We start from the raw sequence: 70,717 nt of genomic DNA, 5'->3' as shown, positions 1-70,717 counted from the left end.
CTTATGTGTATCCTTAGTACCAGACACTTCATATTGCATCTTGATTAATTAGATTGTCCAAATTTGCATCTTGATTAATTAGATTGTCCAAATTAATGGATGCCAACCTAAGATTTCTTGTGTAAAATCCTGTACATCACAAATATCCAAGAGGGTTGTTTACAACATTGGGATGATGCACAGTGTGAACTTGTTTAAAATCATAACAGACACAATCACTTCTAAAACACAATGGAGATGCACCGTGACAAGGACTTACAGTAGTCCCTCGATTATCGCGGGGGATCCGTACCCTGAAGCCCCGTGATAAGTGAAAAACCACGAAGTAAGAATAGTAGTAGAAGGTAATCGTTTATTTTAGTATGTATATATAAAAAGGCATTTTAAACCCTTCCCACACTCTTGCAATATTCTAAACAATGTTTCTAAACACTAAAAAAAGCACAGAGTCATGAACTCAGCTCTCTGCCATGGCTGCGCTCTGCACTCTTGGCCACACCCACTTCTCCTCTGCAGAAAGGAGATCGACAGAGGAGGAAGGAGGAGGAGCTGCAGGAGGAAGTTTATCTTGCAGTGTGAGCTGCAGACAGGTGCAGCACGTGCTAAATAATATAAAGTAATTCATTTTAAATTAAAATTATGTGCCGATCGTGCGGCTCATCCATCAATCAGCCAATTGTGTTCCAATCTTATTTTGAAAAACTGCAACAGAGCGAGTCCACGAAAAACGAACCGCGAAGTAGCGAGGGACTCTTGGAAAGAATTATTTAACAAAGCACCTGGGCATGGTTTTTTTCTTGTAAGGTGCAAAACATGATGTTTTTTGGTTCTATTATCAGATGTGGACTTGGTAAGGCACCAAGCTGTGGTCTGGTTGTGTTTTCCAACTAATAGCTCACAGATGTAGTGCTTTGCAGAAAATTGTAAAAAAAAACTAAAAAAGTAAAGCAAGCTGCCAGGAAACAATGAGAAGAGGTTGTTTCTCTGATGTAGATACTCACGTGCTACAGAGAAGTTATTTAAGGGGGTTTCCAGCTGGTCCACATCTTGTGGTCGCTCCTTGTAACCGATAAACGTACCATCACTCTTAAGAAGAAAATACCTTGGCCTCCAGGTCTTGATGTATTCTCCTGATATAGCAAAGATAAGGAAAGAAGGGAAGCAAAAATATGTCATAGAAATCTCTGATTAGAAACTTTAACTGAGAAATTTATGCTTTAACATTCTCAAAATGCTGATCAGTGTGCAACTGTCCTGTTTAATCTCTAGTTTTATTATTAATATTTTTTGCTGCCCATTTTGTTACCACCAGTTTCATTTTTAATAAAGTGAAGGTCAGCTGCAGGATAAATATTGGTTTGAAATGAAGTCAAAATACACTTTTTTTCCAGACGTTCTAAAATTGATGCACTTTAGATAAAATACTCTAAAAAAAAAAAACAGACAAAAAGTAGTTTTCTTGCTTTCAGGGCTTTATGCATTTAATCAGGACTGACTCATTGAGATATGATTTCTCATCTTTCAGGGAGTCCTAGTCAACATGACAGCATGGAACCAAAACAAAAACCGTTTTACAGAAAAGTATTACTATAAAAAAAGTATTCAAGCGAGTTGATTTTAGAATTGCATAAATAATATAGGAGAGAACAACAAAAGAGTTCTGACTTATCAATTTGAAAGTACAAAGAAAGTATAATTTGAAGTTAAAGTTGAATAAAAATAGAGGAAGCTGATTTGGGCAGGTTTATTTTATTTTTTTGCAATTGTCCACTTGAAAATTTCCAAGAATTACCGGTATATATTTTTTACATGAATTGAAGTTTTACACAAAACTCCCCACATTACCAATCTTCAAGACCTGCTATAACCTCAAACATGCACGCTCGCTCTAATCACTTAGACAAACTGCGCTTGCATTACGCAAATTAATCTCTGTGAAGGCAGACAAAACTCAATTTATTTCAGAGATGCTTCAGGAAATGTTGCGCCAGATGTTGCGCAGACGGTGGAAGAAAAGGCTTACATATCATAACAAGGCAGTGGCACACAATGGTGTGGAACTTGAATATTTATACAGGAAAATTGTAATTTATTTTTAATTACGAAGCCACATATTAACCCCCTGCAGAGAAGTGCCAAGCTGTCCTTAATTGCTCCATTTCCTCCAATGCAGGAGTGTGGCGTTTTGCGTACAAGAGACATCGTGTACAGAGATGTAGAAAATTTGTCAATATGAGCTTCTGCTAGTCTTCAAACACAGTTCTGATTGATGAAACTGATAAACAGACAGTATAAAAAATCTGCAGCTAGTGGCACTGCCTGTGTATAACAGGATCCTATAAATTTATTTGAATAAACCTCACATGAATTAACAACGCCGCCTGATCATCACAATGTGTTGTTTTGACACTTATTCCTTTTCCTGCTTCACATCAACACTTTTTTAATTAAAAAGTGGTACTAGTAAATTTGAATAAGATCCGTCTTCCTTGTAGGGGAAGGAGAAATAAAAATAGATATTTTGAAAGCAAGTCATTCAGGATGCAGCATGATAAAAAATAAAAAACAAGAATGATATGAATTATATAAAATGAGATGCTGGTACATCATTTTCCAGTAGTGTCGCTTTCATAAACTTGTTTTTCTTCGGAGTCATTATTTTCACATAAAATACACATTTTAGAAATTAGCCCGTCTTTGTCAACAGTGAGATGGTCTTTCAATTAAGGAAGATGCGCTAACGCAATAGCAAAGTCTTTCAATTTTATTTTTTTAAACTAAAAACCTTACCCATCAGCTTTCACAACAGTCACCTTTGTATCTTTAAAGAATCCACATGTACACGGTTATTTATCACAATTAAAAATCTCCCAGCTGTCTTATTTTTATGGCACTTCGACTGACAGCAAAGTGCACACGAGGCGCGTTTTAAGAAAACACGTACGTTAAGAGCCCATTTAACAAATATTAAGACGCCCAAATCTATGACCATAAACTCTCTGGAGCCTTTTGTGTTGAGCCCGTTTCTTCCTCAGCTGGGCCCCAGCTGGTGACTTGTTCTGTGGTCAGGTTTTGGCTGACCCATATTCCCTCGCCATGGTCCAAGCCAACAAACACTGAGGACAGTATGTGCACAATGCAGAGGCAGCATAATGAGCCCCCTACCTGACATCACGACGTAAGCCGAGGGCGCATCTCGCCAGCGCAAACGAGACAAAAAGTTGCTGCTGTGAAGTTTTGGGTTTGGAAACAAGAATGCGGCAAATCACTTCCAGACTGTGGAATTTCCTTATGCACACTGTAAGATTCAAATCCTGACGGACAGGTGTTTGTGTAAAGCTCTAGTGCTTTGTGTGCAAATAGACTTGTGTTTATTCGCAGACTTGTAGCCGGTAAAAACACGTGTGTGTGACTGATTGCATCAACGTGCAGTTTGAAGTTTTGGAGAGCTTTTCCTGCCAGCTCCGCTGACGCATAGCTCCCACCAGAGAAGCAGCATGGGTGGCAATACGTGACGCAGCGGCTCAGGGCTTGGCATGTACTGCATGTGGAGACACTGAGGTGGCCTCAACGGATCACATGGATGTCAGGGAGATGACAACACAAGCCCAGCATTCCCAGTCACCTGAGTCTTTGAAATATTGTCACTATGCAGAATTTTGATGAGTTTGTGCCGACTAAAGAAAGGTCAAACAAAACACATAAAAGGCAAAAATTAAGATTTTAACAACTTCCTTGAGATTAGAAAAACAGAGACCAGTTCTCTTAAACTGAAAAAAAGAAAAAGAAAAACTTGTGTGAATGTTTCCGCACATCCGCATTGTACATTTTTAACCAGCGCAGACTTCTTTTAGACAGCAGGACACTGCAATTTCCTAATGTGTGACCGCAAACCTGGTCATGTGACAGCAGTGGAAGCAGTTATATCCGGTTGTCTGCGAGTGTGTCTCCACAGCGCTGCAGCGCAACGCACACACAGACTGCACTAAGAGCGTAAACAACAAAGATGACCCTTGTAAGCTTCCCATTTACGCTCATTTCCTCTTCTACTTTTATTCAGCCGTACTTTCCACACAGCGGCTTTTCTTAAGCGCTGACACCATGTGAAAGTGAAATTGACAGCTGGACAATTTTTTCATCTTGAAACAGTTCACGTAAACACAGTTAAGGGAAGGCACCGTGGTTACAGATATATACACTCAGTGGAAAACGAATAAAAAAATGTGCAAAATAAGCGAATAAAGATGCAATGCTGGTTGGATCGGCGAAGATTAAAAAGGTAATTTAGTTATTTAGTGAAGCTCCACAAACTGGAACAGAAGGACGTCAAAAGCAGTACAACACAACTTTGAAAAGGAACACAGATAAAAAACAAAACAAACAAAAAACTGGCCACAAATGCAAGAGTCAGAAAAGAAGTGCTATGACACAAATTACAAACACATTAAATTAGGCCTGTCACAATAAACAATAAATCAATTAATCGCATGATGAATGAAAATTATCAACCTCATTTTCATTTATCGGCTTTATCGTTTCTTTGTGTCTCTCTCTTTCTACTGAAGACACTGAATGACGAAAGGCTCAACTACGGTACTCTTCACTGACTCCCTTGCTCTTTGAAATCCATTTTAACCATCTAAAATCACGTTTTTGGATCGTTAAAAGCAGCTAAGCTGAGAAGCTACAAGCTAAGCTAACAGGCCGACCTGGGGGGGGGGGGGGGGGCCTCTGTCTTGTTGAAGCTACAAAATTCACGGTTGAAACCTGTGCCGTCGTGTAAAAAGTTGTTTTTCTCTGCAAAAAGAAACGAAGAACTTGTTTACTGATTTTTTTTATTTTTTATTAAAAGCTTCGTGTGAAAAATGCTATGCTAAAGAGCTCAAACCACACCAAGTGTCCGTCATTTTGAGAACCAAGGAGAGGCAGCCCATGTCATGTCAAGGGTCCTCCCTCCCATTTTTCTTAAAGAGACACGCTGCTCGCTCCCTCACTATCCATCCTTCGGTTCAAACTCTAATACTGCCATCCAGTGGTCAAAAAAGGTATTTCAACATTTATTCTTAAATTTGACAATAATTACTAATTATTGTCCAATTTAAAACAATATCATTGTTTATTGCAATAATTTGAGATAATCGCCCAGCAACATTTGTTATCATGACAGGCTTTGACAGCTTCTTTAAATTTTCACACAACTTCACATCAATGTTTTGCAAGGTAAACCTGAAATACTTCCTGTATGGTGAGCAAAACAACACAAACAGCTGACAAAGGACAATGGGCCTCATAATATGCAACAGAGCCTTCTGCTTTAAAGTCAGATTATCATCACTGTGTTCCAGTAAACTAAACCCTATTTGATGTCAAAATGTTCTCCAAAACAGGAAAATGGCCCACAGACTGACCACAACCTAGATAAGATAAAACCTACACCAAGTGTCGATCACGGCATGCACACACATTTAGAAAACCCTCCTTGTTGTTCTGTGTCACAGAATCAAAGTTTTTCTTACAAACAAACAAAAAAAGTTTGACTGTAGACATGTGGCTCAACTCAACTAAATTAGAGGAAGGACAGAAGTATAAAAAGACTGATCTGACACAAGTTGAGCGATGAGAGAACTGGAGGGGATGAAAAAGCTTTGTGCGAAGAGCTGTGCCGAATGGAGTGCTAGTGAGACAGATCACTACATATGTTCCCTAAATATGTAGGGCTGCAAGTGGAAGGGAGTGTGTGAGAGCAGAAGTCAAGTGTGTATGAGCCATGCGCATGGTGTGTGTGCATGGGAGGAGCTGTCAGGGCCTGATAGAGTGTCTTTACATGACAAGCAGCTGCTGAGGGCTGGGATGCATGCTGGGCAAAGTGGAAAATAATGAACAGAAAACCGCTGCCAAACACAACAGAATTCATCTTTATTTGCCAGCTGCTGTGTGGCCTTGTATGTGGACAGTTCTCGCATGCAACTGCCACGCCCTTTATACCCTAAACACAAAACATACAAAGTGCCGTGGGAAAGAACAGGTTTGGTCACAGCTGTACAAAGTGGAGCATCGTCCCGTCTGCTCGTGTTTGCGTGCACCAAATCACGAGAGAGGTACGTTCATGCAAAACGGTTCTCCAGAGCCGGTGTACCTGATTTTACAGATTCAAAGACGTCACCTGTCACAGGCTTGCAATAAAGCAGAATCTAGAGCAATTTCAATTCACATCAATTCTTGGGACACAAAGGCTATTTGCAAGTCAACTTGGCTTTAAGAGGCTTGAAGTATAAAAGCCAGACAGACAGCTTCTTATTGAAGAATTGGTGAATAAAAGAAAAAATGTGGAAGTCTTTACACAGAAAGGGGAAAATAGAGAGGGCGGTTAGTGACCGTTTCTGAGGAGCACTCTCTTCTATCCGTCTCCATGTGACAATGTCAGGAATGCTGAGGTCCCAGCTGCTGTGGCTTGTTGGCTTTTAATAAGACACATCATGTACCATTCATCAAGCAGCCCACAGAAAGAAAAAAAAAGGCCACAGCATCCCAACAATACGTCCAACGCTAGTCCTGTTGCACATCACATTTGCTCTTTCCTGTCTCTGTTTCAAGTAGAACTTGCAAAACTTTTCAAAGACAAGAGGGGATCAAGACAAACACAAAGGAAATTGTATGAAGTGGCTCAATGATCTCACACACTGCAAGGAAGTTTGAGGGTCAGACACTGTGCCTCTCAGTGCCTACACCCAGTGGTTGGACTTCCTGAGAGGACTGCTGTTGGGTTTTGTCCCCGTCTGGCCATTCATAGCTTGGGGATGAGAGGAAGGGAGCCAGTGGAAGCTGCACAGACTATGCATGTGTGAATGTGTGTGTCAAAGTGGTGGGAATCGGATGAGGAGGGTGTGTGGGGAGGCGGAGGTTGAGGATTAGGGAATTAGAACTCTAAAAGCGAGAGAGGAGGGGAAGGGGGGCTTCTCCTTTTGTTTTGTTTTTTTCTTCCTCTCTCCCCCGCTATCCCTTTGGTTCTTTTCTGCCGGGTTCTGCCTGTAGGCTGCAGCTGTGGCCTGCCACCCTGTGCCCTGCATCTTAATGTGCAGCAGCCTCCAGAAGAGAGTGGGTTTTTCTGATGCAGGGGTCACCAGTGAGCCCCAGTAACCAACATGCACTGGCCTAGTCAGAAGGCTGACAAACCCTCAACTGCTCATTTGACCAAATAAGGCAGCACACGACTCATTTTAAACTAGCATCCAGGAGCTGGAACTCCTTCCTTATATCCTGATGCATGCTCAATAATCCAGGTCCTTATGTTTTTTTTTTTTTTTGCTTTGTCTTCTTGACAACCAAACGTTTAACATCTCTTTCATACAACTGGATGGAGGGGGACTGCAGAGTCAGAAGCATCAATAAGTTGGGTTGAAGGACCAGCCTGGTCTCGAATCTAACCCTTTCCTGTCACTAGGGCTGCTGTTGCTACCCCTAACAGGAAAAAAGGAAGAAAAAAACAGGGGGATGGGGATGCAATGGAGGCTGCCCTTCTTTCTCACGCTTATAAGAAAGCTCTCAGTTCTTCTCCATGGTGAGTGACACCTGCTGATTACCATAGAGACACTGTGGGAAGTTCCCCCTGCCACACTGGGGCTGAGATTTGCCCCTTCTCCCTGGGTAAACAAGCAATCCATGGATTAGTTAACAGGGTTACTGCATTGCAAACAAATAAACACACATTATTTAGAGCAAATTAGTGCCGATGAACTCTTGAGGATTGATGTAAGATCACCCTCTCAAAAGAGATTGAAAGAAAACCAGTGGACCTTTTATGTATTTCAAAAACATACATTCAGCCGTTGGAAATTTCTGAATCCAAATACAATAATCAATTTTTGTACAGCTTCTGGATAACTTGGAAATATGTTATGAGTAACAGAATAATAGGAGGACATGTTGGTTTTATTGCACGTGTTTTTCCATCTCCTCTTTCTTTTCTAAAGTGGGGATTTGGGCCAGTGACGTGATTGATGTCAAACACTGGAAGCTTTTTTGCTGGTCCATAGCAGCTTCCACCACGGGTTCAAGTAGCAGGGTCATTATATATGAGCAACAGGGTGGTAGGCAGGGAGAGTGGGCTGGAAGTGAAAGAGAACCGAGCAGGGATGATGCTGTAAGGGTGGGCCAGAGAGAAGGAAAATAGAGGGGTGTAACGAAGATGAGAACAGGAAAATTGTGAGACGAAAAAAAGTGAAGAACAAGAAGACAGAGATGAAGATGGTGACAAAATTAAAGGGAGGTGGGTGGCAAGGGAATTTATAAAAGGAGACGAGCGAGCACTGCTGAGCACCACAGTTGGGACAAGCAGGCGGACTCTACACAGAAAAGTAAGCACACAGCAGGTTTGCCATGAGAGCAGGCAAATGGTGGAGGTGCCATCTCCCGCAGCCTCCTGGTTTCACCACAGAGCCTGCGTGCCGACAGCTGCACCCCAGTAATTTACTTCTCTCCACCACATTTAGCAGGAAGACTGCTTCCCATTACACAGAGCAGGGGGTCTGCACTGACGGCCAGAAGCCTGGCCTGCCAGAGCGCTGGCTTCCTGGTGCGACACCCTCTGCTGCTGGACCCTGCCTACGGGGGCTCAACTCCTTGATCAGTCACTGTGGCTTTTACTGCTGCTGGTTAACTGGGTAGAATAAAAAAACTACTAAAAAGTTGGGTTAATCCGTTTTAAAGTTACATACAAAAAAATGGGAGAGGTATTCCATGCCAAGCTGTGATTTGTCACTTTCACAAAGCCCCGAAATAACCTGCTGTCACAAAGTTGTTTTTTTTTTTTCCATTCAACCTTTATTTATACAGGTTAATCCCATTGAGCCTCGGGGACTCATTTACAAGAGATACCTACATTTTAACAAAGAGTGATGACAACAGTGGACAACAACAACAATAGACGATCATAAAGGATGCATACAAATAAAAAAATAAAAAAAGTGAAAATAAAATGGTAATTAAAAAGGAAAAGTAGTGAAAAAACAGCTAGATTATAAGGCGGTGTAGAAAACTAAAAACAAGAACATGTCTGCATTGGTTTTTGCCAGGAACTTAACAGATGTTTGAAGCCACTTAGAGAGGTCAAGGTCAAGAGCTTTAGTTCGTTTTGCAAGATATTCCAGGAAACAGGAGCAGAGTAGGAGAAGTCCCTTTTGCCTAGTTCAGTCTGCACTGAGGGGACACTGCATGTAATAATGTCCTGAGAGTGCACGCTGTAGCTGCACTCACGCAGAGACATGTAGGAGATGTATGAAGGCAACAGACCAAGAAGTGATTTAAAGATGAAAATATACCAGTGTGAGAGTCTGCGTGAAGTTAATGATGTCCAGTTAACCAGTGAATACAAGATGTAGTGGTGGGTACAGTAGTTACAGCCAGTTATGAATCTTAGAGCACCATGATAGACAGCATCAAACATCTGCAGGGTGCTTGTAGGAGTGTTCATGTAAATAATGTTACCGTAGTCAATGGACGGAAGGAAAGTCACAGTTACAAGGCGTTTCCTAGCATTCAGAGTTAAACGGGATCTATTTCTGAAAACGAAACCCAATTTCTTTCAATTTCTTTACTAAGTTTTCCACGTGAAGCTTAAGAGAGATGTGATTCAACCAAGATACCCAAATGTTTACAGGAATCGACAATCTCAATAGGGACACCATTAAAGGATAAAATCAGAGGAAAAACTGCTGGGACAGACTTCCTGTTTGAAAACAACATCCCTTTGGTTTTGTCGGCATTTAGGACAAGTTTGAGATGGAACAAATCTGACTGGATGATGTCGAAAGCTGATTGCAAAAGCTGGAAAGCCTTGGCAACTGATTTAGCTCGACAATAAAAAACTGTGCCATCAGCATAGAAATGTAAGGATGCATCAGGGATGCTCTGAACTACATTACCTATGTAAAGAGGGTGGGTCCTAAGACTGAGCCTTGTGGTACACCATTGTTGACTGTTAAATAACTGGAGGAAATGCCATTATGTTGAACACATGCCTCTGATCTGAAAGATAGTTGGAGAACCAACCAATGGTATGATTTGAGAAACCAATTTCTGAGAGCTTATGACATATAAGATGTCATGGTCCACAGTGTCAAAAGCTTTAGACAGGTCTAAGAAAAGTGCAGCACAATAATCCTTAGCATCCAATGCTTCAATTTAATTTAATTCAAGCAGATGCTAGTTACAAATTTGTGTTTGTACCATTTTGGGGTGGATTACTTTACAGGCCTCCCATATGTCAATTTGCTTTTCCCTGGGTTCAAGAGCTGCCATGGATCTGTCATTTTGCCACTTCTCAGCACTGGTTTCACTTCATTTAATCATGACAGAAGGAGATAGTTTTAATCTTTCACGCATCAAATAATTTGTCTCAGTTCATCTAATATATTAATATTACAAGGTCAAAAATCAGCTGTTTGATAACAACTGTAAACATCAGCAAAGTTGTAAATGTGCTCTTTAATAACAACTGCTCTTTTTTTATTATTCAAGCTGGTGAAATGACAAAAAACAAAAATAAAAAACATGAACAAAGCCGTAAATGGTACCGTATAAAATATACACAGCCGCTGATGATCTTGAAACACTAACGAGTGTTTAACTTAGAAAACCCCTCACTATTGAAGAGAATACTTTTGCCAAATTTGGTGAAACTTTTCTACTTCAGCAATATGCATGTGTGTGCGTCAGTGCGGAGCAGCAGCGCGTGGACACTGAGCCATAATGAGGGGATGTGCAGGAGCCTGGCTGAGCCCAACAAGAAATCTGTAAGAAATTCAAGGATAAGAAGTCTTGGGACAGCATCATAATATATTTCCTAATCAGATGGGTTTGCTTCTTTGAAGAATATTTAATAAAAGAAAACTCTGCATTCCCTTACTGAGATAATATATTACAAATTGTTACTATTGTGAGAAAAAAAAAAAAAGTTGGCCGAATTGATGCAGGTCTGCTCACCAGATGCACAGATATTCACAAGATGAAAAAGTATGTTTCATCTTCTACGTCTTGTTTTCCTCCCCCACCTTTTCCTCTTTCTGTGTCTCGTGAAGGGTTCTGGACCACCAACAAGGTTTTGCTTGGAGGAGCACGTCATGGGTGTCCTTCAACCGCATGACCAGCAAAAGAGGCCAATCAGCTGATGAGCTGCAAACCAAACCACGAGAAGGTCTCTGTGGCACGTCGCACACGACATTTACCAACTCTCCTCAAGCCGCCTGGGTCACTGAGCAATGTTCTGGGGAAAATCACAAAATATGCCGTTTAACTTCTGTCCCTTTTATTTTCCCCTCACCACCTCTACTGGTGCGCTTTCTGCTTCCCCTCCCCGTTTTAACCCAGAGCTCCTCTCATGAGACGGAGCCAGCTGAGCATGTTCCCCAAATCCAACAGTTGTTGTGGCCTTCGTTAGCCTAACGAGGGGGACGGCTCTTTATACTTGTCAGAGAGCAAATGAGTCAAACAAACAAGGTCCGGAGAAGAGGCGAGGACAAGCAAATGCTGTTCTGCTGAGCTTCGCTGCGTTTTTGGCCACAGCGCCTCACTGGAAACTAGGGAACCCACAATCTGCCTCTTTGATGTCTGATGATGCTCTGGCTTTGATGAAAACTTTGCGGGGGGGAGAAAAAAAAACAAAAAAAAACACAATGCACTTCCAAAAAGAAATGGCATGCTGCTCGGTGTCTGTGACAACTAGAGGCCGTAGGCTCGTTTAAAGTGTGTGGGTGCACAGCTCCTAAAAAGGGAAGTATTTGGGGACACGTAACAACTGGGTATGATAGTAACAAAGTTATAGTGCTTGTGCAAGCCTTCACTTGTGATGTGGTCTGTGCATTGGGGCACTGGGTATTGTGTCCTGCTGGTGGTGTTAACAATAAATAAGCATGCCTCACACTGACCATACTTGCAAATCAGAGCTTCAGTGTCCACAATTCACATTTTTCCAATCCCAAGGCTTAGGAAGAAAGTATGAAGGTGTGTCCTTTGGGGTGAGATCATTTCTCCGAGTGCAGCCCGTCTGGAACAAATATTCTGAGTTTTTCAAGGCTGAGACTCTGGAGCTGTAAAGATAGATTAGCTCTACAAGGTACGAAAGTGAAATGCTGGCTCCACTTTCTGTCTGGAGTTTTGATAAAAGTTTGCACGTGCACAGTGAAGATGACTAATCAGAAAGGAATCAAAGAGTGAGGGTGAATGGCAGGGCCGTGTTTAGTTAAACCAGAGCTGCTGTGATTTGTGTTTTCCTCTGGCTTGCTGCGAGATCCAAATCATCACAAAGAGCCAATAAAAATGTTAACTTCAAGAGGTTGATGAGGACACGCAAACCAAGATGAATTTTGTAAAGTAGTATGAAAAAAAATGGTCAGTCTTCTATGATGTTTATAGATCATGCACAAAATGTTGGTGGACACATAAAAGGTCTATTTTTGAGACATTAAATTGGTATTCTGAATGCATATATGGGAGTAATGAGCATGGTGAGGTAGTTTGTGCCATTTATCATCACGCCCACATGGAGATTTGAATCTCTTGGGTGGCACTACCACACAACTAAAGCTCAAGTCAAAGGTGCAGGATCCCAGGTTGAGGTGATGGATAGTGACGCAGCGCTGCTGTAGGTTCACCTTCTGTGTGGTGGCTCTAGGGCCAAGACTGCATGACAGTGATGTGACACCGAAAGCCTTCCTGTCAGGAAAGCGGGCGGACGTCCTCCAATCAAAACGTGGAGGCTCGGTGTGACATTTCACAGGGCACAGCTGCTGGGCTCGACAGCATGCCAACTCACTATTCCTGAAGGGTTGTTTGTTTAGTGCGTGTCACAACTACAGCGGTGTCTCTGCAAGAGCTGTGTGCATGCCAGGAAACCTCACTGTTTTCATACCAGTCACTATTTGACTAATCTTATAGTTGTATTTTACACCGAGTCAATATAAGAATGTTCTGTTCTCATCAGTGCTGGCGGAAGTGCAGAAAAATGAACATGTGCCAGTTTCGTGACAGAAAACAAACATGGAAAGAAGCAACAAATGACAAAACGTGTGGGGAAATAAAGTGCAAAATGTATAGTGCACAATCGTATAGGGTTAGAATGAAAGAGACATGTCAAACAAGTGCAACTTTACATCACCCCCGTGAAAAACAATTATTCTGTTTCCTTATTTAAAGCATACAGCCACACAAAATATTTACGTTTGTTCTCCAATTATGTTAGAAAACAGGAGGATGATCACAAGAATTTTAAAATCTTTACCAATATCTAAACAAATAAAATACATTTTCAACAAGACATAGATAAAAAAAAAAATACAAATGAGGTGGCATATTAAAAAAATAATAATAATTGTGGTTTCAAAACAACTTCCCCTACAGAATGAACGCTCCCAATTCAAAACAATATGAACACCAGTACAGCAACTTGCTTTCATACCATTTCAGTCAACTTTATTTTCAACCTCTTATATGTTTTATTCAATTTTATAAAACACACCGCAAACAAATTGTAGATTTTTTTTAACTAGTTTTGTTGAAATTAAACTACGTATATTGCATTTTTCAACACAGAGGCCCATTTATTACCAAATTATTTTTCAGTAATGTAGTTTAAAAGGAGTAAAAATGATGTTGAGTTACTTCCACCGAGCTGCACAAGCGTGTCATTTCTTAGTCTCAAATATTCACTCGAATTTTTATTTCTTCAACTAAATGCAGTGAACAGCAGAGCCTCCTTTACAACGTGTTTAGCTGTTCTCAGGTTTGCCGTCATTTTAGACTCTTCTTCGGACAAAAATATTAATTTCTAAGATGCTGATGATGCAGTTTGCAGTACTCTACCTAATTATTATTTTTTTTTTTTACATTTAACTTTGTGATCAAGTTGGAAACCAAAGTTTCCTTAAAAACTGCTGTATGCTATATGGGATTTATTTATTTGATATAATCAAAACAGGGGGTTATTGTGTAAAGAAAATGCAGCTGTGGGTTTAGCTGTTAGTACAGCTATCTATGAAATGTATCCCTTAAAAATCAAAGTTTGAAGGGACGTTTCTCTCCTATTGGGACTGCCCTACTCCCCAATGTGAACACTCCTAACTCTGTTTTGTGCAAACTATTTTAAATGTAACATTGGATTAAGCCTGAGACTCAGCACAAGGTGTAAAGACACAATTATGTCTTCCTGAGGCTGACCCAAGCCTTGAAGATAGGAAGACACCACAGCAGAAATCTGTTTCCATGAGTTTTACAAGTGACCTGCTCCCATATCTTAGTTACCCCTCATCATCCAAAAAGTCTGGTTCTTTGGCTCAGAGTTTGGGAGATTTCAGTGGTTTTGGAAAATGTCTTATCCTGTTTTGCCCCTGGTGGTGATGGAGTGAGCTCTGTGAGGCAGCTGTAGTTGAAGGCAGAGTTAGTATGCACACATAAAGCTGCTCAAAGCCAGCAGGTATGTGAGGAATGCCTTTTCGTCCAAACAACAGGACTCACGCCCAACACAGAACCATGTCACACCACACAGCACTATCAGGGAAACTAATGGGGCCCAATCAGGGACACCACAAATAAGCTGGTTTTATCAGTTATAAATAGTTGATTATCAATCGCAAAATGCTTGCCAATTTAGAGGCAAAACATTACAAATGTGCTAATTTAACAGCTAATGCAAATAAATAAATAAATCTGAAGCTACTCCAGTGAATACATTAAACATGAGGTGCAACAACACTGTCAGTGCAGAATGCAAACATGCATCAACAAGGGGTTGGGAATCTTTTTGCGCAATGAACATATTTTGAAGTCTTTACATATTTTGTGTTTGTGGTTAACCTGCATGTTTGAACAGTTTTAGAATATACAATGATCACGACACTTGGCGGTAAACAAAAGGACATAAAGCAAACAATGTGACAACATCTGCATCATAACTGATATTAGGACAAAGTGTTAAAAACGATAAAATAAATCATATAGTAGAAGTGTTGTTACCTCTTTTATGCAGCCATCCCTCCTTGACAATCACCACATTGGTCATGTTGGTGGACTAGATGAAGGATCCAGGTTTCCCACAGGGAGAGACACAACTCTGCTTCCTTAACTCAGCCCTGGCAGGAGCCTGGAGATGGGGTCCTGAGGTTTACAGCTGCCTTTTCAATGGTGGTAACCTATTAGTTGAAGAAAAGTAAAAATTAGCCTCGCTTTGAGGTGAAGGATTTCCCCCCCCAATCTGTCTGAATATTAACCCTCAGGCAAACACCGGAGATTGGAGGTTGTGGAAGTGAGAAGATCCTCGTGCTTTATGGCCTAGTCTGAGGAGGGGACACTGCCGCCGCAGTGGTGTCCTTTTAACAAGTGGAACCTGAAACATTTCAAGGTTCAAATAACTGTGCAAGGCTGTGGTTTATGGCATTCATTGTGAAGTCTCCAGTATTGGAAAATTCCATGCTGTTCACAACCAACACAGCCATTCCTGATAGACTAGGAGTTTTTCCTCCACTTGTGACCACAACAGAACTGAAAAAATAAAAAACTATGACGTCAAATAATTCTCACACAAACCACACACATTAATAGATTGTCAAGCTTGTTTTGGCGCTGTGTAAAAAAAAGTGTACACTAATGGTTTTGGCAAAGCTAGACTCACATTTTCCATTTGATTGCATGTTTTTTTTTTACTTTAATCCTTTAACCAAGTGATAAAGCTTAAAATGACCAGTTTTGTTTGGTGGTTTCATGAAAATTGGAGAATGCAGTTCTGAGGCAGGTGACAAAATAAAAAAATCTAATTTCGTCTTGCACTAAAAATTAGCACTGGACAATAATAAAATTATATTTCTCTTTGTTGTTGTTGTTTTTTGCTGAATTACTTCAATGATGCAATAAATTAATTCAGCTTGCAATGAAAAAACTTAAGGAACTTTACAATGGCTTTTACACTTCTATAATTATAAATACATTTATGGTCATTCTAAATTCACAGGGGAAACATACAGAAACTAAAAAAAAACTAATTCAAACTAAAACTGTTCCTTAAAAGAAAAAAATACATTTTCTATAAAGTCACCAATCGCAAAAGACACTGTAATGTTATATAAAAAAAAAAGTTAAATCTTACAGCATCACATTATTCATTTTGCTGCAAGATGCATGAAAAGTGGTCTTTTGTGGAATAAAAACTAATTACTTTAAAAACCAAATAAGCTAAATTCCTGACTGATATTTATTTTTAAGAACTTGGTTCCTGGTCCCACATGTTAAAAAAACAAAACAATTTTGTGATATTTACAGAATGCATGCGTCTAAAAGTGTCACACATGTCTGTGAGTTCATAAATACACTGCCTGAAGTATAAAAAGTAAATACAAGTAAAAGATCAAACTTCAGAAATCAATGTAATTCAACCTAAAGTAAAATGTATGATGGTTTGAGTACAGTGAAACTGCACTATCAGTCATCTGACAAACTGAGTTCCAGATCACTTGGTTATCTACAAACAGCACATACAGAAAAATAACCCTACAGGCTAACATTACCAAAAACACTTTGATCATTTCAGGCCTTCTTTCCGACATAAAAACAGTTTTCGTTCTGCCTTGCATTCAAATCAATGATCAAATGTGATACTTCTACAATGAAGTCACACACCAGTTATTCCCAAAACATTGAAAATCAATTTTCCTGCTTCTGCATCAAAAACAACAAAAAAAAAAAGAAGCTCAAGTTTGACTGGCCTCATTCCGTTTACTGGTGTGGCCAACAACAGGAAGTGAATGTGACTATTGACAGATTACGAGTCATATTAGTACAGCCCTGGGCTTCACACTAAATGTGCGATCAACACTCTTTTTACTGTCATTCTGCTCTCGCTTCTATAAGTGAGCAAAGGTGAGCGTACAACATCAAAACGGGTTTGTTTCCCGACAAGTTTCGATTTACTGCAGAACTTCTCTCACACGATCAATGTTGGACGGATCCCGAAAAGACGCACAGAGTGCAATACAAACCAGGGATTTCTCAAACCACGGGATCCTTTAAGGCATCCCAAAGAGTGCACTCGGTGACACACGCATCCACATGTTCTATACACACTGGGATACATCACACAAACAAACTTGAGTGCACGCACACCACAGTCAAGAAGGCAACACATGCACTAGACTGGCTCTGGAGCCACTACAGAGCACTGCTGTTTTAATGGGAGCGACCTATTGCTACTGTGGCCTGGGTGGAAAAGCTGGGCTGCTGCCAGTGCTGCAGCCACTATGAACCCAGTACCCTGACGGCAGGTCACATGGTCTTCAGGCCTGTGGGCCACCGCCTGCCTGCCTTGATGTCAGGACAGTATTCACTCATTCATCTTTCTAGCTCCACTGAAAGGAGAGTAGAGTAAGGGAGGCATCCCAATCAATGCAAATCAGTCATGCAGCAAAACATACCACACACGCAGACTGTCACGGGCCAGACAGGACAGTCCCATGTGCTTAAGGCAGGATGCAGAAACATCAGGCCAACATCATCACATCACTTCCGTCATCACAACAGATCAATAGATCCATTTCTCCTCTGGTTCCTGCTGCCGCTCAGGTAAATACAGTCAGCAGCTGGTTTGTCATTACTCTCAAACATTTCGCATGATTAAGAAATAAAATAAAAAAATACAAGCATCAAATAAGTTCACCTGCTATTGGAAATTAGTCCTTGGGGGCAACACTTGTTTCCAAATACTACAGTGGAACTGGTGTTACCGTAGTCTAATCTACTCTACAGAACCAAGTTCCTCGTTTCAGTTCCCTGAAAACACATAATTGATAATACGAATATTGCAGCAATTGTTGCCAACATGCAAAATGCAGTAAGAGCAACCTTGAAAAACAAAGTTGACTTCCTGGCTTAATCCTGTGATGACATGACCAGCAACGCCTTATGTGAACGTATTCATTTTCATGTTGTTCAGACAATCCATAGCTACTCTGAAGATTGCTGAACTCAACTTACTCAAAGCATTACAGGGGTGGCGGCGAGTCAAACGGCATCTCGAACACGAGACGAGTCAAACAAGAAGTGTTTTAGCTGAAATGTATGTGGCACAGACTGAGAGGAGTGCGCTGACAGTAACCTGCATCTTCCTCAGTCGTATTAAACTCTCATGGCTCAATCAGGTTTCAAGTCCCATCTGTCTGAAGGGGCACATTTTTTCCAACAACATTCTTCAGATTCTGTGAGCAACCAGTGGCACATTTGCGTCAATGGAGCTGTGAGGGGATTGGGTGGGAGGTGACTGGTATTTTCTAAATAGAACACTGGCGGCATCATTACGCCAGCTTGTTGCGTCTTCCTCGGGTCACATGCCAAGCTCCCTCGCATACCCACAACAGACAGACGTAGTCTCATGACTTGGAAAAAAAAACATTTTGACACTTGGAAGGGTACTGCATGCCTGGAGGGGGATATTGCTTTAAACTCTGAGGGGAAATGGAGACAAACAGATAAAAGTTATGCAAAAAAAAAAAAAAAAATGGACCCCTTGCATCAAATTTCTACTCAAATAAACATACCTGACAAAAAGAGCCTGTAGTTAACATGATTCAGTGGGTATGTGAACAACTAGGTGGTGGTGATAATGACAGTGAAGACAGAGGAACCAATCAAAAACATGCATTATCTCATGGGACTGATTACTAGAGAGGAACACTAGAAATAACACTAGCTGTGACCTCCCTGGAGTTTACCCAAAAGGCCCCCATTTTTGAGAGCCAGTGGAGTGTGTCAACAAGTCACAACAAAAGGTGTGCTAACTTTTTGTCTGCTGGGGCTGTGACAAAAACAACAAAGCCAAGTGACTAAAGGTTAAACGTGTGGCAATAAAAGTCCAACCAAAGTGAGTAAACAAACGCAGTGGTGGTTTAGAACAATGAATGAGCTGCCGTCTCCTCTTCTTGTTGAGCTCATTTGTTTTCATTCGCCTCCAGGGCCATAAAGCTGGGCCAAACTTCGCAGCAGAGGTGAACACTTTTCAGGCACTGCTTCGCTTTCGAAGTGGTCTTTGTCAAAACTAGCTTCTTCTTTCGGAAAGAAACAAAGCGGATTAGGTGTTTACAGAAGAGCAACGCGTTGGAAATCATTACGTGGGGGGGTTGTAAAGAGTTCCGTCTTTCCAGGTCGGCGAAATGAAGCTATGAAGGCATCAAAAAATCGGGTTTGTTAGCGACAGAAAGGATATGGGGCCTAGCGGGGCAGCTTGGGTGAGAATAACCGCATCCCATGTAAGTACAATGGGGGACCTACCCTGTTTTCAGCTCTCGGCCTCTTGGAGTTAAACATGCGAAGAAAAGATGGACGTTTACCTGGACAGGAGCTCAACAGTGTGTCCGTCTCATTATAGTGGGGTGTTTCGAGAGTGTTTGGAGTTGATAAGTCCTTCAACAATGTGGACAGAAGTGCTCTCATTTACTCCGTTTCTCTCTCTTTGCCTTTTCTTCCACAACACCTCCCAACCGCTGCTGCGCGGCGGCGCCTCCCGGGTCCTAGCGCCAACCCCGTATCAGTCACAGGAGTAAACCAGGCTTCCCATTAAAAAAAAAAAAAAAACCTGAAGCAGGAGAGGAGCCGGGGACGCGTAGCCTCAGTGAACTCTCATCCGTTTCATCTGCGCCAGTGGTGTTCAACTAACGGCCCACGGACCCGCACAAGTCCAGTGGAGATTATAAATGAGGGTAAAAAAAAAGTTAAATCTGGTCCTCTGGACATTCAAAAAAGAAAACAAACTTTTATTTTTTTGTAAAAAATAAAATTTAAAAAATGCCACTTGCTTCAGAGCAAGTTGCAATAAATTACTGAGTAATCAGTTTATTTTCTGGATTCAAGTTTATTCAAATTTAGGTGTGTAAATGCGTATTATCGCCCGCCACCGACCTTTAATTATACAGGTTAGCCTCACTGAGTCACGAGCACTCATTTACAAGAGAGATCTGTTTTAAACAAACAACACAAATGAGGTACAGACAACAATATAAAAGCATACAAAATGAAAAATAAATAAAGTAAATGTTATAAGAACTAAACAAAAACAGCTACATTATAAAGCCATGTAAAATACTAAAAACAGGAACACGTCTGCATTGGTTTTTGCAAAGAACTTAACAATTTTTTAAAAATCCCTTAGAGTGGTCAAAGTCGACAACTTCAGATCTTTTTGCACGGTGTTCCAGGAGCGGAGAAAGAGAAGGCCCTTTTGACAAGTTCGGTCCGCACTGAGGGGACACTGCAGGTAATTATGTCTTGAGAGCTACACTGATGAAGTGACATGTAGGAGGAGATGTATGAAGGCAACAGACCAAGAAGTGATTTATAGATGAAAATGCATCCGTGTGAGAGTCTGCGTGAAGTTAACGATGACCAATTGACCAATGAGTACAGAGTGCAGTGATGGATACGGTATTACAGCCAGTTAAGAATCTTAGTGATTATTGATAGCATCAAACGTCTGCAAGGTGCTGATGTTCTTTACCAAGAAGGCAAAGCAGATGTTTGTGTCTGTTACCAAAATGTTTAGTGAACAACTTTAATGAATTTTGCAGAATAGAATATGTAGATCTATGAATGAGTATCCTTTAGAGTCAACTTGAGTCAAAATTCCTGCCACTGTGGCTATAAAATTACTAAAACTAACTCAGTTTTACAGAGCTTTAAGATTTGGTTTAGTTTTAGCTGATCCTAAGCTAAAAAAAAAAAAGGCTGTGCAATATATTTTTTTAGAAGTTTTACCATTGACTGTTTTAAGTCATCCCCATCAATTTGTTGTCACCATGCACCCACTGGGCAAGTTGCTTTAATTTTCTTTTATTTCAGAAAATAGTCATTGGATATGTAAATCCAATGACTATTGATATCAATGACCAATCCATTGATCTTGGAAGGCATAAAAATAACTATAATTCAGTCAATTTTACTCATATTTTGCATATATTTATCACAGGGACTGTGCAAACAATTAAAGTAATCATTGATTGTACAGCTTCACTGTCTTTCAGCTGATTTTTTTTTTTAGCAAGGCTTGTCACAGCAGATCATCTGCCTTCGAGTCTATTTGCCACCAGCACCCTGCTAACAGCGCTGGAGGTTGATGTTAACCCACCAAATAGCTGAAAGTCACTAACAATACTCTGGGCGTGACATCCATGTTGCATGTGATTGCATGTCATGTGTTTTTCCCTATTTTTCATCATCGTTTCTCATCATAAGGTGATTTTTGTCTAAAACTCTGGCATGAAAGGAATTGATATGTAATCTTTAAACCCTTGCTGGGTCTTTAAAAAAAAATGTTCTTCATTTTTTCAATAAAAACATTTAATCATGTTTGTTTTTTTCCCCCACTGTGTGCTGCTGGTGGGACTCAGTTTGTTTGGTGGCTCCTCAGAATGAAGAAGTCCTTTGGATGAAGGACGAAATGTCGTAGCAATACAAGAAACCACCCAGATAACCTGACAACATCGTTGGATTATTACCTGGATTATTGAGCATGAACTTTAGTATATTATTTAATCATATTACTGTAATTCTAAGTTAGTTTTTTTTTTTGTCATCATGAAAAGAGTTTGATCAGACACTTAAATATTTACATGAATGATTATTTCAAACTGAGTATATTAAAGAATCAAATTTTTGTGCAAAAGTAATGACACAGTACAATATATTTCCATTTTTTCCCCAAGAAGCCAAAAGGAAAAAAACATTAACAAACTGCAAAAATAAATAGCCAATACAATTAGTAACTTTTAATCATTTCAATAGTCTCAAGTTCAACCTTCCCCTGTTCTTTACATTGTTTTAAGTTTTCATTAACTGTTTTTGCGTCGTATGTTTTGACCGGCACTCCCATCTTTATTTAGAAAAGGAAAACTCTTTAGAAAACTTGCTTATTTAGGCCAATAAAAAAATTAATTAATCACACATTTTGCACATATTTTGCAGCATGGTACATTAAAAAAATGACTCAGTGTGCTAAACTGGGCTAAACTACCTGAAATGGAATACACAAGAAGAGGAAGAGACTGTTGTTACAAATCTTTATTAAGCAAATTGATGCAATACAGAAGTAAATGCTGTTGCATTGACCTGAAAATATACTGTGACTTCCATGTTAAAAAGGAACCTCAACTACAAAGAACACGCACAAAACCAACAAAATACTACTAATAAAAAAGAAGAATAAAAATGTTCATTATAAGTACTGCGTGCCTTCTTGTTGCCATCTGCAGCCTTTCAACTTTCTGTGCAGTTTTACTTTGAATGCAGAAAATTTGAGTTCTTGAAAACATGAATGAAATATTAACACAGAATAATAAATGGTGCTGTTTTGGTAAGACGAGATGAACGTAGGCAATAATATATCACATTGCCTAATAAATCTGCTGAGAAAAACAACAAAATGCTGTTTTATCAGATAACTTTTGAGTTATAATCAGGATTTAAGCCTCTGACCTGGAAAGGTAAGAGTTAAGGTGATTCCAGACAGGTACAGACAGGTAACTAAGTCTCTGCTTAACCCAAATATCTCTAACTTGAAGGCCTTTCAAAATAAAATAAATCTAAATTTTATCACTTAAAATATTTCACTGCAGTTCCCGTGTGACTTTTTTTCTTTATTTTACTCCCTAATTCCAAAGACATGTCAGTAAAACTTTATTCATCATCATAAAGTCATAAACAGATGTGAGAGAGGTGCAGTTTGAAATAAAATCATCAGATTATGGTGAGAATTTGTGCAACGATTGATAAATAACGTGACAAGAACTGGACTGCAGGGACTGTTGCTTGTGTTCCCTCTGTGATAAAAGATTTATGGACCTGTGTGCCCTCTGTCTCTCAGCCGGCTCTACTGTCACTTCCCACTTCTCTTTTTTTATCACTTACTCCATGAAGTCCTCACTGTTACTGTGAGCTGTGCCAAGCTGTTCCTCGCATGCGAGCAGAGACGACAGAGGGAATCCCACATTTTCATCTGCTGTTTTTAACTCCTGAACCGCCTCTGGTCTGATTTCTTCTGCAGGTTCATCACAATAAGTAACGCATCCAAGCGAGCTGATTACGAGGTATGATTCTTGAGAATATAATAGACAGAAGTGATCTTGAAAAACTGCTAATAGAAAACTGAAATCATCATGAGATGAAAGGGATTGAAGTATACACAGATGCTGTTACATTAGGACTAGGGATGCACGATATTGGATTTTTGGCCGATATCCAATATGCCAATATGTTAAACTTATTTGGCCGATAACCGATATCAATACCAATATTTTCCCCCTAGACCTACTAGAGACTTCTCTGCTGTGGAATTATTCTGCGTGGTCTTTGTCGATTTGGCATGCTACCAAAGGGAGCTGAAAATGATGTAACACTTCAATTTGGATTATATTTAAAGTCAGATTTATTCATGACATTTACTCTCTCTAACGAAAGTGCATAAGTAGTAGTGCATTAATAAATATACTTGACAGATTCTTAAATTAAAAATGAACTTAAAACAGAAGCCTTTTATATCGGTGAGTTATTTTGATGGACCGTCCAATATTTAACTTTATCGCTAATATCGTCTGATATCGATACCATGCTGATAATATTGTGCATCCCCAAATAGGAGTTAGATACAGTTATCTACAGTGTGCGCTCTCAGGACATTATTACATGCAGTGTCCCCTCAATGAGGACTGAACTAGGCAAAAGGGCCTTCTCCTACTCCGCTCCTGTTTCCTGGAATATCTTGCAATAAGATCTGAAGCTCTCGACCTGGACCTCTAAGTGGCTTCAAACATCTGTTAAGTTCCTGGCAAAAACCAGTTCAGACATGTTCCTGTTTTTAGTTTTCTACACCGCCTTATAATCTAATTTTGTTTCCTTTTGATTGTCCTTTTGGTTACCATTTTATTTTAACTTGTAAAAAATTAAAATAAAATAAAATGTGTACGCCTCTTTTATGATCGTCTCGTATCGTCGTTGGTGTCCACTGTTGTCTTCACTCTTTGTTAAAAAAAAATTCAGGTCTCTCTTGTAAATGAGTCCCCGAGGCTCAATGGGATTAACCTGTATAAATAAAGGTTGAATGAATGAAAGATAGATGTAACAATTAGACAAGGGAGTTGCATAAATGGAGCGTAAAACTGTAGCATCAGTACAGATGAGCGATTAAAACAGTGACGATTGTGCGGTTAAACACAAAGCCACAAAACTTTGGGGATCTTAAATCTCTCAATGATATATGCATGTTTGAATTGTGTGAAAATGTGCGGAGGGAGCTGGATTTTAAAACGTCTGCAGGAAAACGCAGCATTGTGTTGAAAAAAGTGATATATACTTGAAGAAATGTTTTGAAGAACGACAATGCTCCTCAAACTGACATCCAGAGCACAAACCTCTGCTGTCATGAGACTTTGGTCCAGTGGGGGGAGAGATGTGGTTCCATCGTGGCTGGTTGGCTGGTCAGGCTCCACTGGAATGCAGGGTCTTTTGTTTGTCTGGGAGAGGAGTGGGTCAGGAGGAGAATGCCATTGATGATTGCAGAGAGGAAGAATGAACCTCCAGGAAGTGTTCTCTCTGTCTCTGCTCCCCCCCCACTCTCATTCTCTCTGTCTCTCTATCTTTTTTTTTTCTGTGTGTGAGAACCTTCACCGTGCCGAGCCTCTCTCCGCTGAGGCCACGGTCCCCAGGCACAACCGCTGCTTTGTCTTGGCCCTGTGAACACACACCCCTCCTCTACTGGGCGCCTACGTTTGCCAGGGGAAGAGAAACACGGGGCCGCTGCTCCTATTCTTATCCGCATCGCTGCCCCTGGATGGATGTAGCATCCACGCTGAATGGTCAATTGTTTGCCACGCACCTGACACTTTTCTTTATTATTTTGTCTGAAGATGAAAAGTTGCATCTTTTGTTTTGTATATAAATAAAAACCACCCTATTATAGCAATGCACGCAGACTAAAAATGGAATAATGTAGCTGGTGGCCCCTTGAAACCAGTGGCTGCCGCCTCCCATCAGTCACATTGCGCAGTCCCCTGTGTGTCAGGAGGCTGCGAGGAGCTGCAAATGGCCCTTTCTAAACCCACGACAGCTGGAACACGGGGCAAAGGTGACTGAAGCAGTTGGGGGAGCACAAGGAGGGATGAGGCGGCGAGGGAGGGGGGGAAAGGGGCCATGAGATGAGCAGCTGCAACTTTGAGCCTCTGTTTGTTCACTGTGCCACCGTCTCTTGCTTAAATGGTTACAGCGAAGACTCCGATTGGTGTTTTGACGACACTTTTAGGAGTTTAAGGATCCTTTAACAACTTTGAGCACTTATTTTTCTATAATAGTTGATTTATCACAAAGCTAGGTAAGAAAATACAACTTTTAAAGTTCTCAAAGCTGACCTTTTAAGATAATTTTCTCAAACTTTGCAGCTTTTGAAACCACAAAAATAACAGTGGCAAGCTGGTGATCTCAGATATTTTTGGTTAAACTTTAGATCAAATAAACAAACATATAATGACAATAATCATTTTTAACCAATTATTACAACACTAACCACATTATTTTTAAATGGAAATAAAAACCTCACATTAAGTATTTTTCTTTCTTTCATTGTTTTTTTATATTTAATTTTGGGAAATCATTACATGACCCCAAACTTGATGCTTCATAATTCATAGAGGGACAGCTTTAGGAACCACTGTTCTGAAATACAAAACATGATTTATATATACTTTTAAATTTGTTTAAAATATAACTCATATATGACAAAAACATCTATTTTAAAACATCAACTATAAAAAATTCTTAATGGTATAAATAGAGACTTAAAAAGGCCAAAGCATTAATTGCAACTAGAAATTTTCAAACATTTTTTTGCAAAAATGCAAAGTCAGCGCTGAATGAAGTAATTCCTTCCTTAGATAGAAAACTTTACTAACTGGCATTTACAATGTATCTGTTCAGTGCCCTGAGATGACTTCGGTTGTGACTTGGCGCTATATAATTACACCGAATTGAACCGAACTGAATGACAGCTGAAAAGGCTAAACCTTAATTCATTAAAGAAAAAATTTTTAAAAAAAGCTGAACACTAGCTAGAAGCCAAAAAAAAAGCAAAATGCTAAATAAAAGCTAAAAGAAGCAGAACACTAAGCCAAAAGCAGCAAAATACTAGCCAAAAGCTAAAAAAGGCAGAACTCTAACAGAAAAGTCTTATATGTTGAGCAAAATACCAGCTAAAAGCCAACGTAGCTAAACACTAGCTAAAAAGAAGCAGAACGATAGCTAAAAGCTATAAGAAGCTAATTGCTCTCCAAAAATTTTAGCTAAATGCTAAAGCTAGATAAATGCAAGCTAAAAAGGAAAAAAAATAGTTAAAAGCTAAAGGGCTAGGTAAAAGCTAAACTATCAGAATCTGCATTCATACCATTAAAATCCAGAGAAAATAAACGCTTGAATTATAGACATGTCTGGAAAAAACCTCATCAAAACCTTTATTAACCATTGAGATTCCTAATATCATGCACTTTGCCTTAAAAATGTCTCATTTTTATTATAAAAGCTGGTTTTCCTTGCCGTTAAGGAGACTTGTTCCCATGAAAGCCGCCCCTGTTCGCGGGACAGGTGTTTTAAGCATCGCCGTCCCCTCCTCTGCTACTTGCTGCCGCTGTGTGAAATCTCGGAGCAGCTACAGAAGTTATTGTGATGTCGGCGAGATCTCGCGAGACTTGAGCCATTATCAACCTGCCTGACACACAGCAGCGCTGAGTGCGGCCAGCCTGCCTTCCCAGGGTCGGGACTGGGAGCTCAAGAAACGGCGAGGAGACGCGAACATCTGGCCGCACATCATGAGAGGACGCCGGGGCTCGTAGGAGAGAAAGGAGACGACGAACCGGGCGGAAGTACATGTAAGTGGGGGCGCTTTCGTGCTTTGAAACGGGATAAAGCGAAAGTTAAAAGAGTGTCGCCCCCCTCTCCTCCTCCTCCTCCTCTTCCTCACGGCTTGCTTCAGCGCAGTTGCTGAGTTGCTCCGCTGTTTAAAAGGCTCCCAGCAATGCGTTTCCCGACACGGACACACGGAGCTCGGCTTACCGCGACCTTGGCCCTCCTGGTTCTCATGTAGCCACACCATTTTTCTTCCTTCTTCTTCGACTTTACGCACAGAACGGGGACTTTCTACACGGTGTTATCAGCACCAGTGAAACTTTTAACATCCAACTCGCCTCCGATTGTGTTTTTATCAAGCGTGTTTTCAGTCATAATTTAATCGTATATTTATTTAACGTCCGACCTGAAGGAGTTTCTGGGTGCGCAAAGGGACTTCGTGCGCTTTTAGGTAATCTACAGTAATTGGAAAGTTTGAAAACGGCTTATTGTGTTCGAAAACATGGAATAATGTTTTTTTGCTTTTTAAGTTCCGACTGGTTTTTGTGGACTGCGCTGGTCTGCGTAAACATATGGCATGCAGAAGAGCACAGCTGGAGGTAGCGTTTCCATTGCGGTGATGTCAGAGCAGCTGACTCCACAGCTTGCAGTGTAATTAGCAAACAGGGCACCAGTTTACTCACTCTGCAAGCTCTTATTTTTTCACTTCAGTCCTCTTCTCCTCCTGGACTATCACTCACAGTCCTGCTCTGCTTGTCCTGTAAACAGCGCTGTGTGTGTGTGCGTGCGTGTTTGTTTGGAGAGGCGCCGGTGCGTCACTTCTGGCCACATTTGTGGAAGCGCATGAAATGCTTGGGCATAAATTGGAGAGGTGGCTCTATTTACGCGGCGATACATGGTGCCATGCCGTCTTGGAAGAATGTTTAAGTTGGATAAAGTTGGCAGATGTTTTTTTTCCTGCATTAAGTTTTTAAGACGCAAAAAAAAAAAAAAATCAAACTTATATTTAAAAGTGTAGGTTTCTTATAATTTTTAGGTCATTTGGTTGACGTCTTCCTACTTTTTGGTCACTTTGCTGTGTTTGACACTGCTGTGCCCTCTAAATACTGCCTCATTTGCTTCATCCAGTATCCTGTTTTTCCTGTTTCCCCATCAGGTTATGAAGGAAGAATGGAGTTCCCAGACCATAGCCGCCAGTTGCTGCAGTGTCTGAGTCAGCAGCGTCACCAAGGTTTCCTCTGTGACTGCACTGTTCTCGTCGGGCAGGCTCGATTCAAAGCGCACAGAGCCGTGCTGGCCTCCTGCAGCATGTACTTCCATCTCTTCTACAGGGACCAGCTAGACAAAAGGGACGTTGTGCATCTCAACAGTGACATTGTGACAGCCCCGGCTTTCAGTCTGCTCCTTGAATTTATGTATGAGGGGAAGTTGGAATTCAGCACTCTGCCCGTGGAGGATGTTCTGGCAGCAGCCAGTTACCTCCACATGTACGATATCGTGAAAGTGTGCAAAGGCAAGCTCAAAGATAAAGAACTTTCCTCGCTGGATGAGAAGATTGGCGAGGGTTTGGGACTCGGCTGTCTGGACAGGGAAACTTCCTCAGATGGCGAGCTGCACCGTAAGCAGCTCGTTCAGCGGCAGCCCCAGGGGCTTCACAGAGCCCCCCTTAAAGAAGAGTTTGACATGGACAACAGTGAAGTCAGGCTGGCTGTCACAGATTGTGATAGGTCCACGCAGAGCAGGCAGAAGGCGAACGGTCACTCTGGCAGGTCCCCGGACCTTGTAGGTGTCAATTATGTGTCAGCGGAGGCCGAGCCCCGCGTCCAAACAGCTGGAAAAACAAAAGCTGATGTCAGTAGTTCCACCGTATTGCTGTCCCAGAGGTCCCGGGCTTCAGATGACATGGACTGTGCACTGGATTTGTCTTTCAAGCCTCTGTCTAGCAGAGATCCCTTACACCCCTCCTATGTCTCGGGACAGCTGGCCCTCGACAGCCAGCAGCAGGGCACTGAGCCACTTGTTAAAGACGAACACGACTTGCTGTCAGAGCAGGAGGACAGTGAGCCGATGAGCCCTGAGAGCCAGCGCTTTGGGAATAGTGCCAGGAGCTCAGTGGTGACAGGGTTCGCTGCCCTCTTCCCAGGCAACAACGGCGCTACAGCCACCCTGCTCTCCCAGGAGGAGGACCTGATGGACGAGGAGGGGGAGGCCTGCAGGAGGAGGGAGGGCGCTTCGGGCAGGGAGGTGGACGGGAGGGGCAGACTGTTGGGGGACAGCGAGGAAGAGGAGGACGACCTGGCCTCTTCAGACATCTCCACCTCCAGCGGGGTGCTCCTGCCTCCGGGCCAACAGGTGTGCGTGTGCCCCCTCTGCAGCAAAGTCTTCCCCAGCCCCCACGTGCTGCAGCTGCACCTCAGCTCGCACTTCCGAGAGAAGGACGGCGCCCGCTCCAAGCTGTCCCCCGACGGCTCTGTCCCAACGTGCATGCAGTGCAACAAGACCTTCTCCTGCATGTACACCCTCAAGCGCCACGAGCGCACGCACTCCGGCGAGAAGCCGTTCACCTGCGGACAGTGCGGCAAGAGCTTCCAGTACTCGCATAACTTGAGCCGGCACGCTGTGGTTCACACGCGCGAGAAGCCGCACGCGTGTAAGTGGTGTGAACGGCGCTTCACGCAGTCGGGCGACCTGTACCGCCACATCAGGAAGTTTCACTGTGGCCTCGTCAAGACTCTTGCCATCGGATAGAACCGCCCTCAGTCGTGCCATGAGACAACTGAACCCTTGAACTGTTTTCACTACACACGTGTTGGCTGTTTGTTCGGAGGCATTTCTTTTGAATTTTACCCCATGAAGCATTTCTCGAGCTGAAAGATGTAGCAACTTTAGCTGTTTTCTGTGCTGGACTGAGTCAGGCAGCAGGAGGAGTTTCAGCTGATCCTTATCACTGAAAGTTATCAAATCAGACGATGCACTTAATTGTCTCGTTAATGTCGGTCTGTTGAGTTTATCGATGGTATATTAGAAAAACGCAACCCACGTTCAAACCCTTAAGGTGGAAGCTAATGCTTTCACACAATCGTCAGTGAAACTTTTTATTTGTGCACATGAGAGATTCGAACCGTCCACAAGTAGCGATATAATTTCTGTTTCAACATTAAGTTTTATTATTTATTTTGGGGATTTGTTTAAGTTAATCGTCAAGAAGTAGAAAAAAAATAATGAAGTTTGACACCAGTATGGTTTTTATGCGAGTAGTTTTTTTTTTAAAACGTTTTGTGACAAGAAGTAAGCAGACATTTATCTACCATAGTTTTTGGATTATAAGGCGCATTAAGTGAAACTTTAAAACATTTTGAGAGATGTTTGAGCGCTGTGTACCACGTAAAATCGGTTCGAGGTCAGTAAGCACATAAGGCGCACCTGATTATAATGCTGATTTTTGAGAAACTTAAAGGATTTTAAGTGCGCCTTATAGTCCAAAAAATACGGTATATCGTTTTTTTCACCCATTTTGGAGTTTTCAAGACATCTGAGTGAATGCGCACACCTTGATTTTATTTTTTGCCACTTTAAAAAACTTATGGAAAGTAGTTAAAAACTAATGTGTGCAACACTGCTGCCTAATGAAATTCTTCTTAAACTAGTGTACTTACTAAAACAATATTGCCATGCCTTTTATTTTTAATTTTTTTTTTAACTTTTGAGGCCTTGAAAAAACAAATTACACTCCACATGCCAGGTATTAACTATAATCATCTACTCCTGAATGAATCCATGAGGGCTCTCGGTTAAAGAAGTTGCAAAATAAATTGTTTTTGACTAGTTTTGGTTAAAATTGAACGGTGGCTGTTGAATAAGCTTAATTCCTGGTAAAACACAAAAAGTACACTGAAACCCTCGACTGAAGTGAGGGCAAAACCAATATCAGAACATCAACGTTTGACTAAACCTACTGATTTTTCTGAATTGCCACTGTATGTGTGTAAGTTACTACTGATGAAGATCCGTTTATGGCAGGAAACGCTTCTGCCCGTTCATAGATCCACTGAGGCGTCGCGCTAAAAGCTCACATTTGTCGAATCTGTCCTGAGAAGACTTGATCAGCATTTATTTATTAGTTCGACTCTGTTCGGGGTTTACTTTAGCTCCTGTAAGCTTGAAAGGCGTCGAGTCTTTTCTAGCGATCCTGGTACTCACTAACTGGTGTTGGGGCTGTCTTGTTTTCTCTGTGCAAATCAAGTTACTGTAATTTTAATGTATTATTTAGAAACCTCTGCAGAGTACTCAATACTTTTTTTTTTTCATAGAGAAGCACTTGTTTTTGGCATGCATATAGTTTCAACACTATTGTCTAGGCTGCTATTTCTTATTTGTGTATTTAATGTAAATATATATTCTATTTATGAAGTGGAGTTTTGTTTTCCATGTTATAATAAGTTTGCTGGAGGGAGTCGGGTGGATCTCTTAGTGTCTTCCTTTTTAAAACTTTATTCGACTTCGCCTCACTACAAATCGGAGCGCTTTTAAAACGCTCCTGCCGCAGGAAACGGTTGTTCACAAGCGCAGCCTCTCTGATATGACACTGGCTACCTAAAGAAACGAGACAATACAGGCATTGTCCCTCCCACCCGCCTCCCAACCTCTCAAAGTTTCAGGTATTTCTCAAGGGATCCGTGTGGATCTAGCTGTTTTGGAGAAAAGGCACTTGGAGTTACCCCGTGCACTTTTCTGTATTAAATAAACTGGAATGTGAGAAATGTATTTAGCAAAGAGGGGATGTGGAGGCGTTAACGACGCCGTTTAGCAGTTCTTTTGGTCATCAAGACGGCTTTTCAGGAAAGCAAATTAAAATCTGGTGTGATTTCTAAGAATTTGTTGGTTTTTTTTTTTTTTTAGTTTTTGCTCAAGGAAGGGATTTCTCCCAGAATCACTGGAAGCTTCCTGACCTGAAGTCACTCCCTTCAAGTCACTAGCTGCTGACTTGTGGTCATTTGAATCAGAGCACAAAGGAATGTAGATTATATTACGCAGTTTTTGTGTTCTTAAGGAACATTTCTTTGTGGTCCAACTTTGTAATGTACATGTGTACAGCGGTAGAAAGACTAACGTTTAAACAGTTGTTTTTATTTATGCCTCCAAGATGGGTCACCGAATGTGCCTTGTAGACACACAGCTGGGTGTTGCATCTGGAGAAGACCTTTCTTTTCAACGTGGTGCGTCTTTTTGTTTCTTTTTGTTTGCGTCACAACAGCAACGAAATGCTGACATGAAATTAACCATTTTTATGTTTGTCAATCATATAAAAAAAAAAATTAAGAGACTTTGTGAAAGATTTATGTTGAAGGTGATGAGAATAAATTTGTTCTGGTTTTTGTTTCACTGAACATTTTTATGTTTTTCTTTTACTATAGCAGGAACGAACCGTCTGTTCCTTTTTTTTGTATTTTTTTTTTTTTTTATTTAACGTGAAATGCTGAGATTCTGAGTCAACTTGAGGGCTTTGTTTGCCCGACTCATGCTGTATGATCCTAAAAAGAAAAACCGCTGTTCTCATACTGGAATGATCTCTTTTGCAGGTCTCGACTGTGAAATTGTGTATAATCATGAAAAGTATTTATTAATGCTTCTTGTGCAACATTTGACTCGGTTTTAATTTGATTTTTTTTAAAAGCCTCCATGTCAAACCTTTTTAATAGAAATTTTAGAAGTGCCATTAGAGTTTAATATAATTTTTTAATCAGAAAAAGGTCTATTTTATAGTAAGCAGATGCTTCAGTGTTAGCGGTGTAGAGATTAGAGGACAATCTTTATGCAGAATTGGCATTTCTTAGATACTGAGACAATTTTCTTTTGATCAATAACTGTGCTTTTTTTTTTCTTCTTACTTTTGTTTTGCGCTTTTGGAGTGTGTCTGTGTGTGTGTGTGCTGTGAAAATGAGACAATCTTGATTTAAGTCTTTATTGAGATGATGCATAGAATTAAATGGAACAATTTTCCCTGTTTGTGTGGCGCTCATTTATTTACCGTTCATCTTTTTGGAGCATTTTCTTAAGTTTACCAGAACAAATAAGAGATATTTTATTGGAAAATGAGAATGTGTACAGAGACAACAAAATGTGAAAAAAAAAAAACTTCTGAAACTTTAAACTGAGCTCAAGGACGGAGCTCTTGACCTGAAGTCAGTTCTCTCAAAAAAGGATAAACAGTACACAACAATTATCGCCCGCCACAGATATCAGTAAAAACGGGATAATGTTTTTGCTCATGTCTGGAGGTGTTCGTGCGTCTGTTAGCAAAAAATCTGAACAAGTGGAAAGGTTTTATTAGCACTTAAAGTCAATCCAATTAAAGATGGCTGCTGCAGCAAATTAGACTTAGCCAACCCAATCTATGACACGGTTTCTCACATACAGTGAGGAAAACAAGTATTTGAACACACTGCGACTTTGCAAGTTCTCCCACTTAGGAATCATGGAGGGGGCTGAAATTTTCATCTTAGGTGCATGTCCACTGTGAGAGACATAATCTAAAAATAAATAAAATCTGGAAATCAATGTGATTTTTAAAATAATTTGTGTGTTACTGCTGCAAATAAGTATTTGAACACCTGTGAAAATCAAAGTTAATATTTGGTACAGTAGCCTTTGTTTGCAGTTACAGAGGTCAAAGGTTTCCTGTAGTGTTTCACCAGGTGTGCTCACACTGCAGCAGAGATTTTGGTCCATTCCTCCACACACATCTTCTCTAGATCAGCCAGGTTTCTGGGCTGTCGCTGAGAAACACTGAGTCTGAGCTCCCTCCAAAGTTTTTGTTTAGGGTTTAGGTCTGGAGACTGGCTAGACCACTCCAGAACCTTGATATGCTTCTTACGGAGCCACTCCTTGGTTCTCCTGACTGTATGCTTCAGGTCATTGTCATGTTGGAAGACCCAGCCACGACCCATCTTCAATGCTCTGACTGAGGGAAGGAGGTTGTTCCCCACAATCTCTCAATACACGGCCCCGGTCATCCTCTCCTTAATACAGTGCAGTCGTCCTGTCCCATGTGCAGAAAAACACTCCAAAGCATGATGCTTCCACCCCCATGCTTCACAGTAGGGATGGTGTTTTGGGGATGGTACTCATCATTCTTCATCCTCCAAGCACGGCAAGTGGAATTAAGACCAAAAAGTTCTATTTTGGTCTCATCTGACCTCATAACTTTCTCCCATGACTCCTCTAGATCATCCAAATGGTCATGGACAAACTTGACGGGTCTGGACGTGTGCTGATTAAAGCAGGGGAACCTTCCGTGCCATGCATGATTTTAAACTATGACATCACAGTAACCTTGGAAACAGTGGTGCCAGCTCTCTTCAGGTCATGGACCAGCTCCTCCCGTGTAGTTCTGGGCTGATTCCTCACCCTTCTTAGGATCATTGATATGCCACGAGGTGAGATAATGCATGGAGCCCCAGTCCGAGGGAGATTGACAGTCATGTTTAGCTTCTTCTATTTTTCTAATAATTGCTCCAACACTTGATAATTTTTCACCAAGCTGCTCGGCAATTGCCCCGTAGCCCTTTCCAGCCTTGTGGGGGTCTACAATTTTGTCTCTGGTGTCTTTGGACAGCTCTTTGGTCTTAGCCATGTTAGTAGTTGGAGTCTTACTGATTGTGTGAGGTGGACAGGTGTCTTTATGCAGCTACAACCTCAAACAGGTGCTTCTAATTTAGAATAATCAGTGGAGTGGAGGTGGACTTTTTAGAGACGGACTAACAGGTCTTTGAGGGCCAGAATTGTTGCTGTTTGGCAGCTGTTCAAATACTTATTTGCAGCAGTAACACACAAATAAACTATTTAAAAATCATACATTGTGATTTCCGGATTTTATTTTTTTTTTAGATTATGTCTCTCACAGTGGACATGCACCTGAGTTGAAAATTTCAGACTCCTCCATGATTTCTAAGTGGGAGAACTTGCAAAGTCGCAGGGTGTTCAAATACTTATTTTCCTCACTGTATGTGGTAGCTGAGAGTCATGTGCAAAATGTACTCTGAGCATGACATCACGTGAGATTTTAATGTTTTTTTTAAAGGTTCGACCAAAATATATTCAACTCTGTCGTGTCTCAAAAGGCAAAAATTGACTGTATGTTTTTTTTTTTTCTTCCATTTTAACCAGAGTAAATTAGCCTGAGCAGACTGCATGTTACTTGTATGTTAACACACACACACAGACCAAACGTGTGTCTAATTGAGGAGCTTCATGCCAATCCACTGGACATTTTCAACAGCAAAGTCTTTTAATTATTTCCCCGCTGCACCATGAAAGAAATCCAGCTGCTTTGCTACGTGATCCCAATCGGGATGTGCGCTGGTTCCCACCACCCTCCCCCCAAATCCCAGTTCCCCCCCTGCTCTGGGAACGCCACGTTATAGACAAGGGCAGCATCCACCTCCCCACCCCTCCAAACCACAGGCCCCCAAACCTCAGCCTCATCCCACCACTCCATTGTGCGCATTGGTAGTAGCTCAGCCAGGCTATTGTCTGGCCCAGCTCCCCACAGCACGCACTTTTCTGCACAAACAGACGACACGGCGGCGCTGGCCGACATAAAGAAAACAATGTCCTCCCAAGATCATTCAGAACCACCCCGAACAGCCCCAGCCGGCTTATACGGCACTGTAAATACGGGCCCTCCTCGGTGCTGCAGACATGTCACTGTAAACAGGCCCTGGAGCGCTCCCCGTCTACATCTCACATCTGCTTCATGAGGGATCCAGAAACTTCCTGGTGTGTGTGCTTCTTATGAAGCAACACATTCACATGGAAAGCAGGGGCCATGTGATAGGGCTTAGCTGCAGGGTGACGAGCCGGGATATGTTCAGTAATAAAACATTCTTCTCTCAGGCTCAAAGCCGGGCTCATTTGGCAGCGAGGGCTTTGTGTGTGTGTTCAGAGGTACTTGGGAGAAGTTGAGAGGAAAGTTGGAAGTGTCCAGCACCTCAACAAGGCCAGCGGTGGGAGCCCTTGACCTCTGCGGGGACGGCCTGCCAGGGACAGCTGGTGTGGCCTGTGTTTATTTATTTCTTTCTTAACAAAAGACAGGTGGTCACACTTGAAAAGGGCACACAAACACGAGCACACACACACACACACAAGGGTACTTCTTCTGCTTCCTCCCCCCTCTTCTCTCTTACACATGCATATTGTTATCATCCAATTAGTTTGCAGAGGAGCCATTATTTTGACTTTCAGGAAAATCTATATCCTGAAGAAGAAATGTGAACTTTTTGTCTAAATATATTAACTTTAACATTAGATTTTTTTTTTAGAAAATGTCACAGTAAATTACGTTAAGGTTTCAAACAAACACTCAGGAAACAATCAAAAAAAAAATCCTCTTTGGGTGATAATTAGTTCAAACGCCTAAATCTTTCTCAGTTAGGGTTCTCTCACACTGCCTTTGCCTTTTTTGGCCCGGCTCGCCCCGACGGTGCCAAGACAGCGTGTCCTTGGTCCACTGTACAGCTGTCACTTACTCACGCTCGTCCACGCATATTTATAGCAGCAGCATCACTCCGTTTGACGCTCGCCACGCTCAGACCACAGCTGGCACCCAAAAGAATGGGCCAAAGACAAAGCCACGTGCTGTCTGCTGTGTGTGTGTGGGGGGGAGGATTATGAGGCCCCCCACCTCCTCCCAGCACTAGAGTAGATGGAGTCTTCCTATAGTAAGGAAACGCTGACCTTTTGGTGCAATGGGTGAGGATGTGCTGAAAAAACTAACAGCTGTAATCTTGTTTTGAAGGCATATGAAGTCATCATGAGGGAACTAGAAAAACTGCATTTTCTGTGAAAACGCCGAACGGCTGCTGAAGAAGCTGAAAGCAGAACGAGAGCTAAAAGCCAAAAAAAGCACAAAAAGCTGGTTAAAAGAATTCAAAGGCTTAGCAAAATGCTAAGTAACACCTAAAAGTAGCAGAGCAGTAGCTAAAAAAAATCAGGAGTAGCAAAAAGCTAGCTAAAAGCTGAAAATAAAAGGTTAAACATATTTTATTTACCCTTTATTTATACAGGAAGTCTCATTGAGTCATGAGAGCTCATTTTCAAGAGACTTGTTTGGGAGTGGATGGGGTTGAGGGCCTTGCTCAGGGGGATGGGGTGGGGCAAATAAGGGTGGAGGCAGGTGTGGGCGTTTCGCCTTTTACACCCACATTTTGATGCCGTCAGTCCAGGGAGTTGAGCCTGCGGCTTCCTGATCACAGGCCCATCTCTAGCCTCTGCGCCACCACTAACACGAATGTAGCAGAACCAAAGGCAAAAGATGAAGCAGCCAAAGGCTAACACAAAGCAGAATGGTAGCCAAAGGTAGTAAACAGCTAGATAAAACCGACGAGTAGCAGAATAGTAGCTAAAAACAAGCAAGTCTGCTGACGCCAAATTTAAAGAGAACAATGTTTTGAAGGAACTGGAGATCTTAATTTGTAATTTCATTTATAAATTAGGTTAAATATTTTGAAAAAGTATAAAAGTTAGAAAAAAACAAGTCATAGAACTCATCTGAATAAGCTGAATGCATGATGGCTAAAATAATAGAATGTAAAAATGTTTATTGTAAGTTTTTTTTTTGCAAAAACAAACAGTAAATTGTTTAAATGCTGACTCAGCATTCACCCAATGAAGACAGAAAGGTGAGTCTTTGACATGTAGGAAATTTAAAAAACGACAAATCCGAGTTGATCTCTAATCACACTGATAAGTTTTGGTTGAGTAGATATATATATTTTAATGTTCAATTGAACGCAGACTCAAAATTTGACGGTCTTCCTTTCAAGTTCATCCGTGTTCCTTAAAGTCTTATCAAGAAATGTGCAGACAACTTGACGCCTGGCTCGCCAGCAGCTGTCTGCTCACTCAGCCAGAAATCAAGCGGTGCCCCCTCGGACACCAACTGCAAGAGCTCCCCGAAGACCGGAGCCACAACTGGCCCGCTGAGCAAGCGATGTGACTCCGCAGCTCGCAGGGACATTTGCAATAAGCTCCGCGAAACGCACTCGTCCAAGCCAGTATCCACTACATGGCGTCACGTGACTGATTTCAAACAAATGCCACAGAGAAGTGTTTTTCAGTGTCTAATATCTGACCCTGGAACAGGCCGTCAGCACTGACGAACATCAGCAAACATTAAGACGTGATTACACTACAAGGTCGTGTCCAGCAGGGATAGCTGTAGCCAAACTGTCTGCTGCTAAGCTCTGGTCCTGTTCAACCTCTGGTGGCTGCAATAAATACATTTGATAAATGCTCAAGGTCAGTCCAGAAGAGCTGGATTAGAATTTCATTATCGTCCTGAAGCCGAGACAGAACTTAGAAACTTTTAACGCTGGAGCAGTTTCTTCTTGAGCAAAGTGAAATTTACTCGACCGCTAAGGAACGAAGTGAGGATGCCAAATCTGATTACAGCCCATTATCTCTCAACCCAGTAACTGATGAAGTGTGCTGCCACCTGCTGCGGTTTGAATCTAGAACAAAATGATAAGTGGGCTTCCAGGTCAGTTCTTGTATATGCAACACAGGAAATAAAATGAAATACACTAAAAATTAAGCTTCATATAAAAAGGGTTCAAGTTTATTTTGGGAATAAATGTATATACAAGATCTGAATCAGATAAAAAAAAAAAAAAAACAAGAATAAAATGTAGTCCTGGAAATATTTCATACAAGGCAACTTTCTCCAGATCCCTTCGTTTTTATGTTGAACAGCTGCAGCACAGTACTTCATCGTATCGCCCGCTGTAACTGTGGAACAAAGTCAAAACATTAGGTTTAATATCTAGAAGTGATTTTTTTTTTCTAGAGTAACAGAAACATGTCAGCACCACGCCTCACAGCGAGTGGAAAAAATAACCACAAAAACACACAAACGCTGTCATCTTACAACCAAATCTCACTTTAACATTATAAAAACACATTCATGAAATCCTAAGAATGAGGAATTCTAAATTATTTTGAAGCTTTATCCTCAACACTTGCTTTTCAAAGCTAACATTAAAATAAGAGCTACACTGAACCACAACCATTTGGACTGATCAGTGGCGACAGTATAAAAGTAATGAGATCAAATAAGATAATAAATTATAACTAAAGGCTAAATTTTAGGTTAAATGTAAGCTGCTATGTGTGTTTGTTTCCCTCTTCTGTCAGTAGCTATAACTACAGTGTGTAATTTGGAAGTGTTTATGCTTCATTTTCCTAGATTGCCTTTGTTTTCAGCATTTCTGCTGAAATTATAAATTATTTTTGTTGTTTTTAATAAGATCTTTTACAATAAAAAGGGAAATATGTTTGCAGGTATGTATTTGAAGTCAATTAAAGCACGAGCAAAAGAGCTACATCTTGTGGAGAACAATCAGTTTACAACCCATGAGTAGACAAGGCACGCTCTTGAAATAAATTAATCTAATCGGATTTGCTCAAAACCTTGTTTGTAAATTGATGTCGTCACCTTCAACTGATGCAGGGATGGTTATTTAAAACAGCGTTCTTGGAGGCTGAGTTAGCGAGAAGCCCCAAAATGTGACTTACTCTACGATGGTGCAGACGGAGCAGCAGAGGCTCGAGCAGCTGGAACAGTGTCGGGTACAAGAGGAGCAGACGAGTCTGTCACACTGGGAACACCGTGTCCTGGAGCCCTGGTTTTTCTGACACACGCAGCAGCATGTGGGGGCCACCTGTGCACCTAACAAAAAAGAAGATGTATCCAGAGGCCTTCAGCAAAGCAACAAAAACTTAAAAGTAACAACAAAAGTCCACAAATCTGTGACAAGCCTGACATCTACTGGTAAAGGCAAATACGTCACTAACAATTTGGGATAAGTTTCTAAGAAGAAATGTTATTTCCTGATCATTTTCCTGACTACTCTTCAAAAAGAAATGTTCCAAAGCATCAGTTTTATTAAACCCACAATTTCATGTGTAGCAGTAAATTTTAAAATAGAGTTTTTAAGAGATTATTGTTTGCAAATAAATAAATCTGAATTAAATTAACTTAATAAATACAGCTGTGTAAATAATAATAATAATCTAACTTCCCTTTTTATAGGATATATAGTAAGACTAAATTAAGGTTATTCAAATGGTAAGCAACTAATACATGGTAATGATTTATTTTAATGTACTTTGTACATTTTCTGGATGTTTAATTGTATTATTGTTGATTTATGTGTGCAAAAAAGTGTGTTAATATTGCAGTTTTATGAATTTAGCATTTCTTCATTTGCACAAAATCAAGCATTATGTATGCATACATATAGAAAATATATACTTAAGCAGATAATTTACTATCTTGGCAAATAAAACTTTCTTTAAAAAGCACCAGTCAGATGCGCTTTCGATGTCATATTTTAATAAACCAACAAATGTACTGGAATAAAGTTTTCACAACAGCAACTGCAGTGGAAAGAACTAAAATCATGCCTGAATTTTAAATGTAATTTTTTTTTTTTACCAAGTTTTTAATTTTAGTAGCTGGGTGCCATTTCACATGTAAACGATATAAATATGAATAAAAAGCTTATATACTTATTTAAGGTGCCTATTACTGACAGCATAATCAAAGTTTAAATGTAATCTAAAAGATGAGCGTTATAGTCTAATCTTGCTCAAGCATGATGTCACTTATATTTTACTTACATCAAGTAAGATGTTAATTAAATTTAGGAAACTGGTGGCTGTTCTTGAAAAATTGTTGGAAAAAGAAAAATGATCACAGGCGACAAAATATTTGTAGACTAGTGGATTTTCACTGTGTCTTTCCTTGTTAATTAAAGATATATTTACCCTGACTCAGTTCAGTCAGACCTTGTTGTGCAGCACTTGTTCTCGTAAGCCTCCCATCATGTCCAATGAGTGTCTGTCCTCTCAGAAGAGTTTGACTGCATGCAGACGGATGTCCACCGAGTTGTGAATCTGGGCATGTCTCCTCTCCTGTCCCTATTTTGTCCATTGCAGCTTTGGCGCCGTTGAAAAGCAAGTTCTGTGTCTTATCTGAGAAGAAGAAGAAAAAAAGTCAGTGATGTGTGACATTATGTCACCTGACCTCCCCCAGGGACGCCCACCTACTGAATGACATGCATTACTTTGAAGCCTATGCTTTAATAACTTAAAACAGTGACAGAAATGTCAACACTTTAAAACGAATTAGGGATAAATGAGTTTCATTTATTTAAACTACACGTACATAAGATTTAAGAGATGCTTATTCTTACAAACGATTTAAACAATACAATAAAAAGGGGAAAACAAGTCTTTCAGAGTTGCAAAAAGAGACTTTGTGTTCAACAACTGCTACCAATGCTAAGTCAACAAGCAAACTGCGCATAACATCGAAGCTAACACTAGCAGCTAACACCACATGAACCACAGCCGCTCACTTACCGTATATTTCTTGTCTGTTTTTGTTCCCAAACACGCCATATTTGTTCAATTCGTGTTGTCCAAGATGTAATTTATATTGGGAGGAAAACGTTTCGGGAAAAGGACAAGTTCGTTTGGGCATTTTAGATGCTAAAAGTGCTGCCCCGTGCTCCGAAGAACTTCAAGGGATGTTTGTTGCGGGAAAAAGTAAAAGGAGGACGAAATGTAGCCAATCACAAACAGCACCACTACCACGTGACCATAAGAGCCAATCAGAGAACTGCATATTGTCACGTGATATATTCAACATTTTCGAGATGCATTCAGGAACTGTAGATTATTTTGGGTCGTATATTTTAATATAAAAAATGAGTAGTTTGAAAGATTTAAAGAATAAGTACAAATATGATCACTATAATAAAAATAAATTGGAAATATGTGTTTAAGATATCAAAATGGGTAATGATCAACACTATATTAAACCTAATTTACTAATTAGATATGGCTAGTTTGTAAATCTAATTTTCAAATAAAAATAATAATAATAAAAAAAAACAGAAAGCAAGAACTGTGATTTTTTAAAATAAATATTTGTTAATTTTACTCTGTCTTGAATGATCTCTTCCTCACATCCTTCCGTAAGTGACTGATAAATTGAACAGGATTACAGGTGTTTTGAAAGGGAAATATATTCCTGTAATTTGGAGGGATTTAATTTTTTATTTAATCTTCAAAATGCAGACGTTTTTAAAACTAAAATACAAACACAATGTTGAACGAGCACGTTTAACTCAACCATCATCTGTGTAAATATGTTTAAGCTCTTATACCTTTAGTAGGCTATATTGAACACATTTTTATATATCTTGCTTTAAAAGTTTTTTTTGTATTATAGTTCTATTTGCAAATCAACTCTACAAGTTGGGTTATTCTTTTAAGTTTTATACTTGGTTTTATTTCACGTTCACTTGTAAGTTTGGGTTTTGTCTAGTAAAGCTATTTGAAACACATCACTGCTTACAAGGTGCTTTAGAAATCAAAACAGTTTTTAGCATCTGGGAGTAAACTTTTTTTAAAACTGCCACAAAAGACATGGAGTCAACACAGCTCAGTGGTTATATAAATATTTATATACCCGTATATATTTTTTTGCTTTTGAAAAGAACAGTCTTTGTGAGGGAAAAATGCCCCCTCGTGTCACATTTTTCTTCATCAAGTGGTGTTTTGGTTCAGAACATCTGGATCATGCACTCTCTGGACTTTCCAACACCAACCCACTTGACTAGAAAGAAAAAAAAAAACGGAGAATTAAAACACAATAGTAATAATAAATTGTAGAAATCATGATCAAAACTGATAACAACATGCTTGTGCTTCTATTCATTTTGTTTCTTTGTGTGATCTGCAGAGGAGTTAGATATGAATGATAATTTTTTATTTCAAACATACTGGGAACTCCAGTGTGGTTCTCAATGAAGCGGATGTAGTTTTGTGCTCTGGCTGGGAGATCATTCCACTTCCTGGCTGCAGATGTGTCTGTCTTCCATCCAGGTAAGGTCTCATACTCAACTTCCACTTTGTGCAAAATATTCATGTTGGCTGCAATAAAAGCATGGCGGACATTAACCATAGCTAATATTAGATCTTACAAAAAAAAATCTGTTGTAAGCCAAAGTAACGTGTCTCAATTTCATTACCTGGGAAATGAGGAATTTTCTTCCCATTGAGTTTGTATGCAACTCCAACTTTAATTTCATCCAGCACATCCAGAATGTCAAGTTTTGTCAAAGCAATGCTGTGAGAGAAATTTTTGACGTACAGAACGTTAGTTCTGGTTCATGTTGTAGAATGTATGCGCACAAATTAAACACATCAGCCACAGAACAGATGATTGATGACATGTTTAAGCTTCACGTGCCACTCACGCGGTAAAGCCATTAATCATATTAGCGTAACGGACGATGACTAGATCCAACCAGCCGCAACGCCGCTTCCTTCCTGTGGTTACACCCACCTCGTGACCCCTCGTCTGCAGTAACTCTCCAACTTCCTGCATAAAAACAGGAAAAAATGTTACTTCATTGACTTGAATGATTTCAGTTTCACAAACCATATAACAATGAGCAATATAAACAGGATATCTTGACGTGTCAGAGCTTGAGAGGGGAGTTGTGACCTCCTGACCTTTGTCTCTGCAGTCAGTTCCAGCAACAGGTAACATAACCCCGACCCATACAGTAAATATAACCTGAACCCAGAATCTGGCCCTAAATTTATCTGTGCAACATGTGATCAGGGAAAGAGGTAAAGACCAAGTCTCTCACAAAATTTGACAGCTGTTCTGAGTCAGAATACAATCTGTCCTCATCTCACAAGAACAAACTGTACTGCATACATGCCAGGCTGAATGTACCCAATATTTCTTGACTCTTCTTTTCTGTAGACTTAGAAAACTTAAACATGTGCTAATGATTTACTGTAACGGTGAGATCTTACGTTAAGTTGTTCTGTAGGGAAGGCTCCAATTCCCACTCTGGTGGTGTAGGCCTTGGCTACACCGAACACATCACCAATATTGAGTGGAGGGATGCCGAGGCCCGTGCACACCCCTCCCACAGTGCAGTTTGATGATGTCACAAAAGGATATGTACCTAAAAAATAAGGAGGATTTAATAAACTGAAATAGCACCATGTCAAAGAATGCAATAAATGCTTGTAATAAAGCTCTACCAAAGTCAATGTCAAGCAGAGCAGCATTGGCCCCTTCAACTAGAATCTTCTTTGGAGGTCCGTGAAGAGATTCATACATGTAGTAGACCCCGTCTCTTACCATAGGGCGCAATCTCTCTGCATAGTCCTGCACAAACCATGAAAATTTGTTCATTCATCAACAAATTTAGTAATTGTCTGTGTTAAAATTGACTCAAATCTTCATGAAACCATGGATGAAAATTGATACGTATGGCTAGGCCGGTTGCGACAAACAATAAATCAATTAATTGCATGATAAATGAAAATTATCGACCTCATTTTCATTAATTGGCTTTATTGTTTCTTTGTGTCTCTCTCTTTTTACTGAAGACACTGGACAACAGAAGGCTCAACTCCGATGCTCTTCACTGACCCCTAATTTCTCTTTAAAATTAATTTTAACTATCCATAATCGCATTTTTGGATCATTAAAAGCAGCTAAGCTATGAGCTACGCTAACAGGCCGACCTCGGGAAGCTCCAAAGCTGTCGAAGCTCCAAAATTCACGGTTGAAACCCGTGCCTTCATGTAAAAAGTTGTTTTTTCTCTGCAAAAAGAAGCTGAGAACTTGTTTACTGATTTTTTTATTAAAAGGTTTGTGTGAAAAATGCTATGATAAAGAGCTAAAACCACATTGAGCGTCCGCCATTTTGAGAACCGAAAAACAGGAAGGAGAGACAGCCCATGTCACGTCAAGGGGCCTCCCTCCCATTTTTCTTAAAGAGGCACGCTGCTCGCTCTCTCACTATCCATCCTTTGGTTCAAACAATCTTATACCGCCATCCGGTGGTTAAAAAAAGGTACTACACTCAAAACAAATTAACCAACATTTCTTCTTAAATTTGACAATAATTACCAATTATGTCAAATTTCAAGCAATATAATCGTTTATCGCAATGATTTTTGAGACAATTAATTGCCCAGCAAAATTTGTTATCGTGATAGGCTGTGTGGCTAAATCATGTTGGACTGAAGTGCATTGTCTTACACTTTACAGAAAGAGGAAGAACTCAACACCTACCTTTAGTTTTTTTAGCTGGTCATCAGCATCGACTTTCAAAGATGGATACATGGACTGATAATGAAGAACAAGGTTCTTAAACCTGAAGGGAGTTTTAAAAATACACAACTTATGACCTCTTATATGGGAGTTAGACTCGCTGACTTCATTTTTTTAATACCTGGTTGAAAAGTCATTGAAGTCTCCCATGAGGTCACATACACGCAGGCCGATCCGAGACGCTTTGCTGGAGTACGCAGGCCCAATGCCCTTCTTTGTCGTTCCAATGCTGTTGTGTTACAAATTCATGAAATTAATACCAAGTTCAACATAATTTAATGTCTGTTTGAGGCTGATTACCATTTGACACTTACTTTTTTCCTTCTTGCGCTTGTCTTTCAGTCTCTTGCAAGCCATCCACAACTTGATGGAAATCAAAGACTGTGGAGACATACGATGTACAGTATTTTCATTTTTCAAATCAAGTTAATAGGAGGTACACGTGTTTGAATTATATAAAATGTTATTCAACGTACCAAGGTGGGCTCTGTCTGAAACAATCAGCCTCTTCTCCCATCCTTTCAGACCTGCATAAAAAATACATCTAAGTGAGCTCAAACTATACTAAAACCTCTTTACCACCATGTTTTATTAAAATACCTTTCTTCTCATTTTTATCTCCCTCTTCAAACAATCCAGGTAAATGTATGACCACTCCATTACCTGAAAAGGTAAAGCAAAGTTTGAAAGTAATGAAATAAATGCAGCAGAGATGAAGCTGACTGTACAGACTGAAGATAAGAAGCTTTTACCGATGAGAGAAGTACATTTAGTGTTAATGATTCCACTGGGGAGGAGGTGGAAATCATACTCCTTGCCGTCCACCACCACTGTGTGCCCGGCATTGTTACCTCCCTGTAAAGAAAGATGGAATGATCCATAAATTCCAATTCATGTCTCAGCTCATTTTCCTGAGACAGTGATGAGGCATTTTCTTCTGCCAGGAGCGTCCATCACCCGGTTAAACAGACTGGACTGCTGCTGGTGGACCCTCTCACGCTTCACCCCCCCTCCCAGACTGGACTGGCCTTCTCACATATCAAACCAGCCTGAGAATGTGACCTCCACAGCTCGGCGGGCGGGGCTGTAACAGCCTTTAGAACACAGGGTACAAGTCCTGGAAAGAGCGCAAAAGCCCAACTGCTGACAGGTTTCAGTGTGACCTCTGGAGTGTTGCATGTCATGTGTATTCGAACAAACTGACCTGTCTAAGGTCAGTTTAAGGTATTTATGATGAATAGTTATGGATGTCACTTGTATTCATTTTATGACTCAAATAGTCTGACAAGTGGAGCGAATCCGCGCAACTTTACGCACAACTCAAGCTGGATATTGGTGACATTTGGCGCAGTTGTCACTCTCGAGTGATCAGTCACAAACAGTACAGAACAGACTTATGTTTTAAGTACAAATAATTTACAGTATTCTTACAGTAGAGCTCTTTCAATCTGAACACGCGTTGTGCCGTTCCAGTCAGCCAAGTGTCCAAACCCGTCTGAATAAAACAATCACAAAGACGCATCATGAATAAAATCCAAACATTTACCTGACACCTGCAGACAATGTCAGCCTCAGTTGCCAATAAGTCGACGACCTTCCCCTTCCCCTCGTCTCCCCACTGCGCACCGAGCACCACCGTCACCCTGCTCCCCGCGTCACCGCGCGTCCGCTTCAGTCCAGTCCCTGCAGGTTGATTCGTGTGTTTTTGGTCTTTGGACGACCGGCTGAGCGACATGACGGCAGGTTTGCTTTAGTCCTCCCGACTCAAGGAGACTTGACTGTCTTGAAGAGAGGCAGTGCCATATCTGTAACTTCATAGCTGGTGACGCACAGAGGGACGGAGCCTTTTCAAGTGATCTCCTAAGCTGCAGGATCAGAATGAGACAACTGCATTCACACAGGGAAAACTCATGTGGTGTGAGCTCTTATTGTGAGACTTGTTGAATTCACCTTGCAATAATCACTTTAAAACCTTTGAGGAAAAATAAAAGTTTCAGATAATATTAACACATCACTATATTAGAATGTTTTTCAAGATTATTTCAAAATATTCTTTTCCCAGGATGCATAGTTTTACACCATACATTTTAAAAGATATAAAAAAAAGAAAGAATTTGGATTCAATGTGGATTATCCAATCCCCAGGTTCATATAGCTTACATTCCACTAAAATGTGGTGAAATGTTCCTTACAAACTGCACCATGTTTTTCTTTTTTTTGGTATCCATCAACAAGCTGGCTGGGCATTTGTCCTCTTCTTGGCAGAATAGGTAGAGTTCATATCATTGGTTTCCTGGCACAAACATGATTCTTGATCTATATGATGTTTAATTGGGAATGCAATTCAAAGTGTTTAGGTTTGAGGTTGTCCTGCTGGAACAACCATTTCTGTCCAGATGTATGTGTTATTTGAAGGTGAAGAACTTGGAGGTACTTCCTTTCTGGTTATTCAGTTCCCTTTGGGCAAATGAGCAGAGAAATCACCACACAGCATGATGCTGCCACCACCATACATGAGAGTTGGTGCTGGGTTTGAAAACCTAGACTGATTCCTCTAACAATACATTTCGTCAGTCCCCCCCAAAAAAAGATCTTGAAGATATTTATTTTGAAGCAGGGGTTTCTCTTTTGGTCTGCTGTCGGTACCTCCACCTCCATGTCCTCTCTAACTGCATCCATCTCCTCTTTGGTCTTATTTTCCACCCTTTTGTCTCAAATCCCTCCTGAAACCTTTCCTTATCCACTCCATCCTGCCTGAACTCTTTTTCACCTCTTTGCCACATTCCCCATTTTTCTGGACAGTGCCCAAAGTCCTTGAAGTCAAGATCATTGGTGGTGTTAATAAGCCTTTAAGGCTTTATGAAACAAAAATTCAGTGGTCTGCTTAAATTTCATGCCATCAAAATTAAAATACTGTAAATGTGGGAAAAATGCTCAAGTAAATAAAAAGTCTTATTTATATATACAGTATAAATTTACAAATCTAAATGACTTAATTTAGGTCCAGATATGGACCATAGTCCTCTTTAAGGGGACCCCTTACTTAAAACTTTATGGTAAATATATATTCAAGCCTGTATGTATAGTTTTGACCCTGTGTACGATTATAGAAAATCCATTAAAAAAAAAACTTGTGAAACAATATTTTAAAGTAATTTGTTCCACTCTGGATAAAAAAAAAGGTTCAAACAGATCAAACGACCCATATCAAATGATGCTCGTGAACTTCTGACCACGACAGTCACCTTGCAGGTGATCTGCACAGCTGCACGATCCGAGACCATTTTCATACAGGGAACCATGGAGGTAAAGTCAGGAGTCATTTTTTTTAATTTATTGTGACATGTTTTGTATGCACCCTGCAATAAAAGGGCTTAAAAAACCCTTGTCAACAGTACAGTGAATTTTAATAAAACATTAAAAGTTACAGCCCATTATTTGTCCTTCTGTAGATAAATAGCATATAGAAGAATTTAAGACACAAGCAGGTTTGATTAGGTAAATATCTTGCAAATACTTTCACCCTTATGGGTGTTGCTAGTTAACCAGAACTCATAGCAAAAACACAATTCACTTTTTACAATGATACAAACATAGAAATATATAAATACATTTTTTTTTTCTTTTTTAGAACCATTTTACATAAAGTGACAAGTTGAAATCCATCCCGTGAGAACTCCAGGTCTGAATCAGAGTTTTCTTCTGCAGAACTTCGTCTTCCGTCAGTTTTTGTGCGTTTTCCCACAAAAATAAGTCTTTCCAGTTCAGAACTCCCATTAGCACATGGTTAACATTTTCTTTTTCCTCGCGCTTTCCTTTTTCTGGAGTCGCCTAAAGAGAGAAACAAATGCAAAAACGAATGAACGAGCAGAATCAAAGAAAATTGTATAAAAATACTTTATTGTTTTATTAAAATTGTATTCACAGATAAAACACTTGAAAATAAATTAGCTTTAAAATAATTTTCGCCATTTAGAGACGAGACATTTCATTTGGCGTCGGCGTTCATCGAGTAACAAGCGAAGTTTACAGGAAGCACACGAGACTGTTGGATGATTAAACAAACAGTCCCATCGGCAGACAAGTAAATATGAACAGGACACAAAAGTGGTGGATTTCATGGCACAGCTCAGTCCACAATGACTTCACAAACTGCAAGGCTGAGATTAGAACTGGATTACGTGCTTTGCGTGGGAGTGCGGATTTTGCTTCCACCTGGTTTGATTAGTGTGAAAAGACAAAGTTCAGCATGATAACTGATTTTTGGAGAAAGTTTGAGAGCAAGCGTTAGAGTCGAACACAGACAAATGAAATCCAGATTTCAGTTAGACCAACAGATGATGCGTTATTGGCACAAAGCTCTGACGACGATCGGGTCTGTCACGATATTTCCCACTCCCACCTACCTCACTGCAACACACAGCCCGTTTTATGTTTATGTCCTTTCCCACTGTTACCTTGCGTTTCAGAGAATCAGAAACAAGAACATTCAAACAGACTGACCACAGAGTTAAATCCACTGCATCAGAATCTACAAATCAAGGACTGAACATCGTATTTGCATTAAAATGCACGTTTTCATGCATAAGAGAAAAGTTTATAAAATCCAAAACAAACAATACATTAAAATTAGCTGCAAGAAAATCAGAGCAAACACTGGTTTCCCTTTAGCAAACAAGAGCTTAGCATTCCAAAAACCTTTATTTGAGTGAATGTTTAGATTACCTGGATTGCTCTTTTTGTTTCGCTTAAAGAGCTTGAGCGATTTCTTTGGTTCGAGTTTAAGAGGAGACATGGCTTCGGAGGCTGGTGGCACATCTTCTGGCTCATCTTGGACATCGCACTTAGTGATGCCTTCATCGAACTGAACCACACCGGCTTTAGCTTCTGAATGTCTGTCACTCAAACCTTCACTCGTTCTCACAATCACACATTGTCCGTCGTCGGTCACGTCTTGTCCCACCACTTCTGATATAAAGCTTTTCTCGTGGCATAACTCTTTGTCTTCCGTTACACTGCTGTGTTTCACATTAAAGTCTGTGTCAGATGAACTTTCTTGGGTGAAGTTTCCAGATTCTTCAGGTGTCGCCTTCTCAGACACCAGGCTGGACGAGCCCACCGTGTCCTCTGCCTGGTCCGAGTCCGACAGCGATGATGGACTGAGGACACTAGTGTCTGTTGAGTCTAAAGAGAAGCCATTTGTGGACAGAGAAGGTGGAACCTGCCCCACAGACTGAGGCGGCGTCTCATCTGATCTTAATGCTGCAGGCGTCTCTGGGTGACCATCCTGTAGCTGCACAGGTCTGTCCAGGGGCACCCGCGTCACTGTGGCTGGCTCTTCTGCGGGGGTGTTGGGGGGCGCAGCCGTCCCACTTTGTGCCACAGTGAGCCGTTGATCTGGCGTAGTCTCTTCTGACGGGCTGCTGAACCCATTCACTTCGCCTACGAGACGCTGGCGATCCTCTTTCTGTGGTTTGGAGGGAGCGGAAGTGGTGTCCGCTTCGGCGTTTTTTTCGTCCACAGACTTCACATTTGACTCTGGAGGGGGGGAGAGAGAGACGCAAAACGTACCAACTGAGGTACATGCATTTATAGATTTAACTACAATCTACAAAGCAACATCACAAAGCTTGCAAGGTGAAAAACAATTTTAGCGGTAGGAACAAAACAAGATGGTGAAGAAGCACAAACAATCCTACAGGGCAGGTTTGTGGCTTGCATTTTGGTTCAGGGACGGAGCTAGGAGCTGCAGATGGAGACCGCCATCGCTTGTCCTTACCAGGTGGGCAGGTATCTCTACGCATTTCACTAGAAGGGAGGTTTTCCGAATCGCACCTTGGCCGGGTCTTTCTCAGGCTGAAACCTTTCCTGATATCCGCCAGCAGGTGATCGATGATACAGCCATCGTTTTGGGGCATAATGCCTTTCTTGACTGAAAAAAAAAAAAAAAAAGGAATAAAGTGTCTTCATAAACATGCAACAGTGAGATTTTATTCAGGATGTTTCGTACATGGCTTTGAACTTACTTATTTTTCCATTTTCTCCTTTCTGTCTCTTGGCCTCCTCTTCTGCCAGCTGCTTTTTTCTCTTCTCAGCCTTGGCTGCTTGTTCTTTTCTCATTTTGTTTTCCTTTTATGAAAGAAAACACATCACTGCCACAATATAAAATATTAAAGGCAATTTGTCTCATCTTATTTGGGTGGAAACAACCTCCTTCTGTCTATTGATACACGTATTACAAAAAAAAAATCAACTCCCACACAGCCTCGACTGCGTCGTGCATTCAGCCATGAATGAGTCGTCCTAACCTGACAAATAAAGTGTCCTCCCTAACCTTCAGCGCCTTGACGAAAAGTTCTCGGAAAGTCTTGATGGTTCCGAGGAGCTCCTCGAGCGACAGCTGATTCACGTCCTCGCATAAGTAGTCGGCCAGATCGCTCTTCTTCTTCTCAATCTCAACGAATCTTTTACTTAAAGCTTGACACGCTTTTTGGTTTTCCTGCAGAACAGAGGAGGCATTCAGGAAATGAACCAGCTGCTAAAAACAGCATCAAGTTCACTCTTGCTTTTATTTGGAGGAAGAGTTTGACCTCTTACCTCAAGAATTTCTGCGTACTGCTCTTTCACCTCGTCCTCAGAGTTGGACATTTTCTTAATGGTCTCATTCAGCTGTTTTAGCAAAGTGCTGATTTCTGACTGAATAGAGTCCAGATTGACTCTGAGAATAAAAAAAAAAAAAAAAAAGGTTATTCATCTTATAGATCTATTAAGGACTAGTACCATATTTTTCGCCCTATAAGTCACAGTTTTTTTTACATAATTTACATACCCTGCAACTTATACACCGAAGCAATGTATTTATGGATTTTTTCCCTTCATGTTTATACCGGTAAACCAATTTTTCGCTGAGATATGACCGTTTTCATTCATTCTGACTGAATATTGAACAATACCATTTTCAGACGCTACATGGCACTTGAGTAGTCTGGCATGCCGTTGTGTCATGTAATAGGTAAAAGTGGCTATTGATGACAATCTGCTTGCCACTTGTAAGCCACCTTGGTCCAGTTCGCTTGGAGCAACCGTCAAATCAGCTTCATTTCGCTGCACCACCCCAACGAAATGCAGCTAATTTAACCACTGAAGTGCATTTATTAAAGAAAAGTTCAACTGAGACACACCTTTGTTATAATGGCGAGCAAATTGTTTTAGGTGCTTATCTTGTTAAATTTCGACGAAATGCACAGCGAGTCCTTCCGTGCACGGGCCTAGTTCTGCGTATCGGCTTTTGAAATGCAGCTGATTTGACCAAAGCGCACTTATTAAGCAAAAGTTGGACTGAGACACAGCTTTACTATAATTTCAAGCAAACTAATCGTTTTAAAGTGTTAATCTTGTTAAATTCTTGTTAAAGTCCTCCCGTGCACACTCACGCGGCCGCCATTTGGCAGCCAATCCATTTTTGGCACAACACTGGCCCACATTTCCAGGTTATCAGCAGTGATGCACAATAGATGCGACTTATCTGGCGAAGCAACTTATTTATGGATTTTTTTCACTTTATTAGACATATTTGGACTGATGTGACTTCTAGGGCGGTGCAACATGTACAGTGAAAAATACGGTATAAAGAAACAAGCAAATAAGAAAAAATGCCTTTACCCTGCTGCTTTTTCACATATCTGTATATCATCAGGCAGAGCCAACAGCTCCGGGTGGTTTGCCTCCGCTTCCTTTGCAAAATAAAAATCACAGCTTTGGTAATTATAACAGATTCATGACTGGAAATGGAGAGTACAAAAAATAATAAAAATGATGGCAGCTGTTAGGCAGTTTGAATACCTCCAGGATGTGATGGAGCAGCGTGATGCGGCTCTTGTTGGCCTTCGTCTCTGTGAGCTTCAGCAGAGAGCTGATCTTGAACCCCTCAGCATTCCCTGTGTGGCTCCCCTGAAAAGCAGATGATTAAATACACAAACTGCAGCTAAATGTCAGCTTAATTAAAAACCATAAATAATGCAAAGAGGTTCTTACATAATTGAGAAAATTTCCAACATCGAGGATGAGTCTGCAGAAGCTCGGCAGTAGTGGGCTCGTTCTGAGAGCTGGGAAACGTTTTCCATCGGGTTAATTCAAATACACAAAAAAAAAGGCATGACTTAGATGTGCACAGGTGGTTTACTTACATTGGCAAGCCTCCTCCACCAGCCTCACTTTGGGTCTAAGCATCTCCAACACTGACGTTGTCTCCTCGCACAACAACATGCATTCAATTCTTAGCCGATAGCTGAGAGAAGCAGCAAGATGGTAAATAAGCACATAATACAGACATGGAACATTCAGGGCAGAAATAAAGAAGGTACCATGGAATAGTCAAGAGGGAAGTGTAGAAACGGTCTACATTCGCCAACTTGTCTTTCTCCCCTTGGAAAGACTTCAAATTTTCAATCTGCACCAAAAAAGGACAAGCAATAACATTTTTTATGGTCAGGAGTCAGTAGGAGTATCAAAGTATTACACAAACCTCATGCTTCTCCGGCAGGAGCTTAAGAAGTTGTTTTAGTGCCTCTACATCAAACTTTCTGCGATCTCCCTTCTGGATCATGGCAACAAACTCCTCATTTTTGCTGGACAAAGAAGACAAAAAACAACTTACGAGTTAAAGTAGACCAGGGTTCTTCAAGCTGCGGCTCTGGAGCCACATGCGGCTCCTTTGGTTCCTCTGCAGAGGCCCTTTCAAGCTTTGACCAAAACTAAACTTGTTAATTTTATTGATTCTTAGCACGACAAAAAGGGCTAGTTTTAGCAGTTTTGTCATTTCCTTTGCAAATATGTGAATACTAGAACTAATACAAGGAGTTAAACATACTACGATTACGAAATAAAGCATAAAGTGAAAAAGCTGCATAGTTCAATGTTTGTTTTTAAATTGGGCAAAACTATATTTTTCTTTCTTTACAATAATGTCCTATTTTGTCGTAAAATGTAAAAAATGTCAACAAATGTTAAAAATCATTAGATATTTTCAGCTTTATAATGTCACCCCTACTGGCCAGAAAAGCACCCTCCAACAAACTCAAAGTGGCCCATGGGCCACCAGTTGATTATGACAATTGTAGCAGGTTTAGCAGCTCTGGGCACTTAGTTTAGTGAACAAAGGGGAATAAATGGCTCTTGATGGTAAATGTTGCAGACCCCTGAAATGGACCAACAGGTTGAGATTATGGCTCACCATTTGAACTGTTTCAGAAATATGTTCATATTCAAGTTTTTTTTCGGGTCAATGAACGTTATCTGCAAAAAACAAAAACAAAGGCAACGTTAAGATTTGTTGATCAGCTGGGTACGTTTGTTTTGTTGACCCATCACACCTCTTTGGGCTCCTTCTTGGCAGGAGTAGCGGCCCCCTTCTCTTTGGGCTCGATCACTGGGAGGCAGAACAGCTCCTCGATGCTGCTGTAGTTTGGCTCGTGAGGAGGCATTTCTTTCTGAACCGAGGCCCACATGGACTGGCCATCTGCATTCACAAGAAGAAAAAAAAACAAAAAAACCTATGAGCTTGTAGAAATCCATTTTGGATGAAAACTGAGACAAGTGGTGTTTGACTTTAGTGCAAATTGAACACCCATTGTTAAAACGCTGCCGCGTATTATTCCTACATTTTCATCCAATCGCTACGCAGAAACCAAGTCTAGTATCGGCTCTCATTTCAACGAATATATATTTTATATTAAACTGACCAGGAAATACTATACAACCCCCAGAATTATATAAACAGTCGGCATTTCACATTTCTAGCTACGCACATACAAATAAGCCAAATAAAATCTCTATAAACTTTTAGGTGAGCAAAACTACCTGTGAAGCAGTTTGTGTTTGACAGCATCAAGGGAATTTAGATAAAGGTTATGGATGTTTAATCACCAATGTTCAATTAATGTTGAACCATGCATGTGAAGTAGAGTCTTGTCTGCTCAGAGAGGAGCCTGCAGGTGCACAGAGAAGCACCTGATAAACTTCTCGTCTTTAAGCTGGAAAGCCGAGGTCGTCTTGAACTCGCCTCTGTCTGATAAGCGTGCATTATAAAGCACTTCCTGCTTCACTGTCCGGTGCAGATTCTCTCTGACGGTGCTCAAAGCATGTAACTTTTGTACGTCTGTGAAAGCTTCATCGTGTCCATCTACCCTTTCAAGTAAAAGACCAGTTAAAAATCTTTTCGTGTCCTCAGTGTGGCTTATTTGAGTAAGCAGATGTTAGGATATTTATACAAAAAGATACACAAAAAACAATGAGGTAAGAAGTGAAAGGTTTTTCTCCAGACAAACACCACTGAGCTGCTGTTCGGCTGCCAAGAAGGATTTTGAAGGAAATCCACCCAAAAAACTAAACTGAAAGAAGCTGCAGGGAAAACCTGAAGATGTTTGACAAAAAGCAGCATGAAAAAGTTTCTGGACTTCATTAAGCTGCAGGTTGGGGGGGGGGGGGGGGGTTTTAAATTGAAAAATAAAAAAAAAAAAAATAAAATACTGTTAAGTCTCTGCTTATAGATCCCCAGTCATTTAACATGTGTGGCGTCTGAGCAGCACACCCTATCCCCATTTGCTATCTTAAAATTGTGACTTTATATTCTCTGAATTCTAAATTTAATCTCAGAATTCTGACTTTTTTCTCAGAATTAAGAAAAATAAAATATTGTACAAGGGCCCTAATCCTCTTCTGTAAATAAGCATTTTACTTTAAATAAAAAAAAATTTGTTTAAAAACCGAAGGGCCTCTTATTTCTATTAGATAACATATTTGAGTGTTCACATGATTTAATGACTCATTCAGTTAAACTGACTCCTATTATTTATAATCATTATTATTATTATTATTGGACTTTAGGTTTCCATAATATTGCTCAAATAAAGATTTGGGTTTTTGATCCACGTTATGCAACAGACCTACATGTAATTTCTGAAAACAAAAGTTGGAATGCAGATTTTTGTTTTAGTTATCTTGACGTCAAATTCACGTTTTAGGCAGGAAAAAAATAAATAAATTACATTTGTTTTGGCACATTTATTCTTAGATTTCACCTGAAAAGTCTGATCTCATTTGCTTCTTAATCTTTTTCAAGGGTAGAGAATGTGCTGTTGGGAAGATGACCTGGACATTTACACCAACGTGCACCCCCACTCGCCTGAAACTCGACGGAGTTTCTGCCAGTTGAGCTTCTTCATCTTCAGAGTGGGACATCTGCTCGGCTTCCCCGGCGTGCAGGAGTCCAGCGCCTGGGCGCTCTGAGCCACCATCAAGCCAGGGGGAGGAGGTGGTGGAGGAAGCATCCCAGGTAAGAGTGGAGGTGGCGGTGGTGCACCCCCCATCCCTGGTAATGGTGGTGGAGGAGGCGGGGCAGACATTCCAGGCATTAGAGGAGGTGGCGGAGGTGGTGGGGGACTGCCAAACCCTCCTGGTAATGGTGGAGGAGGTGGTGGTGGGGGACTGCCAAACCCTCCTGGTAATGGTGGAGGAGGAGGTGGTGGGGGACTGCCAAGCCCTCCAGGTAGTGGTGGAGGAGGTGGTGGAGGTGGGGCACACGGTAACTTCCGAGTGACCATGTCCGGCTTGTCTTCGTCTCGTCTGTGCAGGTCAGTCTGCACGGCCTTGTCCACCTTCACCACGAGCTCGTCGACATCGTGGCGACCCGACACGAAGCTGCTGCTCCTCCGTTTGAAAAGCATCAGCCGCTGCAGGATCTTCTCGCAGGACTCCATCTGAGCTGCAGCACAGAAGCGCACAACACACAAACATTTAAAATCGGTATGCCCACTCTGCATCAAAGCTTTCAGGGGCCCCGTTACTCCCCGCCTCGCTTTAATTGCCCACTTGAATCCATTTGCCGGGATAATCTCCCCTTCACACATTAATCATTTAGCCGTTAGCCTCTTGAGTGTCGTCCCGACTAAATGCATTTCGTTTAGCTTTTGTAGTGCTGACTCACAGTCCTGGGCGAGGAGTATGGCTCTGTTAGTGATAGCCTCAAGAGCCAGCCAGATGTCTGTGCGGACCGGTCCGAGCACCATCATTGTCTGCAGGATGGACAGTAGCTGGAGGGAAGCTGGAGAGCTGCTCACCTGCACACACATTACTCTAATTGGATAACCCTCATGCAGGAATCTACATTAATCTCCGTCCTGCTTGAGCCTCTACTTAACAGTCTCAGCTCTTCGCTGCAGCCATCCCGGCGGTCTGCTCACCTTGTTGAAGAGTGCGGTGAAAACCTCCTGGTGATCGCTCATGTCAATCCCTCCATACACTCGCAGCAGCTCCTCCTCATCCTCCGCCATCGCCTCCTCGAAAGCTTCACACTGAATTATCAAGTCTTCGTCCTCCTGCTCCCTGGAGACAAATTAAAAATGACTGAGTAGAAACTTTGTCCTTATTACTGCTTAAATTATTTTTTACCCAGGTCATCCTCAATAAATTCTCTTTACACAAACATCTCACAAGCTCACATGCATTTTGGCATTTACGAGGTTTGAGTCAAACAATTCCTTCAAGGAATTTAAAGCCTTTAGTTTAATGCCATAGTTGATCAGCTATGCAAGATAAACTCTTATCTTGCATGACTTCTGGGCTTTAGGTGTCTCCTCTAAAACTAACTTTATTGCGTAACTTACAAGAGCTAGGGAATCAAACATGCACACCACACAAACAAAAACGTACCTTAATTTCGGCAGGATGTCAAGCAGCTGGAGGCCTGCGACGTCAAAGACAATGAATTACAGATTGAATATTTAGTTTTTAGCTTTCTGTACTAAAAAAAAATCCTTTTGGTCACAGCAGTAAGTTTGTTTGTAGTCAAAATCAGGAAGGCACAGGTGTGCAATCACAAAAGAGGTGTGGCTAATCAGATGGTTGATTGCTTTCAGGTGGTGGGAGCTGACATCATCCTACAGCTGCCAACCTGTTAAAGCTGTGCATCTGTAGCTCAGTGGTTACACAGAGTCTTCTTGGCATGAAGGTCCCAGGTTCAAATCCAGCTGTTTCACATGAACATATTTTGGAACAGGCTCTAAAGACAATTTCATTCAGACAGTTTTATTGTCTCAAAGTGATGCTTAAGATTCCCACAACGATTCCCACGTTTCGTTCACAGGCGTTGTGTCTTAGTGAGAATGAGGCCATTCAAACTATTCTTAGCCAAGACCCAGTGACAAAGAAATTTGCAGCCAAACGCCCGCTGATGTCCCGCTTTTCCCGTTGAGAATTTAGATCAGCACCACCTCGATCAAACGAGGACTTACCGATAAACTCCTTTCTTATTTTATCTCTCTGTCTCAGGTCGTCTGTACTGAAGATGAGCGCGTTGATGACACTGAGCAGCGTGACCATGTATGGGACGTTATCCGTGGCCTGCAGCTCGTGCATGATCACGCTGAAACGATACTGACGTGCCTTCAAACCCTGATGGGTGCAAATCAAAGATGGTCAGAACACTTGCGCATGCAACCAACCTGAAACAGTTTAGGGTGGGTTTTAAAGCAGTTTATTGTGACAAATGATTCTGGGCCACATTTCTTATTTCAGTGCTTGCCTTGTAATGATCCAGGGCGTCGAGCGCCAGACAGTGACCTTCGGCTGAGAATATGCTGAGGGCTGCAAGAAGCTCAAACACCTGCTTCTTCACCATGATGTTTGACGTGTCCAAAGCTGTGGAACATCACAGAGACATGAATGTGAAATAAACCGCTCACATTTTCAATCACCGTTCCTCTATTAGTCTAAACACAAACAGGATGCTTTGGCTTACTGTCAAGCTGATCTTTGTGTGGATCTGATTGTCTGTGTTGTGATAAAGCTATGTCTATGTGTACATACATAGATGAGGATAAGCCAAGCCAATTTTCAATGCTGATGTTAGATTTTCAGCAATCTCCTGAAGCAGACCTTTTTGGATTCATGCTTCTATACAGCTGAGCATGACAGGAAAACTCAGCTCAACTGAATGAGTCATTAAATCATGTGAACACTCAAAAAGATGTTATCTAATAGAAATAAGAGGCCCTTCTGTTTTTAAGCATGCAATATTTTTATTTATAGTAAAATATGCTTATTAAAGTCAGAATTCTGAGATTAACAATTTCCTGCGGAATCAAAAAAGTTCTATCTTATCTTAAAGTCAGAATTGAGAGTAAATTCAGAGAATATAAAGTCAAAACTTTGAGACTAAAGTGAGAATTCTGAGATTAAAGTCAGTATTCTGAGAAAAAAAAGTCAGAGTTAGACGGATTCTGACTTTAATCTCAGAATTATGACTTTAAGATAAGATAAGATGGAACTTTATTGATTCTGCAGGAAATTGTTAATCTCAGAATTCTGAGATTAAAGAAAAAAGTCAGAATTAGCAATAGATAGATGGATTCTGACTTTAATTTCAGAATTCAGACAAAAAAAGTTTTTGTACCATAGTCCTAATCCTCTTCCATGCTTATTTAACTATAATACCAAATGTGAAAAAGTTGGATTGTTGTGTAAAATGTCATTAAAATCAGATTGCAATGATCTGCAAACCTCATTTGATCCATAAAGGGATATACATATGGTAGTTGTTTTTCTTTCAGCAGCTCCCCTCTGCAGAGGTTGCCACAGCAGCTAGCAAACTCAACAATGTGGCAAATGTTTCTATGCCAGATGCCCTTCCTGACACAACTTGAGCTTGAACCTGCAGCTTCAGGGTTACAAGACCACGACACTGACCACCGACCTACTGCAGGCCTTCACAGTGGAATATGGTAAATGAATCAAATGTTAAATTTAATTCAATTAAAAGTAAAATATCTTACTTTCAACATTTTTTTTTCAAACCCTATGTTCTTTTGTGAATAAAATATGGGTTCATAAGATTAGCAACTCATTGCATTCTGTTTTCTTATTAAATTTAATACAATGTTTCAACTTTATCGGATCCAGGGTTGTATAAAAAGCATTTATTTACTGATGCATCTGGTTCTTTTTCACATGTGTGATTAAACTGAAACCTGGAATACGTTTATAAAAAGTGCAATTAGCCAACCTTGTGAGAGCTTCCGAATGTATCCCTCGTTCTCTATAATGAAGTGGATCCCCGCCGATGAGTTCATCACCGCGCGGACGCAGCTGACGCACGTGAGCTGCAGCAAGGCGTCCGCAATGCGAGAGCATCCCCGACCCGAGAGTCGGTCCAGAGCCTCCAGGAGGAGATCCAGCCCGCTCAGCTCCAGGAACTGGACCATCCATGTCTGGTCGCTGCCCTCCAGGCGGCGCTTCAGCCCAGAGTAGTTGACAACAGTGGGGACTTGCAGGAGTCGGATGCACAGCTCTGGGTCGGCACTCTCCAGGTTGGCCTCCTGCTGGGTGTCCGAGTCCTGCGAGGAGCCCAGGCGGTCCCTGACTGTCGCCCACTTATTTTTCACATCTGATTTTCCTGACATGATGTTTAGCAGACCTAGAGAACAAAATGACGTTGACAGATCTGTCATAAAATATATGAAATCATTAATCATCACTAATCATTAAAAAAAAAAAATGCAGCTAATTTTGGCCTGCAGACAGAGTCTGTTGGCCACTGATAGCCAGAAATGTTGTCCAATATGTAAACAGTGTGGTTTTTGCTATCTGAAACAGAGGAAACAGGCCAACAAAAAGCTTTGTCAGAAGGAAAAGAAAATGGGAAATGACAACTCGGCACTTCGTGGATGAGCAAAACGTATGTCAGCAGTCCAGTCCTCAACTGCGCAGTCGAACATTCCCATCTAATCTCGCTATGAGCTCATCAAATGTCTGCACAAAGCTAGACTCAGCTGTGTCACACAGCATGAACTGTAATCTAGAGTACACCGTAACAACAATGTGGGATCCCTAGAATAGAATTATGTCAAGATCATATTTTATTTTCATCATTTAATTCAAATTAGTGCCACCGTTTTTCATTATGACCTTAAGAAAAGAGAAGAATCTTGCAACAGCATCCCATGAGGATCATCATCATCATCACCAGGATCCCGTGTTAATCAGTCAGGGTAAATTTTCAGTCCTTACTGAGAAAAGAAGGCGACACAAATGAAAACCTTTTTCAAAACTCTACGAAGAGCTCCAAATGTCCAGCATTATGAAAATATAATTAGAACTATCACAACAGAGCTGAAGAAGGATCGCAAAACAAGAGCGTAAAGCGTCTTCAGATATTTGTTTCTGTTGTTTATGGTGTCGCTGAGCTGACAGCAAAATATATTAAATTTAGTGGAAGTGCGCGAAAATCGTTTATAGCTCTGCAGGAAGAGCACTGCCCCACCCTGGACCAGATGTTTGACAGCATCAGGAAGATTTAGAAGAGTCTTGGATAACTTTGTTCTTTAATACAGCACATTTAAGACCTTGATGGAACAAATGACTCTCTTCCAGCTAAACTGAACTCTTTTTGCAGTAAGAGCAGAAAGACAAGAAGAACAGTGATGTTTTTGCTCTTGTGTGTTAGTCATCAAATTGTCTCGTCATTTGTGACTCTAGAACTCACCAACTTCTGAATTTGTGCAATTCAAAAAGGATGACACATTTGCCAACACATAAATGGCTATAACTCTGTCAGTTTAACAGATTTTGTGCTAAAATCTGATGTGGTAGTTACTGAGAATCATTCCCAACACATTCAGTGAAAGTGAAATCGTGCAATTTTTCTGAGACTTTGTATTTTTCAAGGCTCGACCAAACGACTCCATCATTTCTCAACATAAGATGATCTTAGATCATATGTTACACATTACACATCAATCACGAAAAACTCAAGGAAATGTCTGATAACAATGTTGTTACTGCTCTCAGGGATTCAGCCCAACCCTGGACCCCCCACTATTTATATGACACCAAATGACTTTAAAAACGTGTCTGGGCTTCATTTTCTGCATGTAAACGCACGTAGCCTTCTGAGAAAACTTGATGCCTTGAAAATTCTGGTCAGTTCTTCTGGGGCAGATGTAATCTTCATCTCTGAAACCTGGCTCAACAAATATGTACTCAATAATGACCTGGCAGTCAATGGATTTAACATCTACCGCTGTGATTGTCAAAAAAAAAAAAAGGTGTGTGTGTGTGTGTCAGGGAGTCGTTGTTTACATCAGAGATTCTTTGGTTGCTAGTCCTGTGTCTTCTAAAACAATTCCAAACCAAATTGATGCCTTAGCTGTAAACATCACTTTGAATGGAGGCCAGATCTTATCTGTAGTCTGTTGTTACCGTCCCCCCTCAGCAACACCTGAGGCTCTGTCCGCCCTGATGGAATTCCTTGGTAATTTAAAATTCAAAGAGATCTTCGACACAGTTACTAATGGAAAATCAGCCACTTCACTTAATAATCAAACTTCTACAAATCAAATCCCTCCTACAAGTCAATCCTCAGTTAAACACAGCTTCTCTTTTTCTCCGTTCTCAGTCAGTGAGGTTAATAAATTGTTAAAAGATCTTGATCCTAAAAAATCTGCAGGTCCAGATGAACTTCCACCTTATTTCTTAAGGCTGGCTGCTCATATCATCACAGTCCCTGTGACCCACATCTTCAATCTCTCCATAAGACAAAACTCCATCCCAGACACTTGGAAAACAGCCTTTGTTCTTCCTTTGCTGAAGGGAGGTGACCCCATCTCACTGAACAACTATAGGCCAATCTCTGAACTCTGCATTTTAGCCAAGGTTCTAGAAAAACTGATAAACTCTCAAATCAAAAATTACCTGGACTCATTTAACATCTTACCTCCACATCAATCTGGTTTCAGGAAAAAACACAGCACAACCACTGATTCACTAAAGGTTCTTAATGACATCGTTGAAGCACTGGATGCTAAGGATTATTGTGCTGCTCTTTTCTTAGACCTGTCTAAAGCTTTTGACACTGTGGATCATAACATCTTGTGTCATAAACTCTCAGAAATTGGTTTCTCAGAACACACCATTGGTTGGTTCTCTAACTATCTCTCAGACCGGAAGCAATGTGCTCAACACAATGGTACTTCCTCCAGTTATTTAACAGTCAATAATGGTGTACCACAAGGCTCAGTCTTAGGACCCACCCTCTTTACAATCTACATACATAATGTAGGTTAAAAACATCCCTAATACATCCATACATTTCTATGCTGATGACACAGTTGTTTATTGTCGAGCTAAAACGGTTGCTAAGGCTTTCCAGCTTTTGAATTCTGCATTCAACTACATCCAGACACAGATTTGTTCCACCTCAAACTTGTCCTAAATGCCGACAAAACCAAAGGGATGCTTTTTTCAAACAGGAAGTTGGTCCCAGCAGTTCTTCCTCCGATTTTATCCTCAAATGGTGTCCCGATTGAGTTTGTTGATTCCTATAAATATTTGGGTATCTTGGTTGACTCACATCTCTCTTTTAAGCTCCATGTGGAAAACTTGGTAAAGAAACTGAAAGTTAAACTGGGTTTCTTTTTCAGAAACAGATCCTGTCTAACTCTGAATGCTAGGAAACGCCTTGTATCTGTGACTTTCCTTCCCTCCATTGATTACGGTGACATTATTTACATGAACGCTCCTACAAGCACCCTGCAGATGTTGGATGCTGTCTATCATGGTGCTCTAAGATTCATAACTGGCTGTGATTATCGTACCCACCACTGCACCCTGTATTCAATGGTTAACTGGACATCATTAACTTCATGCAGACTCTGTCGCTGGTACATTTTCATCTTTAAATCACTTCTTGGTCTGCTGCCTTCATACATCTCCTCCTACATGTCTCTGCGTGAGTGCAGCTACAGCGTGCGCTCTCAGGACATTATTACCTGCAGTGTTCCCTCAATGAGGACTGAACTAGGCAAAAGGGCCTTCTCCTACTCCGCTCCTGTTTCCTGGAATACCTTACAAAAACAATTGAAGCTCTCGACCTTGACCTCTCTAAGTGGCTTTAAGAATCTGTTGGACTCCTGGCAGGGACCAATGCAGACATGTTCCTGTTTTTAGTTTTCTACATTCGCCTTAGAATCTAGCTGTTTTTTTTTTGTTACATTTTCTTTTAGCCACCCTATTTGTTATTAAAAAAAAAACAAAACAAAAAAAAAAACTGTAGTATGACTTTTTATAACTGTTTATTGCTGTCACTGTTGTCCATTGTTGTCATCATTCTTTGTTGAAATTAGGTCTCTCTTGTAAATGAGTCCTCGAGGCTCAATGGGATTTACCTGTCTAAATAAAGGTTGAGAGAATGTGTCAAACTCAAGGCCCGGGGGCCAAATGTGACCCTCGTAGACATCTTATCTGGCCCCCAAGATGTTATTTTAAATGTAAAATACTTTTATCACTTTAATTTTTTTCAGTAATCTTTGATTATGATGTCAAAAATGCAAAAGAAAACATCAAATGAGACTAATCAAACTCTTGTTGAGGAACTTGCAACCAAGAAAAGATGTTGAGTATCTAACTTGAGTTAATGTAGATTCTGAAACCAGCCCTCAGTTTGAAAAAGGCTTTAATTGTGCCCCCCTTTTGTAAGCGAGTTTGACACCCCTGCTCTAGACAGATAAACAAACAAACAAACAAACAAAAAAACCAACTTGTTGAAACTTTTCGTCTTTAATCCAAAAGACTTCTTCAGTCTGAGGAGCTGTAACAAGCTCAGTCTTATAAATAGCCCCATCTCATAGTGGATCAATCAGTTTGTTGTTGCCAACCAAAACTAGCTGTCCACATGCTAAAAGGAGGACCATGAGCTAAACAATGGACCGTTAGTGCCCTGATGGCCACTTGCTATTCACAGAGGGCTGAATGATACAACAGCATTATAAGTCAATAGCAGTCAACTACTTATATATTTATATATTTTTGCAGTAAAAGCAAATTAACCTTACATCTTAGTTCGATGCTCTTTATGGGAACAGAAATTGCATGGCACACGTGTGAAACAGACACAAGCGTGCAGAAACAGAACATTTTTCTACGCCGACAGAAAAGGAAACGATTCTACAACTGGCCTTTTTTTGGTGCACCAGAGCTCAGACCCCTCTTTTTACCAACTTGTGTAAACTCTGAACTTCACGCTCTGCAACAAGTGCAACGAAAGCAAACACGCCCTCTAATGAAATCAACAATTTTCTCTCCGTTTTAAAACAAGATATTTTGGATTTTTGACTCAAGATGCAATGGAACCCTTGGCACTCCTGTACGTGAATAGCTTCATGCTTGGCATGTATAACATATACAGGTGAGACACAGTAATAAACATGGGCAAACGCAATGCTGTGACAAAGTCATGTAATGACTAAGCTGTGTATTTTACCATCTGAAGGCACATTAGGAGCTATAGCTGGTTACAAGTAGCTTGGCTGATTGCTCTGAAAGCATTTGGCCAAGATCAGAAGTACTGATTTGTGAGAAAACTCACAAATTAGTTCATTGTGTGCAGTCAAGGTAAAAAATAAAAAAAACAAGACAAGAAAATCAGGATTTCATTCTCTCACATTTTCTGGCAAGGCATTTTGTCATTTCTGACTGCAGCATTCTCGCCCTGCTGCCAATGTGAGAGTGTTACCGTGGCAGCAAGCAGTCAGACAATGGTGTTTTTACAAAAGCCCTCCTCAATAGCCTTCAAAGAGCTGTGTTCGTTTGACACGAAATGGATGGAATGCTCCCTGCCCCCGTCAGCTAAATAAGACTTCGGCTCCTTATTAGCACGTTGTGATTCTTCAGTACATCGTGCTTTCATGTTCATTGTGAGCAGAGGAACAAAAGTGGCAAGTTGACGGCTGTAATTTGGAGGATTTTCACAGTTTGGGTTAATTAAAAATGCACTGAGAGTTTTGTTAAACGGGTTGCACGTCTAGAAGTCAAAGATGTGACTAAAGACGGCGGTCAGCTGAGCTCGGCATGAACTTTGCAGAAGGAAGGAAAGGACTTTCCCAGAACAGGAAACTTGGCACATTGCAGCGACAGTACAAGTTTCCTTTCTGGAATGTGTTTTTGGTCATCAAGATGCTGATTTGAAGTATAAGGCGTCAAGCAATCAAAAGCTGCATCTTCCTGCACACTCCTCAGGTAGATGCTGGCAGCTTTGATTTGCCGACCTCGTCTGCCAGAGCTCCCACGTGTAAATGTTAATAGCAGGCTGATTCAGTGCTCACAGGACGAGCCTACTCATCTGTCCTCTGCTTACACCTCCCACACACAGCAGCCCCCACTGCTACTGTACAGCAGCAACACTTCTGATTGTGCAGAAACATCTCCACTGGTTTATTTCCACCCAGGCATATGCTGAGCGCGTTTGTGATTCTGTTCCGCATATATTGCAGATGAACTAAACTAAAAGACTTGAAGTCTTTTTTTTTCCTTCAGGGGTCTGGATCGTCTGCCTTCATCTATCCCAGCATCCTCCTCTGCATATCCTCCTTCTCTGTGGCTTTCCTCTTTTCTTTCTGGCAGCTCCATATGTGTCCAGTACTCATTCCTCATCTTACACAAGGCTGAACCATCTCGGTCTTGCCTCTCTAACTGCACCTGCTTTCATCGCCTTTCATTTCTTGTCTCTTCTGAGTATCCCTCCACCTCTCCAGGCTCTCTTCCACCTGCTCCCTACTCACGGTCTACAGATCACAATGTTGTCTGTGAACATGGTCTGAAAACATTCTAGACTGAAAAAATGAAATCAAAAGGAGCAGCTAAAGCCATTTATACAGCACTTTGTTTTATTTGAGCTAACAGACAAAGCTATGGTATGAAAACTGAAATAACCGTTAAAGGCCAAGCATTCCTAGAAGGGATGCAGATTACTCGCTGTCGGAGATTTAAATTAAAATATCACCCTATGTTGAGATTAAAGTAATAGATATAGTCACTTTGGTCAAACCTTGGAAATAATAACCTCATGCAATGTGAAGACAAGTCACGCTCACACTATGTTGTGAAGGACTCTCAGCAACTACATCAAATTTGAGCTCAAAAGATGGAAAACTGACAGAGTTAAAGCCACTTTGTGATGGTTAATCATGTTGATTACCTATGGCAGACATCTTGATGAATTCTAGATGTAGATCTAGATATTATTTATTAAAAATGTCATTTAAACCCATTCAGTGGTTCATGAGATATTTTGCTAACAGACAAAGCAACTAGTTTTGAGATCTAATTAAGGCAAGATCTTGCATATCGAGTATGTGTCGTCCAAGCTACAACCAGACCAAGTTTTACTGGACAATAGCCATTTTTTATGTTTTGTAAGATCACTTGGTTGTGACAGGTGCCTTGAATTGGGTTGACTCCTAAGGTTAATCAGCTGTAGAGGCACAGCCAATGATCATTTCTTAAAAATGTCAATGAAATCCGTTCAGTGGTTCATGAGATATTTTACTAACAGACATCAAAAGTCCTTATATGGATAAAGTAGTGCTTGAATTATGGTACAGATGAAATGCTTATTGTTGAGAAAAGCATGAGTAATTAAGCCTACAGTGGAAGGAATAACATCCTCCTCTTGTTGTTGTAAGGGAGAGGCTGAGAACATAGTTTCATGTTTTCCTCCTCTTCTGTCTGGAGCTATTGGACTGCATATTTAAACACATGTCACCACAGTGAAACAAACCCCACTGCAGGTTATATTTGGTTTCAATGCATTGTCTTCATTCTGATTAAAGAAAACCGTGTAATTTGACTGCTGCTGCTGCACAGACAGCAGCATTACTGACGCATCTTTGCGCTGCGGATTTTCCGCAAAGGAGCGCAGGACAGCAGAAAAATACAACGTGGCTTTATTATATTGAACATGATGCCTTACCTGGTTTTATTCCATGGGCCAGAAGAACCGCGTCCTCTTCAGACTTTCATCTAACGGAGCTCTTTGCAGTCATCCAGCTTTTTGATTATTATTATTTTCTAAGACATTTGATGAGATGTGGACCCCCGGATTGTTTCAGGGGTCTCTGTCGGGACACACACTGTGTGGTATGCGGATCACAGCCCTCCACAGGCTGAGCTTTTTAAAACGGAGTCAAAACAGCTGCTTTACTGCGAAACTACATCCGGTTGGAACCTTCAAAATAAGAGAAATTCCATCTCCTGTGGCAAGACTGCAGAAAAATCCCAACAGGAGCTTTTTTCTTCAACCTTACACTCCTTTATGAAAGTCTCCATCCACTTGAGATGCAGCTAAATCCTGACTGAAAGAGACCGCTTCTCGGCCAAGGATGCAAAGAGTGAACCAGTTTTTGTCCGTTGGTTGTGAAATACATGAAAATGTGTGGTCGAAGTTGAAGTTCATACATCTCTTTGCTTCATATCAAAGTTCATGCTCAATCATCCAGGTACAAAATCCAGTAGAGAGTGAAACGTCTTTAAATAAAAAAGAAACTGTCCAGATGACCTGACTGACCGTTATGGGTCTTTGCTTCATATATCTTTGCAGTGAATCCTGCTCAAATTCACAGCGTCCAATATAAAAAAATAAAATAGAACGGAGCCGTTGCAAAAATAAAAATAAAAATCTGAGAAACGAGATTTTTTTTCTTCTCTAAACCAGAAGTAATGAGGGGACCTTTGAACAATCAGATGTAGCGCTCAGCCAACAAATCTGGATTTTTAGGTGCATTCATTCAAGCTGTGCTCTGTTTTTCATACTGGAGTCATTATCACCATCAGATACGGGTCACTTTATGAGGCTTGCTTGAGAATAAACACACGCAAGCTGGGTTTTCCATTCTCGCTGCGTTTTGCTCTGTGAGTTGTATGAACGTTTGCATTTTCAGACTTTGTTCTTCTCGGAATGGAAAACACAAATGGTTTTATACACTGACTTTACGTTTAATGAACAAATCAACTCTGTTCTGCAGAAAAGCTTCTTCCAGTTAAGGCAGATAGCCAAGCTTAAGCCAGAGTTGTCTGGATCTGACCTAGAAAAACCAGTCCACACCTTTATCACAACCCAACTGGACTAATGTAACACATTCTACGCTGAGGGTCAGCCTGGCCTCCATTTTGTGTCTCCAGCTCGTCCAGAATGCTGCTGCTCGGCTCTTAACAGGAACTCGTAGGTTTGAGCATATTACACCAGCTCTGTCCTCCCTTCACTGGCTCCCTGTGCGTACTAGAATAGATTTTAAAATCCTCCTGTTGATCTATAAGTGCCTATGCACCCCCATATCCCTCTGAGCTACTGGGACCGTTTGTTCCCTCTTGGGCCCTGAGATCATCTGATCATTTCACACAGTGCGAGTTGATTTAGTATTTTTTTATTCTGTGTTTTTATGTTTTTTTATTTAATGTTTTTAATTAGTTCTTCAGTACCATCATTATTTTTTATTTTTTCCATTAATTTACTCTCAATTATGTCATTGTTAAGCGCTTTGGCAACAGCTGCTGTTTTAAATGGGCTTTATGAATAAAGTTCATTTCACTTGTTTGTGACGCATTAAATAGACCAGCTGTAGTAAAAATGAACTAAAAACAAAGTATCTACTGTTAAAAAGGTACGTTTAACATACATGCATTTGTTTTACTTTTTTCATCCATTTGATTTGAGTCTTTCTTTTACGAGTAATTAAATAAAAGTCAACAAAAGTGAAGAGAAGAACATCACTCATAAGATTAAAACTCCTGTCCCAGAATGCAACACCACATGACAGTCTTCATATGTGGTCTTCACGGTTTCCAGGACAGAACCAGCTCTGCATCATGTTCGTTAAAACATTATCAGCAAAACATCAGTCACTGAACTGAACACAGAACATCTCAAGCCACACGACAGAGAATGTGTGTTCAAAAACAGCTAATGTAAAAATAAAGTTTATTCTCTTTGCTGCATATCATTTAGTAAAGTGGATACAGTCTGGGGGAAGTGTTTGAATGATTTCCAAATTTATTTTTCTCCATTTTACTCTTATTTTGAAAAGAAACATTTCTTGATTTCCGTCTCTACTGTTGTGTAACTTAAGCTGATTCTGTTGAGCTGAGTAGAGGCAGTAGTTGGGCCCTCCTCCCACAAACCATCCCCTCTGCTGGACTTAGATAACCCCAAAGCCCTGAAAGTTGCAGCAGCAGATTATTATCTCGACTTAAAGAAATGTCTGATTATCTTCAGGCAATGCGTCCAGACTTTAAGAAGCTTCTTGAAACAAGTCCCAACAACCCTGGGCATTTAGTTTTAGAAAAAAAACATGTGAATAACTTGTCCTGATGCATGCTTCTTAATCCAGGTAGTTGAAGAATGCTGACTCAGGTCCATTCTTTGGGATGGACCAGTCTTTGGGGTTTAAAAGCCACTGGGACGTCATGTTTAGAAATTAAACGTCTCAGTTTCTCTGATACTCCCTCAACATATGGAATGACCACTGGTCTGGGTCTGGGTTCCTCCTTTTCACCTGTTGGCTGACTGGAGTCCTGTTTGGGTTTCTTCTCTGCTTTCAGGAGGGCCCAGTTAGGATATCCACATTGCTCTAGAGCCTGTCTTGTGTGGGATTTCTCCTTCTGCCTGGCTCCTGAGCTAGTGGGGACGCTGTCCGCTCTGTGGTACAGAGTCCTGATGACTCCTAACTTGTGCTCCAAAGGGTGATGGGAGTCAAACCACAAGCACTGGTCTTTGTG

General features: G+C 40.8%; 5 protein-coding genes across 6 annotated transcripts in view; 1 reads left to right on the top strand and 4 right to left on the bottom strand.

Annotated features, from left to right (window-relative positions):
* Positions 1-19,573, bottom strand: part of akt1 (v-akt murine thymoma viral oncogene homolog 1) — a 31,513-nt gene extending 11,940 nt beyond the window's left edge. The window contains exons 1-3 of the mRNA XM_037695064.1: positions 19,359-19,573; positions 15,004-15,179; positions 1,002-1,130 (exon numbers count right to left, since the gene is read on the bottom strand). Of these exons, the coding sequence (XP_037550992.1) occupies positions 1,002-1,130; positions 15,004-15,049 (175 nt within the window). The 5' untranslated portion in view covers positions 15,050-15,179; positions 19,359-19,573. The remainder of the gene's footprint in view (positions 1-1,001; positions 1,131-15,003; positions 15,180-19,358) is intronic.
* Positions 19,574-26,791: 7,218 nt separating this feature from the next.
* zbtb42 (zinc finger and BTB domain containing 42) lies at positions 26,792-29,751 on the top strand. The gene is made up of 2 exons (XM_037694667.1): positions 26,792-26,927; positions 28,061-29,751. Exon 2 carries the CDS (start codon positions 28,075-28,077, stop codon positions 29,650-29,652), a length of 1,578 nt encoding a protein of 525 aa, XP_037550595.1. The 5' UTR covers positions 26,792-26,927; positions 28,061-28,074; the 3' UTR covers positions 29,653-29,751.
* Positions 29,752-38,507: 8,756 nt separating this feature from the next.
* Positions 38,508-41,510, bottom strand: siva1 (SIVA1, apoptosis-inducing factor). 2 transcript variants are annotated; one of them, XM_037694704.1, is made up of 4 exons: positions 41,329-41,510; positions 40,732-40,938; positions 39,478-39,631; positions 38,508-38,691 (listed from the first exon to the last, which is right to left on the bottom strand). In XM_037694704.1, the coding sequence occupies exons 1-4, from the start codon at positions 41,447-41,449 to the stop codon at positions 38,643-38,645; spliced, it is 531 nt and encodes a 176-aa protein (XP_037550632.1). In that variant the 5' UTR covers positions 41,450-41,510; the 3' UTR covers positions 38,508-38,642. The 2 variants fall into 2 exon arrangements, with proteins under 2 accessions (XP_037550632.1, XP_037550633.1); XM_037694705.1 differs by having other exon boundaries at positions 40,753-40,938.
* A 941-nt stretch (positions 41,511-42,451) lies between these two features.
* adss1 (adenylosuccinate synthase 1) lies at positions 42,452-46,892 on the bottom strand. The gene is made up of 13 exons (XM_037695268.1): positions 46,665-46,892; positions 45,871-45,973; positions 45,719-45,781; positions 45,595-45,645; positions 45,433-45,499; positions 45,240-45,347; positions 45,080-45,161; positions 44,038-44,164; positions 43,804-43,958; positions 43,233-43,357; positions 43,005-43,102; positions 42,757-42,906; positions 42,452-42,589 (listed from the first exon to the last, which is right to left on the bottom strand). The coding sequence occupies exons 1-13, from the start codon at positions 46,851-46,853 to the stop codon at positions 42,537-42,539; spliced, it is 1,371 nt and encodes a 456-aa protein (XP_037551196.1). The 5' UTR covers positions 46,854-46,892; the 3' UTR covers positions 42,452-42,536.
* Positions 46,893-48,551: 1,659 nt separating this feature from the next.
* Positions 48,552-68,125, bottom strand: inf2 (inverted formin 2). The gene is made up of 23 exons (XM_037695108.1): positions 67,917-68,125; positions 60,177-60,587; positions 58,698-58,813; positions 58,408-58,567; positions 57,827-57,860; positions 57,358-57,499; positions 57,102-57,234; positions 56,301-56,879; positions 54,490-54,635; positions 54,351-54,412; positions 53,643-53,745; positions 53,482-53,567; positions 53,305-53,405; positions 53,153-53,223; positions 52,961-53,068; positions 52,781-52,851; positions 51,716-51,836; positions 51,453-51,617; positions 51,145-51,247; positions 50,898-51,050; positions 49,844-50,656; positions 49,525-49,575; positions 48,552-48,949 (listed from the first exon to the last, which is right to left on the bottom strand). The coding sequence occupies exons 2-22, from the start codon at positions 60,571-60,573 to the stop codon at positions 49,526-49,528; spliced, it is 3,714 nt and encodes a 1,237-aa protein (XP_037551036.1). The 5' UTR covers positions 60,574-60,587; positions 67,917-68,125; the 3' UTR covers positions 48,552-48,949; position 49,525.
* Positions 68,126-70,717: the final 2,592 nt, after the last annotated feature.

The sequence above is a fragment of the Nematolebias whitei genome, chromosome 21, assembly GCF_014905685.2.
Source record: "Nematolebias whitei isolate Nwh7 chromosome 21, NemWhi1, whole genome shotgun sequence".
NCBI lineage: Eukaryota > Metazoa > Chordata > Actinopteri > Cyprinodontiformes > Rivulidae > Nematolebias > Nematolebias whitei.
Note: the sequence above shows the minus strand (reverse complement) of the source record. Positions and strands in the feature narration are given on the sequence as shown.

Excerpts from the sequence above, each read along its gene's own strand:
- zbtb42 (XM_037694667.1), top strand. The coding sequence starts at position 28,075 with ATGGAGTTCCCAGACCATAGCCGCCAGTTGCTGCAGTGTCTGAGTCAG.
- siva1 (XM_037694704.1), bottom strand. The coding sequence starts at position 41,449 with ATGCCCAAACGAACTTGTCCTTTTCCCGAAACGTTTTCCTCCCAATAT. Across the intron at positions 39,632-40,731 it reads TCTGACTGAACTGAGTCAGG|GTGCACAGGTGGCCCCCACA; the intron begins GTAAATATATCT and ends CTTTTTTGTTAG. Across the intron at positions 38,692-39,477 it reads TCCGTCTGCACCATCGTAGA|TTACAGCGGGCGATACGATG; the intron begins GTAAGTCACATT and ends TTTGTTCCACAG.
- adss1 (XM_037695268.1), bottom strand. The coding sequence starts at position 46,853 with ATGTCGCTCAGCCGGTCGTCCAAAGACCAAAAACACACGAATCAACCT. Across the intron at positions 43,959-44,037 it reads TCTGCTTGACATTGACTTTG|GTACATATCCTTTTGTGACA; the intron begins GTAGAGCTTTAT and ends CTTATTTTTTAG. Across the intron at positions 42,590-42,756 it reads GAACCACACTGGAGTTCCCA|TCAAGTGGGTTGGTGTTGGA; the intron begins GTATGTTTGAAA and ends TTTTCTTTCTAG.
- inf2 (XM_037695108.1), bottom strand. The coding sequence starts at position 60,573 with ATGTCAGGAAAATCAGATGTGAAAAATAAGTGGGCGACAGTCAGGGAC. Across the intron at positions 57,861-58,407 it reads AATAAGAAAGGAGTTTATCG|GCCTCCAGCTGCTTGACATC; the intron begins GTAAGTCCTCGT and ends TTGACGTCGCAG. Across the intron at positions 57,235-57,357 it reads TCACCGCACTCTTCAACAAG|GTGAGCAGCTCTCCAGCTTC; the intron begins GTGAGCAGACCG and ends ATGTGTGTGCAG.